This window comes from Fukomys damarensis, unplaced genomic scaffold (assembly GCF_012274545.1).
Source record: "Fukomys damarensis isolate Sample0158 unplaced genomic scaffold, DMR_v1.0_HiC HiC_scaffold_28, whole genome shotgun sequence".
Classification (NCBI taxonomy): Eukaryota; Metazoa; Chordata; class Mammalia; order Rodentia; family Bathyergidae; genus Fukomys; species Fukomys damarensis.
In genome coordinates, this window is record NW_022900940.1 from 18,872,256 (window position 1) to 18,944,344 (window position 72,089).

Sequence of the window (72,089 nt, forward strand, 5' to 3'; positions counted from 1 at the left end):
ATAATTCTTTCAGCTTTTTTCTTCTGGATGTTTAAGACAAAGCTAAACGTTATTTGACCATGTTGCTTTTGGTGAAAGCATAAAGGAGCCATTTATTTTACGATGGTTTTACTGCAAATGAAAACTTAAAATATTCTACAAAAATCAGATAACTTGTTCTATATGTCACTCCTCCCATAGATATTTTTAGCCTGTGTTCAGTTACACTCAATTCTGAACTAGCCCACCTCTGGATTGGACTTCTAAATTCTTTACACAGAACAAAAGAAAAAAATCAAAGTTTACATTCTGTCCTGCACTTTGGCCCTGGAAAAATATGGATCTGCTTTAAAAGCAAGCAAGTGAGAAAGAGAAAGACAGAGAGCAGAGAGAGAGAGAGAGAGAGAGAGAGACAGAGACAATAAAGCTTAACACTATATAGAACTTTATAATCATTTTCAACTAGGGACTCTAAGTTGCACTGTGAAGAAAATGCATAGCAGAGGAGAAAGCTGGAAACTAGGGGAATAGGTGAGGAAAAGAGTGTCAACACCGTGGGACAAGTGATGGAAACATCTACTCTAGAGTTCACATACCTTGTCAACGTTCCTAACAACTGCTTGGTGGGCTGCTCCAGAGCCTCCCTGTGTGTGAAGTAGGAATGCGCAAGCGCTTCATTAAGCCACCTCCTCCACTAACTGCAAAGCTTCGTGGAAATCGATCAGTTCCAAGGGCAACAGAACACATGCACTTTATGATCTAAGCAACATCAAGTGAAAAGGTATTTTTATATGTCTACCAAGTATAATTATTAAATTAGTGTTTGCATATAAAAGGAAGGAGAAGAAGCATAAGTTCCTAGACTGTACTATAATGGAGTTCTTAGGATAGGGAACTTTATGATTTCAAATGTTTAAATTCATATCCTTTTAAATGTTCAAGAGGTAAATAATTACCTATCAGTGGAAACCACTCTGTCTTTGGTCATATATTAATTATGCCTCTTAGCAAAGGTATGCAATATTTGTCACAGCAGAAATATATGTGTTGGTGTATGGGAACCTCATGGAATAGCATCCTTTGATTATGAGAAGCAAAAATCTCAATATAAAGTAGCACACACAAACTTTGTTTTTGTGATTTTTATATTGATTTTGAACAAGTAAAAGTGGGTTGTATTTCATAATTTTTGAGGCTGGAATCAGTTACTTTTTCTATTTTTTAAATGTATTTTCTTTTCATTTCCCCCCAATTTATAACATTTTCAGTTGTATGTTTTCTCTCCGAAATAAAACATATTAAAATATAATGTTATGAAATGTGGGCCTTTCTAAATCTTATTGAAGTCATTTAGCCTTATTTCTATTTTCTTTCTTAATCCATAAAACATTTGATTTTGTTGTTGTTCTCCTGAAGAATATAAAAAGTAAGACTGGTGCATTAGTTTGCTGCAGCTTTCATAACAAAGTACCCATTCTAGGTGGTTTAAACCATGGAAATGTGTTGTTACAAGTTCTGGAGGCCAGAGGTCCTATCACCAAGGTTGATTTCTTCTGTAAGCTTTAAGATAAAATTTGTTGCATACCTTTAGCCTACCTGCTGCTGGTTCACTGGCAATATGGCTTTTCTTGGCTATAGAAGCATCACCCTGACCTATGTCTTAATCTTCACATGAAGATCTCCTTGTGCATAGGTCCATCTCAAATTTTCCTGTCTTTAAGGACAGCGGTCATATTGTATGGAGACCTTCTTTTAACATGATTACTCCAAGACTATCTCTAAAGAAGGCCACACTCTGAGGAATTGGGGGTTACAGTTCTAAGGGGCACAATTCAACCTATAATAACCAATTATTTTAGTTTAGATTTTCAAAGAAGAGCTTATAAGTAGCATGCGAAGACAAATGGATTATCTTCTTGTGTGGGTATGATGGGAATGGGGATAGGAAGAGTTCATTAAATGATCAGAATCTGAGAATTTTAAAGCATTATTAGATTTAGATTGCATTATAGCTAGACTAAAGCTTTTTCCTCTGTGTCATCTTATTAAGAGTGAGTTGCAGGTCTAGCGTTGAATCTAACCTCAAGATTCTCTTTAGATTCTGTTGCTACTAATAATGCAATAACACTGGTGGATAAGCTGGGCAATTATTTGATAGGCCATTTAATCTATGGAGAGTTTAGGAAGGACCCAGCTTCTAGCATACTTCTGTGTTGGGTAGAACAGCTTTGCAAGCATGGTGGTCTTGGATCTGACCACAATATGGTACAAAGGGATGTGAGCGACAATCAATGATATGTATTTGAAGGACCAAAAGCCCCCTGAGTAGGGTGTATTAGAAATTTGGAGAAAAAGAAAGGGATGGAGGACTGTTACGAAGAGAACTGAGAAATGTCTCACAAACGACCTTAGGAATAATTTAATTTCACCAGCATTATTTTAGATAAGGGTACTTTTCTTGAAATTAGAATTATAGTTTACTTCTGCTAGACTGATCTCCTTCCCACACACATACAGACATGAAGAGTCATGTGTTGATTCATAGTAGGGGTACTTTCTAAGAAATGCATCATTAGTCAATTTCATCATGGGGCAAACATCACAGATTGCACTTACCCAAACCCATATGGTGTAACCTACTAGATACCTGGGCACAGACTGTTACTCTTAGGCTATGAACCTGTACAGCACTTTACTGTACTGAATATAGCATGCAATTGTAACAGTTGTATTTATGTTTCTAAATATATCTAAATATTAATATGGTATAGACGATACAAATGGTACAGCCATAGAAAGCATTTAGCATGCCTGGAGCTCGCAGGACTGGAAGTTGCTCTGGGACACTGAGGAGATTGAGTGAGGGTGTAGGGTCAGGACATCACTGTGAAATACTGTACACTTTAAAATATCAAGTAATTAGGCTACCCTAAATTTATAAGAATATTGTATCTATTTAATAATAAATTAAATTTAGTTTAGTAGAACTTTTTTACTTTGTATTACATTTTTAGAACTTTTAAACTTTTGTAAAAGCACTTAAAACACATTCTAAAAGTATACAAGTATATTTTCTGTATATTATTATATAAGTGTTTTCTAGTATTAAAATAATTCATTAATTTGTTTTACTTTGTAATCCAGTTAGTTTAAACTAATACACAAGCATGCAAGTTATCCTAGGCCTATATAGAGTCAGAATGTCATTATCACTATCTACCACCTCCACATCATGTCGCACTGTGAGACATTTCTCACAGTCTGTGAGAGCAAGAATGGTATGAAGTCGATACCTCTTATGATAATGATGTGTTTTTAGGGAAACCTCCTGAAGTACCTGCCTGGGGATGCTTCTTGGTTAACTTTTTCCTTTTAATAAGAACATAAATTAGTGGTGCAAGTACATTGTAGTAAATATGTAATCCATTAACACAGTTACTCATTATCACTATCAAATATCACTTATGGTACATAAGTATATGTACTGTGCTTCTATGTAACTAAATGTGCAGTAGGTTTTTTTATATGAGCATCACAACCTGGGCATATGTATTCTATATGATGTTGTGACAGCTATAACTCACTAAGTGACGGGAAGTTTTCAATTCCTTATAATCTTAAGGGACCACCATTATGTATGCAGTACATTATTAGCCTAAACATCTTTATGCAGTGCTTGACTACACACACACACATACACACAGACACACACACACACACACACACGAAAGTTCAAAGAAGCACATGTTACAGTTTGCCCAAACTTGTAAAAATATCCAAGTAACTCTGGTTAAGACAAAAAAGAGGACATATATTTTCCCATATATATGTATATATACAAATTATACACTAACAATGGTATGATGTCTGCTCATAAAGTAAAAATAGTTTTAAAAAAGGAAACAAAGCTATAGTTCCTGTTTAGAGTCTGAGAAATTTCTGGGATTGCTGAAAATGTTTTTTCATGTATATATTTGATCCCATTCCTACCACCTCCCTCATTCACACTTCAAAAAAATGTGTAGCCAAAATTTGGAAGAAGTTTGGACTTAACCTGAAAAATCCTTATGATGTAATCTTTATGATAATATAGTGGGTTTGAACCAAAGAATACTGTGAAAATAGATAACTCATAATGACACCAGGTATCAGAGATGGTTTAAGGAGAAGAAAAATGAATAGCTGGCTATTTTTATTTTTCCATTACCCCCCTAAAAAATAAAGATTCAATTTAATCAGCTTTCTCTTTCCAATTGATTTCATTGAAAGTTATCTACTACTCAAGACATGCAAGGAGAAGCTTTAAATCTTAAAGTATGAGCTTACATATATGCATTATTTACTGGACATATTTCTAGTGTTGGCCTTTTAGGGCATCTCTTTCTTTCTCAGTTTAGGTAAGAATTACAATTTTCTTACCTAAAATTTGCTTTTCTACCATTATGTATATTAGCTGGTACCTAATAACTAAAGAAGGTGAAAGGTTGAAATCTGTTTTTTAAAAAATATAAGCTTGAATATTCTTGGAGCTTTAAGAAGTTTTTTTTTTCCTCATTGAGTTTATTGGTACATTTTAGGTATACAGTACAGTTACATTCATCATTGGGATCTTGTACCTTTACATGACAAGTCTTGGTTCTCATTTTTTCCCCATGCCCCTACCCTCCCTTCACCCCCTCCTCCCTTCCCTATTTACAAACACTTTATTTCCAGTTTTTCATTTTCTCCTATTTTTTTCTTTCCCTTATTACCTTTCCCCCACCCTTCCCATTTTCCCTACACCTTTATCCCTTTTCTTCCTATTTCACATTGTCAATAATCTCATTAGGATCTTATGTACTATTATAGTTTATTCACACCAGAGAAACTATTCAGTATTTACACAAGTGTGACTTATTTATTTCACTTAGGAGTATGTCCTCAACATATATCCATTTTCCTGTGAATGAATCTAATTTCTCATTCTTTATGGCTGAGTAGCATTCCATTTTATAGAAAAACCACATCTTTATCCAGTTTCCAACTGATGGGAAAATGAGCTGTTTCCATGTTTTAGCTATTACAAACTGTGCATTAAGCAGTTTTATTTTACTAGAAGTTCTCCTTTTCTGAGAAACTGTTACTCAGAAGTTGTGACTAAGGTCCCTGCTAATATAGCTCTGGGGACTGGTAATTCTACTGTTTAGTAATGAATGGACCATTGGACAGATATGTGTGTATTTCAAAATATCCTGTCTTCCTTCAGAGAATTTCCCAAGAGGTTACTTAATGGAAAAGTAATCTAATCTCTTGCTGAAACTCTCACTTAATAGGAGAGTTAGGTAAAATATTTTCTATTGTCATATGCTCATAAAGTTTTGTGTTCTGATCAGGATTTCTGGGAGGTATAAAATCTGGGATGTAGAAGAATTCAACCTGTAATTAGTGGATCTACTTTACTTTGTGTATCATTTTTAACAGTGTATCACACAGTTTTGCCTTTGTCTATGTGTAGAACATACATTTTAGTTTTTTAAATTTTATTTTTTGTTTGTACACGTTTGTAGTACATAATAATTGTATTCCTCACGTGGAGTCAGTACATAAAACACATATTCTTTAATGGAGATCCCACATATTGTGTGCATTTATATTGCTCTGTATCCTGGGCACAGTAGTGTCTGCCTTGACCACATGTGTATGCAGGTCGTGTCTGTTTTGAGTGCTTTTAAGCAAAGTGGGAAGTAGTTGTTACTTGCATTTCCCTATTTTCTCCTGCTTGCCTCTTTCCTTTCCAGATGTCCGTGATGATGTCAGTCTTCTCTCAGTGCTTGAAGAAATAATATAAAAAGCTATGTAAATTGTGTGACTTCATAAAATATTGAGGATGGACCATTACAGCTGTTGTTATTTAACTGTGTGTATTGAAAAGTTCACTGAGCAAAAAGAGTAATGGAATTCCTGGATTTGTGTCTGTCTAATATCCTTTTTTTTTTTTTTAAATTCAGGTGCCGAGAAGGAAAAGACTCCTTCCATTAAATACACTGTGAATATCATTAGTAAGCATAAGATTACTGATCAATCTTAGGCCAGACAGAGGGCATCCTGGGAGAGTCTGAAGACAGGAATAGTAGGTTAAAGACAGCCTGCAGTGTGCAATCCTGAGATAAGCAGTGTCTAAGAAATCTCCATGCTAAGACAGTAGAGCACAAAGCCAGAGGCAGATGTGTCAATGTGAACCAAAAAGAGCATGGAGTAATTACTTTCAAGTATATTCAGCTTGCACAGAAGTAAGGTTATTCCCCAGCCATTCCATTTAGGACTATGAGCGAGCAGTTCCTGTGTGAGAAAGCCTCACTGTCGAGCTTGTAACATGTCTTATGCATTGCAATGTAACTGTATTGTAAATCTTATACATTTATTCTAAAGTGGCCCAGGTGTTATAAATAAATCTTCATCAGCTCAGGTCTCAAGTTAATAACTACATTGCCCACTATTACTGTATGCAGATTTCTAAGATAGATGATTTTTCATTAAGCATTTAATTAAGCATTTTGTGCTCACAAGAAGCAAAATCATGTAAACTGCCCATTTGATATATTCACATTAAGGAGATTTATTCTGACGAGGTGTTTCACTTGTTACATTTGGATAATGACAGTGTTCTCTAAACTACACTTACACTTGTTGGCAGACCTACAGGAAAAGACCAAAACATCGTTTTTAATATTTTAAGAAACAACAAACAAAAACAAAAACCTTTCTCAGGTAAATGAGGCTTTTATATGTGCTGTAATGCTAAATATTTTACAGAAGCCTTTCAGATGCCACATGTGCACCTGTATCTTTGTGCATCATTGTTAAAATTATTTCTATTGCTAACTAATGGAAAGGTGGCTTACGTATACTTTCATATTTGCCTGACCAATGTGTCAAATTGCCCTTCCCCAAACTGAGCACAATCTCAAAATCTAGTTCTTTTAGAAACTGTTTTTTCAAATTTTTGGACTGTGGTTCTCAGTATCAGAACAGTTTTAAATTGTGATCCACTAAACATATGTATCTAAAATAGTTTTAGGGAAATTTTAAGAAGCAATATTCTTATGTATTTGACATCTGACTATTTTCCTCTGTTCTACTTCCATTCTATTTTAGTCTATTGTTTCATTTTAAAAATTGTTTGAAAAATCACTGTTAGGTGATGACTTACACTTTGAGAAGCACTGATCTTTTTGCTTGAGTATGGTTCTCGCTTCTCCAGGTATAATTATAAATACAAATACAAATTTGAGCCAGCCAAGTAACACTTTCTTTCTTGATGTAAAAATGTATTGATTATCTATCCTTCTTTAACACACCAGTGTGTTCTAGATTCCCCCTTGTACTGTGATGACCAGACAGTAATAAATTCCCCTCTGTAGTAATGATGAATGCTTATTATCTCCCCATCTGGGAAGGAGCAACATTTGCTGCTCTTGGAAGGATATGAAGCTTAGTTTTTAGGCTTTATCATTCTGATTCATGTTCACCCTTCGAGGGTGATGGGGAGTTGACACCCTGAAAAAGTACTATGATGATGGCTTAGCTTGCGTTCTCAAGAACATGGAGAAGGGGCTCGCTTATGCTTGACTCAGTCTATTACATAGGTACCTTGTGTCTCTTGCTTCACATCTGCTGCCCCTTTACTGTTTTCAGTAGAAAGAGAAGTGCATTACACCTAGTCAAGGCATATGATCTTAATTTCAGACTTAAATTCAACATTGAACAGTGACCAGGCAGTGAAATATGATGCTAACACCAACTCAAAATATGAAAAATTCATATTCAGATAGCTGACTTAGGTTCTAATTGTTCCTTATTAAAAAGTTCTTTTCTTAACCATTCTGTATACTCTGTGGATTAAGGTCTACTATTTATTTAATATTTGATGTTTCTCTCAAAATTTTATAACTAACTCAATATCACCTGGGATGTCATGAGGGAAGTTGGTGTAGTAAGAAGCATAGCAATCCTTTCTGCTTAGAAATGGATTGCACTGGCAGAAAGGAACTATAGTAACTGTTCTGAATCTATTTGAAAGTTTTCAGCTTCCAGGAAAGGGCATGTTGGCAGCTTACCATTAATGTTGTTGATTTCAGTCTTTAGTGTGGTGTGGTGCATACACCCATCCCTGTGGCAGGCAGTCACACCTTTCCTGATGTGGTGTGCTAGAGCCAAGGAGGTCAGTAAGGACTTCGTCCTCTAAGTGTGGGTTTCTGTGTTCTGATGGCTGATCGTTACTTCTGGTCAGTCAGGTTTAGGCAGAGCCTCACCACTACTGTCCTAGCCTCCACTCGCTAAATCAGTTCACAGAACATTTAAAAGAAAAGCACTTATTCCCCTTTATCTTTTTTCCCTTTGTCAATCAGATATTTATGAATTGAAACATTCAAAAGCAACAAGATCTATGAAGGTATTCATAATTCCATCATGTATGTCCAGGAAAGGATATAGCTCAGAAAAATTCCGAGAAGATTGCAAGCATCCACCTCAGGCTAATCCTCAGTGATCACAAAGATGCTAACCACTGGTAAACCTGGGGGACCCTGATTTCCAGCATTGCCATGGAAGATTTAAATGCCTAGTTTCAATTTAAAACAATACAAGATATACAAAGAAGCAGGAATGAATGGCCCATCTAGAGGAATAACAACAAGAAAAAAAAAAACTCAACAGAAACCATCTCTGAGGAAATCCAGATTTTGGGATTCGTAAACAAAAAATTTTAGAAAGCACAAAGATGTAATGGAGGATAGTGACAAATACAGGAAAATACTGCTTTGGGTTTATCTTGTATATTTTCTTTCCCACTCCTAGAATTAACCATTTCTTTAAGGAGAACTGGTCCCTAGTCAAGGAATAATTGTAGAAGCCAAGCTTTATGTGCTCTAAGTGCTAACTTCTACTGAGTGTCATATTTAGGCTTACTTAATGGATAGAACACAACTGAGGTCTATTTATACTTGGTTACTTGCAGATAATTATAAGTATTTCTACATATAATTGTCTCAATCTTAAAATAAATATGAGTTTGTGAAATGGATCTTTGCTCATCTCTAAACTCCCACTCCATCAGTAAGAAACCTGGGTCCCACCTCCTGTAATTCATCAACTTAATTATTTTATTCTAGAATATATTTATAGCAGAATCAAAATTGTTAACTTGCAAATCCCCCCAGAAACAATTTGTCAGCTTGAGGTATAGTGCTTGTGGATAGTTTCTTTTACTTTTAGAAGTACGAACTCCACCCATTTCCAGTGTTACTCATGTCAGGACATTTTCTGCTAATCTTCAATGAGTTTATTGCATATATTTCTATTTCAGTTAGATTCTGTAGTTGTGACAGTGCATTCTTCCCTGAGATCTGTCAACCTCCTAGTTTTTTTTTTTAGGTTCCATACATCAAAGTCTTCTCTTTATTCTGTGAAGTACTGTGGATTTTGTCAAACACATAATGTTTTACATGTACCATTACAGTATCATGTATAATAATGTTATTTCCCTGAAACCCCCTTATTTATTTTACAATCCTGACCACCTTCTGAATTCCTGGGAGTGACTCCTAATTTCAATATCTCCATACTTTTTTTTCAGGTCCAAAATGCCATATAATTGCAAACATATAATCTGTGGCATTCTCAACTACTGTCTTTCACTTAGCAATGCACATTTAATGTTTCTTCACGTTTCATGGTCTGATAGTTCATTTATTTTTATTACTGAATACTACTATTCTGCTCCAGGATTGTACCAGTATTCTTAGTTATTAAGCCACTAAAGAACATCATCATTCTTTGCAGTTTTTGATTATTAATAAGGCTGTTAGAATTATTTATGTGTAGGTTTTTTATGGGTGTGAGTTTTCAAGTCAATACAGAAACATATAGGCATACCATTGGTGAACCATATGATAAGACTTTTTAGCTTTGTAGGAGCAACTAGACTATATCTATAGTGGTGGTAGTATTTTTAATTTGCATCATCACTGAATTAGAAGACCTATTGCACTGCAGCACTGTCAGCATTTGCTAATGTTGGTATTTTGGAGTTTAGCCATTCCAATACATGTGTGGTAGTATTTCACTGACATTTCAACTTGCAATTTTATGATCATGTGATGAAAAACATTTGAATATGTTTTTGTATTTTTTTGTTGGGGGAGAAGTATCTATTCATGTATTTTGTTCATTAAAAAAACTTTTGTTTTCTTATTGTTGAGATTGAAGGACTCTGTCTACCATTTTGAATACAAGTCCACTGTCATTTTGAAACAAGTCCTGTGTTTTGTCATATATTCTGTGCTTTGTTTTTTTATTATCTCAAAAGTTTCTTTCAGCCTGGATATAGTGGCACACATCTCTAATTCCAGCTGTTTCCGGAGACTTATGAGGGGAAAATAGTAAGTTAGAGCCAGACTGGGCAACCTAGCAAAAACCTGTCTCAAAAAACAAAGAAAAATTTGGCCAGGGGTGTAGCTCAACTGCTACACCTTAGCTACTTCCTTAGCATGCACGAAGCTGAACGTTCAATCTCCAGTGCCCCCCTGCAAAACAAACAAAACACCAAAGAAACAGAAATAGGCAAAGTAAAAAAAAAAAAAGTTTGTAACTCAAAGTAAGAGCATTTTTCTTCAAAACAAGTCTAACTTACCAACTTTTTCTTTCACAGATATTAGTTTTGATGTCTAAAAGCTTATTTCCAGATTCCAAGATGACCTACATTTCTATGCTTTTTTTCTAAAGGTTTCATTTTATTCTATCTAGGTCTAAGATCCATTTTTAGTTCGTTTTTGTATAGCATGTTAGGCATGTGTCTTGATTTACTTTTTTTCATGCACATGAATGTCCAAATGTTTCAGCACTATTTATTAAAGTGACTGTTTTGCTCCTTTGTTAAAAAAAGTTTACTTTATCTGAGTAGGTCTATTTCTGGGCCCTTTGTTCTGCTCCAGTGTTCTGTGTCTATTCTTAGTACCATGCTGGCTTGTTTATTGGACCTTTGTGGTAGGTCTTGAATGTACTTAATATCAATCCTCCTACTTTGTTATTGTTCTTCACCATTGTGTTGGCTGTACTGGATCTATTTGACTCTCCATGTAAACTTTTAAATCATTTTGTTGATATCTACAAAGTAGATTGCCAAGATTTTGTTGAGAAGGCATTGCATCTATAGATCAAGTTGAAAAAAAAAACAGATATTTTAAAACTGAGTCTTTTAATCCATGAAAAGTCTTTAAGACACGAAAAGACTTCCCATTTTACAAATTTTTAGTCCATTTGGGCTGATAAAACACAGTACCTTGGACTTAGTAACTGATAAACAACAGAAATTTGTTATTTATGGCTCTGGAGGCTTAGAATCCCCATATGAGCAGATTTGGTATTTGTTGAAGGTTTATTCTTCTTGCTGTGTCTTGAATGGTGGAAGGAACAAAGGGCCTTTCATTAAGCCTCTGTCATAAGATCATTAATGTAGCTTATGAAAGCAGAGCTCTCATCATCTAATTACCTCACAAAGACCTTACCTCTTAAAAATATCACTTCGGAGGTTAAATTTCAACACATTAATCTTGGAAGAACAATATTTATTGAGACCTAACACAGACCTTCACTGATTTTTTCCCATATAACTCTTCATTTTATACATATAGATCCTGTACATATTTTGTTAAATTGATAGATATGAATTACCAATGTTGAACGAAGAAGATATAAAAATTCTAAACACCTCAATTAAAATCTGTGAAATTAAAAATATAATTAAAAATTTGCCAACAAAGAAAAGCTCAGGTCCTGATGGCTTTACTGCTGAATTCTACAAAACAGTAAGAGAAGAACTATTGCCACTACTTTTTAAACTTTTCAATGCAAATGAAAGAGAAGCAATACTTCCAAATTCATTCCTGGAAGCAAGTATTACTTTGAATCCAAAACCAGGGAAAGACACAACCTTAAAAGAGAACTATATGCTAATCTCCCTAATGAACATAGATGCAAAAATTCTCAATAAGATACTGTCAAACAGAATATAGAGGGTCATCAAGATAATACACCTAGACAAAGTCGGATTTATCCCAAGGATGCAAGGATAGTTCAACATACATAAATCAATAAATGTAATAAGCTATATTAATAGAGTCAAAGACAAAAACCATATGATCATCTCAATAGATACAGAAAAGGCATTTGACAAAATTCAACACCCATTCATGATAAAAAGCTTATAAAAAATTGGAATAGGCGGTGTTTGTCTCAACTTGATAAAGTCTAAATATGAAAAACCAATAGCCAATGTCATACTAAATGGTCAAAAACTGAAAACCTTTGCACTAAAATCAGAAACAAGACAAGGATGTCCACTATCACCACTCCTGTTCAATGTAGTTTTGGAAACATTAGCCAGAGCAATTAGACAAGAGAAATAAATAAAAGCAATAAAGTATGGTGAGCCTTGACATAAGAACAGACATGATTCACCTGTGATTAAACCTGGACCCAGCCTACGTGCCTGTGCCATGGCAGTCTGTTGTCTGATTCCCAGTGGGTAGTCCATCACCCTATGTTGCCATAGTAATGTAACCCATAATAGTTGTTTTGTAGAGCATTGTGACCTTTGCAGTCAGCTACACCCTGTTCCCACTTTTGGTTTCGGTTTTAGCCTATATATACTCCACCTTGAAAAATAAACGGGGCCTTGCTACGAAGACAGCATGAGCCTGGAACCAAGTCCGTGAGACTGTTTTCTCTCCTGTTGTCCTTCCTTTCAGGTTTAGGACCTGCTGGCAGGATCCTGACGTTGCGGCTCGCTACAATAAAGATAGGAAAGGAAGAAGTTAAACTGTTATTACTGTTAATGATACGATACTCCACCTAGAAGACCCAATAAACTCCATTAAAAGACTTCTAGACTTAATTGACAGATTTAGTAGAGTACCTGGATACAAGGTAAACACTCAAAAGCAAATAACTTTCTTGTACACATATAACAGACTCAATGAGAGAGAAATTAGGGAAACAATTTCTTTCACAATAGTACCCCCCAAAATTAAATATCTAGGAATTAATCTAACAAAGGAAGCAAAAGATCTCTACACTGAAAACCATAGCACTCTGAAAAAAGAGATCAAAGAGGATATAAGAAAATTGAAAGACATCCCTTGTTCCTGGGTAGGAAGAATCAAGATAGTGAAAATAGTGATATTTCCAAAACTGCCATATAGATTCAATGCAATCCCATTTGAAATCCCATCAGTTTATTTCACTTAACTAGAGAAAACAATCCAAACATTCATTTGGAACCAGAAGAGATCAAGAACAGCAAATGCTATTCTAGGCAACAGAGACATGGCAGGGGGTATCACAATCCCTAACTTGAAACTATACTACAAAGCCACTGTGATAAAAACTGCATGGCACTGGCAAAGAAACAGATCTGAGGATCAGTGGAACAGATTAAAAGATGCATAAACAACTCCTGACATACTCAGCTACCTCATCTTTGACAAAGGAGCAAACACCCTCACTGGAGGAAAGACAGCCTCTTTAATAAATGGTGTTGGAAAAACTGGATTTCAGTTTACCAAAGATTAAAACTAGACCACCATCTATCACCATTCACTAAACTAAAATCCAAGTGGATTAAAGGTGTAAATGTTAAAAGAGAAATATTAAACTTGCTGGAAGATAGGTAGAACTTTTGAAGACATTGTTATAATAATTAGTTTGCTTAGTTTTTTTAAGTTGTGAGGACAAGAATAACAACTTCTAAGACCTTCCTTCATGTGTTATAGTTTTGTTTAGCTACTTAATATAAAATTCACTTTGCTTAATCAAGATAGTACTATTCAAATTTTTATATATCACATTCTGCCAATATTTTAATTTTAATTTTAATTTTTGGTACTGAGGATTGAATTCAGGACCTTGTGCTTATGAGTCAGGAATGGTGTCACTGAGCTAAATCCCCAGCACATGCCTACTGCCGATTTTGATAAAATGTTCAGAGTGTTTGTATATTTTATTTAAATTTATTAAAATTTGTTGCCATAAGCTTTTTGTAATAACCTGTTACAGTAATATTGTCTGTAGTAACTATAATAATATCTCTTATTTGTGTTGGTAATTTTTGACTTTGATTGTTAGCTGTTCCACATATTGGTTTATCAGTTTTATTTAATTTTTCAAAATATTTGGTTCTTTTTTAGGGTTCAGTTATTGTCTCATCCATTTTTGTCTTATGTCTTTGAGAAATTTTAAGCCATTTGAATGTCCTACTATGCTAATTTTAACCTATCATCTCAAGGCTGTTTTCTACTTACTTTTTTTCCCCTCTGCCCATTTATTGGTCACACTGCTGTATAGTTCTTCATATATGTAGTAGGTATTCATTGTGTGATTGACATTGTTAATGCTACATTGCTGATTATGTTTGATATACAGAATACTAAGTTTCATTCTGAAAGATAGTTACTCTATGGTGGCTTTTTTTGATCTCAAGATTTGGTATTAGGTTTTCTTAGAATAAGTCTAGGGTATTTCTTCTCCCTTTCTTGTGCCAGAGTGGCTCTGATCTTTAAGTGCAGATTTTCGAGGGTTTTGTATCAATGCTATAGACAGTCAGATCTCTCAACTATAACTGGTTGAAATTCTAAAGGTTTTTTACTATGACTTGTATGTCTTTTGGAAACTTTGCTTAGTTTATACAACAGCCTCAGTAGACCTTTTCTATGCCTTACAAAATATTGTTTGCATGTATTTAGTTAGATATTAATGCAACAGTGTCAAGAGATTCCCATGGAATTATGATTCCCCTTTTTATGAGAGTCCCTTTTGTATCATATCTTCTTTTGGAAATTCCAGCCATTATTTCAACTCGACTCAGATCTCTACTCCCTCCACTAGCAAAGCTACGTGTATCTATTTAGAACAAATTTCCCTATGTTGAGATTTCTTTCAGTGTTTCCCTAGAGGGAGAACTAGAATAAATATTGAGCTTTATCCTATATTTCCTTTCTCTCATGGATGACAGTCCTATAATTTTTGTTCTTTCGTGCCTTTAAACATTGGTGTCATACATTTTATGATTGCTTTCTTGGGAGGAGAACAGATAGGCCCAATAATTCATCACAATTAAAATCAGAACATAAAGTTGTTATTTGCTTTTTAATGAAGCCTTTAAAATGATAAATCACCACGGTCAAAATTAGACTAGGTTTTTATATTTTTCCTCTAATGAGATCTTTTAAAATAAATTTAATTCTAATTTGATTTCTTAAACATATTTTTGTTAAACTAATATTGATTTTAGTATTACCATTTAAATTTTTATGCATGGTATGAAATAGGATGGAATTTCATATTTTATTATACAACAATTATTTCTGCAGTATTAGTTAAAAATGTGTTTTTCACCTGTTTTCTATTCTCTGCATTCATTGTGTACCTAGAACAGAAGGAGGCTAATATAGCCTTTCCAAATATAAGTATTAAAACGGAAAAATTTGTTGCAAAAATAATAAGTACCACTAACTTAATACTCTTACATATTTAAAAAGAAGGAAAATAATTTAAAATGAATGGAAAATGAGAATGTTTATTTCCTGCAATTTAATAAACTATAGACACGGTCCAAAGAATGTCACATTTAACATTTCATTTCCTCTGGGCTTTTAAAATGATGTTTAATTGCAGATGGTGACCTTCTGGATAAGGTGGTGTTTATAAGTATTAAATTTCAAAGAGGAGGCTTCCCTCATTTTCCATAATGTGCCTCCAGGGAGTAGTGTATAAAATCTAGGCAGAGATTTATAAATCAAGAAACAGCAGATACTTCTGTGTTAACAGATTGCTCACCTATCCATTCCAAAGGTGGCAAATATATTTGAAATTCAAATTATCTCAAAATAAAATCTTTATTCTCAGTTAGTTGTAGCTAATATTATTTTTTAAAGTTATTTTAGAGGTAATAGTAATAATATCATATTTTCATCTACCAAAGAATATTAAGCTTTTTTGTACTGGCTTTCACAGAACTACTGATTTACATACTATTAAATATTAACAGACATTAGTCTTTTGACCTAACAAAACTCTTTGGGATTTCACATTCAACTCTCTTGCCATGTGTTCTGTATGGAAGGATGGTTAATATATCAATTCAGAATTTTGTTCCATAAAAAAATCGCTATGTTTGCAGAGCGTGTTGAATTTTATATCAAAAGTCATACTTTTCTCACCTAGAAATTATGGTGGTAGGTAGTAGGTATGGGGTGGGTTGAAGTCATTTCATTGCATTCATAATAATTAATGTCCATGTTTCTGGCCCTTTCTCTGAAGCATCACAATCATGTGGTATCTCTTGCTATTCATTTCTGTTCATAGCCATTCTGAGTATGACAATAGATTGAAAATAGTTCAGGGAGAGGTAAAAATGTTGGAGACACCTGAATGGGAATACTTTTTCTGTCATACCATGACTTCTTTTGATTATGAGCCTTGTGCTTTCTGGAAAGGCAAGTGGAAACATTAAGAAAAGGAAGTAAGGCTATGGAACAGAGCTGTGAACTCACAGTAATAGGTTCTGTAGCTATTCCTCCCTTGCTATTCCTCACCACCATCCTGCCTATTCCTATTTGTGATTCAACATCTTGATCTAGGACCCTCAGGTCCCTGCAGCAGGACTACCTGAAAATATAAGGAGATTCTGACCCTTCATAGTAAATATTTCTATTTACTTAGAGGTCAATCTGCAGGTATCTGTCTTTGTGCACTGAAACCTTGATCTATGTTTTGTGATTGACTTTTCTGAGACCTTTAATGAAAAAGCCAAAATTAGATTCATAGTGTAAATTAAGATCACACACGTTTTCTGCTTTTCAAATTCCAGTTTTATCTAAATGGCAAAAATTGTGGTTTCTTATGGTTATAAGAAACTTTTTTTTTCTAAAGCTCTGTTCAGAGCTTATCATTCTAGCTGTAAAGCTTGAGTGTGATTGATTCTGTGGTTATAAAGGGGCTTGAAAAAAATGAAACAAGAATCAGAGGCAGACTATCTGCCTGTGTTTAGTAACAAAATAACATTCTATGAAGTACCCCACCTCCAGTAGCTTTTTATTGTGTTCTCAGAAAAGACAGGCAAGCTTAGGATAAATATATTTAATAGAACAATACTTGAGAAGCATTTTGCAACCAGTTCAAATCCACAAGGGAAATGTACAGATACAATCTTTTATCTGCCTGAGGTAAATGATATCACTGGATAAAATAAGAATTTTCTCAATTTTTGATGGAATCAGAGATTTATATAAAAGGCAAAGTGATTGCTAATCCACTTGAAAAACTGATCAAATGTATAGCTGATTCTTATCAGATAAAGCTGAAAAGTTGTCTGATTTTCTCTGACTTAATACTTTCGATATAGAAGTGGCTTAAGAACAGATAAGAAAAACCCAATGATGAAGAAAATTCAAATAAAATCTTTGTAAAGCTTATTATGAGCAAAGAAATCAAGCTTTTTTAAAGCACCTGGCAAAATGATATAAGGCATTGTAAAAATTTTCTGAAAATATAAAAATGTCAGTCACTGAGGTTAACTAAAATTGTATGTGTTGTAAATGTGAATTGAAAATATTAGTTTGAACCATTTTAATACAAACAGACAAATACGTATGCATCCCTCCCATACACACATTTCTCAAGTCTGCAATGAAAGTGAGTAGGGGATGCAGCTATCTAATTAAGAATGCAGCTATGTAATTTAGTTGTGATTCATAATTGGGATATCACTATGAACTTCTTTCAAATTTAATATATATTCATATTTCTCAGAATTTTACCCTGAAACAATGACCAGTCCTAGCTAACTTCAGTTCTGAAGCATGAACTATACAATATATGTTTAGAGCATCTCTTAACAGCGGCTAGCAAACTGTCAAAACTTTTCAGAAATTATAATGAAGAGGTTTCCCCCGACCAAACATAGAAATAATGAATGTGACAATAACAGATCTAAACTTACCAAATATTTTTAAAATCCATTAGTTCATAATGCTATTTCAAAAGTAAAATACCACTGGTCAATTTATTTTATGGATTCATCTGTTTAATATAGGGAAATAACATTTTGTCCTTAGGAGGCACCATAAAACGTAAACACAGTTACTGTCATAGACCTGGATAGACCTTCAAGGATTGAAAGTAGCATTGTTTTAGCTATGCTGTTTGCATAGAGTACAGGAAAAGTTCTTCATGTTTTAGTACTATGTACATTAGAGATCCAAATTCAAGAGGCAGATAAAATTTGAATTCTTTTAACATTCATTAAATTAAGTTCTATAATAGCATCAGGTTTATTTTGCTTTTACTAACCACGTTCCCTGTTAGGCACATCCCAACAGCAAGCAGCACAGCGAGGGGAAGGAGGAAACAAAAGAATTTTGATACACGAGAAAACAGTGCTCAGTGTCACATTTACATTCTATTTATATGCTTAAACATTTGATCATACAGTACCTTCCCACGGATTACTGGCCAATCTGGGGCGGGGTTTAGACTCTCGGTGGTATTACTAACATAACTACTTCCCTATACACAAACATTAGAGCTATACTTTCACTGAGAGTAAAACTGATTATGCAAGTTGGCTGGGCAGCTTCGCAATCATGGGCTGTGAAATCCTGGGAAATATGAGCAAGCTGCCCTGGATATAAAATGGTTTCTCAGCGTGCTTTTCATCACATCCACCTGTAATCGGTACAGACAACAGGGTCCATCAGGTCATTCTCAACATGAACAGCGCGGGCGAGAACAGAATCGTGTGTACATGGCGAACAGGGGAACTAGATGCATTCAGCGAGGAGTGTCCGACGTTCCTTCTGGATGGAGCCTCGCTGACTTCACTTCCACAGCTGCGTGCTGGCGCCTGGCCCGCCGCGCTCCTAGAGCTGGCGCTTGAGCTGGCGCTGCCGATGCCCGTGCCCACCACTTGCTGGTTCATTGGAGAGGCCCTACCCGGGGTGCTGCGCTTGTGGTAGGCCGAACCTACTGTGGGGAGTCCCCGTCTGCCCCACCATTCCTCCTTGGGGCCAACAGCATTTGAGGGAGGGGCGGCCCGCAGGTTTGTGCTTTTCCCACGAAGCTGTTGGGCATGGCACGCCCACCATCGTGCGTGTGCTGGGACCCAGCGCGCTTCCCAGGTGGCCGGGGTGGCGGGCACACCCATCCGGGAATCCTTGAAATGTGCACGGTGCTTGCGAGGTGAATGGTGTATTTGTGGGTCCCAGAAACTCACCAGGAGTACTTTGCTGCTGAATGGTCCCTGTCCTGTACAGAGATAAGACAGTCTTTGGAGAGCTGTTTCTTCGTTGCTTCTTCTGGTTTTGTACTTTGCTCAGTGAATAATCCAGATCCCCAAATGTGACTGCGGATGGGGCAGCAGCTGCTGGCACAGAGAAATTCCCCTGAGCTGGGGGCATGACAGCTGCAGGTGAAGGGTGGAAATCATCGGGCTAAAGGTGTCCAGGTCGTCACCCAGGGCTGGCAGCGCGGCTGTGCTCCCGTTGGTCACCGGTGCTTCGGTGGGGCCATCAAGTCCTAAAAGATCAACAGTGGGCTCGACCGCATTTTTAGGACTGGTACTTTTTTAGGCTCCAATTGATCTTTCTTTTGTAGCTTTTCGGTTGTAAGTGGCTTTATAGGCTTTTCTGGCTCCTTTTCTCTTCCGTTTTTGTGTCCTTTTCTTTCCATATCTGTTCCGTTGTCTATTGGTCTAGGTTGACTGACTTGACCCTGGATATATGAACCCCAAGGTTTCTATGAATTCCAGCTTATCTCATGCAAATAAACACACCAGTATTACAGGAAGCCCGCTGGGGACCTTTGGCCTCGCAGTCAGTGCAGTACTTGTCCTTCTCCCCCAGCGGTTTGGACAGGATGAGCTGGAGCTGCTAGTTCAGCTTTGGGCCTCCTCCAGGCAGGAGAGCGCGGCCGCAGGGGTTGTCTCACCTGGCGCCGCTGGGCCGCGGAGGACTCAGCCCAGCACCACTGGTCAATTTTAGAAGTTACTAGATAACATTATGTGAAGAAAAATAATAAAGGGAAATAATCAATATGTATATATTTACATTACCAAATATTTTGTGAGGAAAAGCTCTCCTCATAGAAGTGGCCGGCCAAAAGATTGGTAGAATGGCAGAATAAATTATCAGTTTCTCAATGTTTAGCAAACCACAAATGAGCAAGGGAACCTAGCACAAAGACTACTAGTGAAAGCACAATACACCACAAATAAAACAGTTTTTTTAAAAAAGTCTCAAATCTACCCTTTAAGACAATTGTAGATATAAACACTGACATAGAAATAAATTGCTACATGACACCACAGAGGTATAATTAGCAAAATCCTGACTGTGGTGTATTCTATATGATATCAAGTCAGTCTCCTCAAGTAAAATGAAAGCAAAACAAGAATGAGAAAAAGGCAAGGAGAAAACTACAGATTAAACAAAGAGCTTGGGAACCCAGCCCATCACAATGTGTACCATGGCTCAGGCAGGTGAATTGTTCTAATCAGTTAGTCAATGATGGGAACACTGACTGGATACTTGACTAAACTGAGAAGTGTTTGTGGCATAGGCCCTTTGCTTAGAGAAATGGTAACCTAAAGGCAGGACTAATACGCTGTTATTGTTGAGCACAGCTCCCATGACCAGAAATCAGAAATTGGCTTTGGGTTTCATCAGTATAGTTAATTCTCCATGGGGTTTGAATGTCTTTATATTTTCATTTCTTGTCTGTGTCTATCTTTTCTTTTTTCCCCCCTTAAATAATTCTTTTTTTTTTCTTTTGTCTGCCTTTGGTTAAATTTTTCATTAAGAGTCCACTTTTAGTGAAGTTCATGTGTTGGGGGATTTTATTTTCTATTTTATTTTTGATTAGTTCAAGGTTGCAGCATACAATCACAGTGATTACTTTCATTGTGGAGAGGTGGTACTGTACATGTGTCTACCTTTTCACATGTATCATGGCTATTAGGTTGATTTGTTACCATGACAATCCTTTGTAAATTAATGTTGTTTTAAAATTATTCATTCTTTTAATTAAGAAAAGGCAATGTATATTCCTTTTCCTTGACCTTATCTCTAGGTTATATTAAGTTTCTTTCCTCCTTCTGTGTCTTGCTGTGGAAACCCAGACCAACTTTTAAAAAATATTTTTATTTCAGATCATTTTATTTATTTTAGTGCATATTTGTAGTATATAATGTTTACATTCATTACATGGCAGTGGTAATATATATAACAAGTCATTTAAATTTTTATTACAAAATATGGGATTTTTATTTAAATTTGCATAAAGATAAAAATTTTACCAAAATTTAAACAGAAACCTAATAAAATTTTTTCTACCACAAAATGAACATTACGGGAAAAGCCACATTCCCATCAAAACTACATTTTCTCATTTTTCTACCACAAGATGGTAGATCCTGGAGGTGAAGGCCAGTAAGGAGAGGTGACACACTCAACACAATTTAGTCTTCTCAGAGTTGTCTCATTTTGAATTGATTTAATCACAGGAATCACAATTACATTTACATGACAGATCTTCATTCTCATTTTTTCCCATACCCCCTCCACACTTCCCTATTTACAAAGACTTTATTTCCATATTTTTGTTTTCTCATATTTTGTAAAAATATTTTCCCACATTGTAGGTTGTCTCTTAGCTCTGTTGGTGGTTTCTTTTTCAGTGCAGAAGCTTTTTAATAAGATAAGATCCCATTCATTCTTTGTGCTGAGGACATTATTTTTATAATGACTATATAAGTAAAACCAGACTAGGCTATTTAACTTATCTGAGAAGATACAGATCTAAGATTTTCACACAGTGATTCTTATTTAGGTCCTCCCCTGTTTTTTCCCAGAGAGAACCATTTTTGTCCCCCCCACAGTGAGGGAGCCATTTTGGAAAACAGCCCCGGGACCAGGCCAAAGACATCACTTCTTTGCCACACTGGCAACAGCTTTCTTGGCCACGTCCTCCAGGTCCACAACCATAGTGATAGGGAGTCTACTGTTTCTGAGTATGTTCTGTGCCTGGTGGACATTGTTCCTTCAAGGCAGACCACCAGGGTCACTTTCAGTTCTAGTTCCTGACAGGCTTTGCTGATTCCATTAGCAATGATGGCACAGTTGATGATACCACCAAAAATGACTAAGATAATTTCAACCTTAGGATCAGATGTGAGTGACTTGAATGTTTGATAAACTTGAGATTCCTTTATACCATCTCTCTGATCGAAGAAGTTGGCTGGCTTCCCACCATTTAGAAAAATAATGTCACAAGTAGCCACGGCCAGTCCTGCACCAACACAAAGCAGGCAATGTTCCCATCTAGTCCTGTGTATTTTAGATCATATCTGGCAGCTTCATTTTCAATGGGCTCCTTCTCAAATATCTCCTTTTGTTGGAATTCAGCATTATCATCACAGTTTATCTTAGCATCAAAACAGACAACTTGTCCTTCTGGAGTCTCACCGAAGGGATTCACTCCACCGGAGTAGCATCAGTTTTCAGGAAGAGATTATACAGCTTCTTAATTTGATCTGCAGCCTGGTTTTTCAAAGGCCCAAGGAAACCCAGATTTTTCTGCCATGCACTGAGCTTGGCTGTCCTTTATCTCTTCAAAAATATCAGTTGGCTCCTTAGAAAGGATTTCTGGATTAGAAGCAGCTGTTAACACTGCCCTGGGGGCCCACCCACCAGTACAGGGCCTTTGCAAGCCAGGTCCATCAGAATCACTGTGTAGGTTTCTCTGAAAATGTCCAGCTTCAGCAATCATCACCTTGTTAACTTTCACACTTTTTTTGTTTGTTTGTTTGTTTTTGGTACTGAGGATCGGACTTGGAACCTTGCGCTTGCGCTTGCAAGGCAGGCAGGCCGCAGAACCACAGAGCTAAATGCCCAGCCCACTTTCACACATACTTTGGAATTTGTTTTGTTGCTGGATTATATCTGTCATCTGTTTATCCAACTGTCCCACAACTTTGGGGTCTTTTGTTAAATGAACACCTCCTTTCAAACCACTACTGAAGATGCCTTTTCCCCTTCCTCCCGCTAAGATCTGGGCTTTTACAACAATCTCTTTTGCATTTAGTCTCTCAGCAGCCTCCAGAGCTTCATTTGCAGTGTTTGCTACAAAGAATCTTTGAACTCTCACTGGGTTATGAGACAGCAGTTTCTTGCTCTGGTATTCCTGCAGGTTGAGCCATCCTATGGAGGGGCAGAGAGCCACCTGGGACCTGGGAGCCAGGAACCAGGCCTGGAGTGCAAGGTCTCAGACAGCTGCTGGCCAGCGAGGCTATTGGGAATGCCCTCTTAACCAGGAACCTGAATGTAACAAATCTAAATTCTTTTTTAATCCCCTTTCTCTTTTTTCTCTCCATTTCTTTAGCCCTTTCCCCTCTCTACTTCCTAATATCTTTCTTATATTTTGCTCTTTATTTATACTTTGAATTTCTCATAAAAGATAAGCTATTGTGTGAACATAAAAGATAAGCTATAGTTAAGCTATTGTGTGAACATTTTTAGAGAAAGAAAAGGTGAGGAAACAGCCTCCTCTTTTGAAAGAGGCACAGTTTTAACTAAAACAAATATAGTATGAATTATTACAGAATAATATAGCAGCAGTTAAGGGAGAATTTGCCACTAACAAGCACCGAGACTCACAGGGTAGATGTAGCTTAATAATGTTAATGTATTCTTATCTGTTGAGGTTTCTATAAATAACACACACCAGGCACACAGCACATCCTCATGATTAGCTTCTCCCTGCTGACTTACTTCATCAGTTGGTGCCATCAGATGGTTTTGAAAGTCATTGCCACTGATTAAGAGAAATGAGCGGGATCCTTCTCAGATGGCTCACAGAGCTGGCAATAACATGGGAGGTGCCTGGGTGCCTGTAGAAGCAGATGGGTACCCCTTGTGACGTGATCAGTGACCCAGAATCGTCAGGAGGCAACAGAGCCACAAGTCGTCTTGAATAAAATGAAGGAATTTGGGAAGAAAGCTAGCCATCCTGGCGCCACTCCCTGTTGTGTGTGTGTGCAAGCATGCTACTGCATACTCTGTGTGTGAGTATGCAGTACTTACTCAGATTCCTAACTTGGATAAAAATATTACAAGGATACCCTAGACTTCCACTTAGCTTCTCTCATTCCTCTAGTGCACTTGAAAATGTGTCACCCATAGTAGCCGAAGCTGTGGAAAGGAATGCAACCCATATTTAACAGGGGCTCATCAAAGTTGGGAGATGGAAGAGGGAGAAATTCTGGTATTTGTCTTTTAAATTCATCATTCAGAAAAGAGGTTAGGAGTGCTTCATATAACTTGGCACTAAGTGCTACTTCCACAAGCTTAAGTCTTTTCCACAGTCTACTCTGTTCTGAATTCTGACAGAGCCAACAATTCATATATCAGTGCCGGAAATGAAGCGAGACAGGACAGATGGGGGTTATAAAAAAGAGAGGGCCCACACACCTGCTCTGCAGTGACTCAGTGGGAAATTTAATTCCCCTTCATTTGGAACATTTGCAGATAATATTTATACCTTTATGAAGAACATGTTATTTGTGACATTCACTATTTAACAGTACTTAATGTTCTTAATAAAAAGGTGAGAAAGTAGAGGAGAAGTTGAGAAAGTTGAAAAAAATGAGGGGAACAAAAAGCCAATACAGGCGCTTTTCCTTTTGGACTCTAAATTTCTTAGGAAAATGTTAAGAAAAAATTATGGCCTTAGATATCTGCTTTTCCATTATGGAAGTTGTTTGAAAGTCATAATTGATCTATGTCCCCTCTTAGTATTATGGGCATGGTTTTTGCTTATGGAATTGAATTATTAATACAAATTTCACACTTTTAATGGGTACCTGCTGTCTTCTTTTAGTTAGTACATTTTTATGATTTTAAAAAAGATTAATTACATATGCCAAATTACTGCCTAGCTCAATTTATTGATTTAAATTAATTATTTTGAGCTATTTTTAGACTTAACGGAAAAGTTGCAAGAGCAGCACAGAGAATCCCTGTGTATCCTTCACTGGGCTTCCCCTAATGTTAATTTTTGCACATCTACAGTATAAATAGCATTGTCAAGAAATGGATTCATAAAGCATTATTAATGAAATTATGGAGTTTATTGAATACAAACTTCTAGAAATAATAAAAATAGAAATATCCCAAATTTTAAATTCTTTAAATATCAATAGCTTGGACACTGATGGATGAGATTTGGGGATATTGTAACACAAGAAGAAATACAGTTGTGCCTTCCTATTCATGGATGCAATATCTATAGATTTGGCCAACTGCAGATCTTGCGTTGTGCTGTTATGCTAACAATGGCTGTGTCTGTACTGATCATGTACAAACACTTTCTGTTGACATTATTCTCTAAACAATACACTATGACAGCTATTTATATAGCATTTACATTGCATTATGAATTGTAAGTAATCCAGAGATGATTTGACACATACAGGAGGACATATACAGGTTATATGCAAACACTGTGTGATTTTACATAAGTGAAACTTGAACATCCTTATATTTGGGTATCTGAAGGGGTTCTTGGATATATTTTGGTTTTCTTCTTCATTTTCTGGCATACAATGACTAAAACTCTTAGACTGTCCAAAGATATAAGTGTCTTTTGGTATGCTATTTTAGTTTACATTTCATTATAATAACATGTCCAAGGGAGACCACTTTATTTTTTTAAAAGAGATTTCTTTTGACCCATAATTCTGTAGGTGTGAGGTCCAGGAAGCACATCTGGTGGTGGCCCTTTTGTGGGGCAGGGTCCCATGGTAGCATAAGAAATCATATGCAGGTGTATATGTCTGGTCTTTTTCACCCTTCTTAGAAGGTCACAATGGTTCAATCTTGAGGGCTCTTCTCTGATAAGTTTTTGTTTGTTTGTTTTTGGTTTTTGTTTTGTTTTGTTTTGTTTTGAGACAGGGTCTCACTACGTAATTGAGACTGACCTGGAATTCACTATGTAGCCCAGGCTGGTCTCTAACTCACAACTATCCTCCTGCCTCAGCCTCCTGAGTGCTGGGATTACAAGCCTGTGCCAGCATGCCCAGCTCTGATAAGTTTTCTAATAGTAATCACTACCCTAAGGCCCCACCTCTAAACGCCATAGTCAGATTGATTTTTTTCCTTCATATCTAAACACTGGATTTGAATTTCAGACACATAAAGTCTTGGGTACACTCACACAAGCCATCTGAGGACTATAGCACATGCTAATGAGGTGACTGGTGGCTGGAGTCTCCTGGAGGATTTCAGGATGGAGTTTGGTTGCTAGAGGAACCAAGTGTGTGATTAGAGGATGGGAACTTTCAGTCCTGCTACTTCACTTTAGGAAAAGGAAGATGGGCTAGAGGCTGAGCTAGTCACTAGTGGTCAATGACCTAATAAAACATGCCCATGTAAAACCCCACAAGGCCAGCATTTAGAAAGTTTCTAGGTCACTGCATATGTATAGGTGCTGGAAAGGTGGTGATTCCAGAGGGGTAAAAAAGGGTTGACAGCTGTATCTATCTCTTCCATTTGGCTGTTCCTGAAATGTGTCAGTGTAAGTAATGTTTTCTTGAGTTTTGTGAGCCATTCCAGCAAATGATCAAACCTAAACAGGTATGGTGGGAACCTCCATTTTGCGAATGAAAAAATAGTAACTTGGAGATTATAGGAGAGAAAAAGTAATACATTTTCTCCACCCATTGCAAGGTGTTTGGCTGACAAATTTGTAAAACAAGACATTATAATAAGAGGAGAGTATAACAAAATTTATTTAACCAAAGTGTTATTGGCATGGAGCCCTTAGAAATGAAGACTCTCAAACCAGAGAAAACTGTACTTTTATGTTACGTCTGGTGTAAAATGGATGGTTATGGGAAAACATGATTGAACACAAAAGGGGTTTGACACAGTAGTAATAAACTGGGGAAACTTTAGCAAAGCCTAGTTGTTCAGATTTCTTCTGTTTTTGGATGGCATCCCTTCTTCTTTGGCAAGGGGCAGGACATCTTTATACAACTATCTACAGGAGAGACATTTTTGTATTAGTGCTAATGTTTTTCTATCTTTTATTTGTTTATTTTTTGGATTGCTTTGTTATGGATAGTGAGTTCGAACAATAGAGAAGCACCGTACTCTGTGCCAGATTCCAGCCCATTTATTTATTGTAAGTTTCCATGGCATTGGGAAGCACTTAGATTTCTCCTTTTAAATCTTGCTTTCAGTTGGGGAGGACTCAGGGAGGAGCAAGTGGAATCCTACAGAAGCAGGACCAGGAGTTTAGTGGGGGGCACAAGGAAGTTTCACACAAGCTAGGTGAGCTACAAAACATCCTGCAACTGCAGTGAGTTTACTGCCAAGCAGGATGTGGGGGTTTGGGGTGCTTTATTCAAGTGCAAGCACTTTATTCAAGCACAGGTACAAAATGGCATTGAGGCAAAAGGCAGAGTCAGGCTGGCTATTACAGCTTTGCAGGAAAGGAAATAAAATTATGTTGCATTGGAAATATTTTGTTGAATAAGTAAGTGTGAATTGTTTTTGTTACAAAAGGGCAACTGTGAGATGACAGCTACATTAAACTGCTTCACCAGAGTAATCCTATTTTTCTCTACATGGACCCTACAACATCATGTTGTAGATCTCAAATTTACAACATATGATTTATTTTTTTTTAAAAGACTTAGATACTCAAACAGAAGTCCTGAAAAACCAGAGGCATAGAAAGTGGTAAATGTGTGTGGATAAATGTACATGAATATGAAATATATATGACAGAAATACTGTAATGTCTATTGCAGATCACAAGTAAAAGAATGTAGTTGATTAAAGTGCCACAAATGAAAATGACACATGTGAATCGAGACATGGGTAAGTAATGTTTACATTTTAACATCTTATTTTGTATCCTGGCAATATAATAAAAGATTTTGATGCTCTTCAGATAGTAGGCTTTTTAGTTCACTCTGTACATGAATATCAACTCAAGGTTAATGGAAGACATATATTTTAATAATCCTTAGAAGATATTATAGAACAAAGTCCTTATAACATTGAGATGTAGGAGGCTTTTAAAAATGAGATAGTTAACCAATGACTGAAAATTGATAAATTTAACTATATAACATTTTAGATTTATTTTTCCAAAGATAAACCTGCACAGCGCGAGTGGGTATTACTGGAAATATTATATATAACATATCTTGAATATCTGCAGAATACATATCACTTAGAAAATGTGTCCAACATTATTTGTAGTCAGGGAAATGCAAATTAAATCACCGTGGAATACACCCACCAGAATATCTAAAATTAACAAAAAATTCCAAGTACTGGTGAGGATATGGAACAACTAGAACATGTATGCAGCATAAATTCATTCCGATTTGGAAATTTCCTTGGCAGTGTTTACATATGTATAATTGTTTATCTAACAATGGCCCTCTTAGGTAGGCTCCCAACAGAAACATATGCCTCTGTTTCCTAGATGAATATACAGGGATCTTCGTAATAATTTGATTTGACATGAGCAAAAAGCTCTAAGGCACCTAAATATCTGTCAGTATTGAAATGAATCAATTAATTGTGGCATATTTATGAAATAAAATTCTGAAAAATGAAATAAACTAATTCTTATTTTTGTTCAATGATATGAATACATCATCTTCCATTTAGGTAAAATTCAAAATCAAATGGAACTGATGTATTATATAGGGGTATGTACATAGGAAGTAAATATATATCATAATATTAAGTATTTGAGGGGCCAGGGATTTGTCTTAGTGGTGCCAACACCTGTTTTGCAAGCAGAAGGTCCTGAGTTCGCTTCCTGGTACCCACACCCCAAAATAAGTATTTGACATCAACTCACAATTATCTATTACTTCAAGGAGCTGAATTGAAATTGGCAAGTAATAGGGTTTTTTTTTTGTGTGTGTCTTAATCACTTTCCTTGTTGCTGGGACACAATATTGACAAGCACTAGTTAAAGAAAGAGATGGTTATTTGGGTTCACTGTTTTTAGGGGTTTCAGTCCATAATTGGCTGGCTCCAAGGCAGAAACAGCATGGTGGAAAGGCCTGGGAAGAGAAAACATGATTACCTCATGGCAGCCAGGAAGCAAGATCTACCCTTCCAGGTCAACCCCACCTCCACTTCTTGTCTTGCTTCTAATCAGGCCCCACATCCTAATAGCAAGCAGCTATAGGGCTCCTATGAGCTGATCAGTTCTAAACACATGAAGCTTTAGGGGTGCATCCCAGATCTAAACCACACCAGTAATATTTGCTTTCTTGAATTGAGTGGTAATTACGTGAATTTTTTTGCATTGTCATCATTTGTTCAATTAATTTATGCATTATATACATATTTCTGTTTCTTTTAAAATAAATAATAAGGTAAAGCAACAGTTTCTAATAATCAGCAATTAGCTGTAATAAAATGATTCACAGATATCTGGCACACTCTAGGGATTGTTCCATATTAAATGTAGATGCTTCTGCTGAGCAAATCATGTATAAGCTTATATGAAATTTCTTTTTCTCTTTGTGAATGAAAAATAGAAAATAAAAGATAAGTAAGTTGCATATCTAATGTCATTCACAACTTTTTTTCATAATGAAACTTTCACTGCGCAGTAGTAGGATTGATAGCACTGATTTTGAATGGGGGGAGGGGAGCGCGAGCGAGAGAAAATTTTATTCTATGTACTTGTGTTTGACTGTGAACAAGTTACTTAACCTTTTGGAGCCAGGTTCTTTCTAAAATTAGCATAATATAACATCTCAAATACGTGTTTTGAGGATGAACAAAGTTCATATTTGAAGAGATTGCTCTGTGTTGACATTTAATAAATGATAGCTATTATAATAGTTTTGCTTCTGGTTGGTGCCAGATATCAAACCTGGACAAAACAACAACAACAACAACAACAACAACAACAAACACTGGTCATTATCAGAAATACTGTACCTCCAAATAAAGCCTAATTCAGCTGGCAAGAATCTGATGATGGTACTGTTGTCACTGAATTGTCACAAGGATTAAATGAGATAATGGGAACAGATTCCTGATACCAGATGACACTCCAATTGGGTAATTTAAGAAAAAATTTTAAAAAGGAATTATTTTCAGAAGTGTAAATTGGGAGACTGGAAATGAGGAAATTTTCAGAAGGCTGGGGTTGTAAAGTCGGTGCCAAGGTAGTGCTTGCCAAAAATAGAATGAGGAACACATGGAAATAACACATTAATAAGGTTGTGTCCTCCAGACACAGGACTCGCCTAGCGCACAGTGTCCATGCACGGAGGGGGCAGTGTGTGCACACCCTGACACCTCTTCTGTCTCTTATGAATGAATATACTGCCTGTGGTCCACTTCAATCCTTCAGATTGAAGTGCAAAGACTAAGGAGCCTCTGGGAACACAGAGTCTGGTGAAAACAAAGAGTGGAGTACGTTGCAGAGGCAATTATAAGATGATCATATATTAAGGTCCTGGGCATAGTACTTGCTATACAATGAACTTTCGTTATTATTATATGTGATGTTTGCTATTTGCCTTATTATTTCATGCCACTCCATAGGAGAGAAGGTAACAATTTATGATATTATTCTCCTTCTTCCCTTGCCTTTGGGTGTGGAAGATTCTCAAAATCTATAGCAGACTGTATTGAAGTTGTAACTTCTCTGTGAACTTTTTTGTTGAGGACGAGGAGTGCCTCTTCCATTGTTTTCTAGTCTATCTCAAATGAAATCCTTGGGCACAATGTATCGTGGTTACAGTTTCAGACATCTGCCTCCCTTGTGATCTATAACTTCTTCGAGGTCTGGCTAAGTTAGCATTACTTCTTAGCACTGAGAAAATCTCCTTATCTGTCCTAATGCCAGCATTCCTGAGGGTAGTAGACTTCTTCCTCCACTATCAGGGACCTGACAATGACCGCTATATCAGAGATAGGTGATGAAGGAGGCTTAAGGTCACCCTTGGAGCTCCATCATCATAATTTTGTGCATGTGGTGGAATGGGGTGTTAAGTGGTAATGAAAGTAAATGTTGGAAAAATGTTTCCTAGGTGATTGAGGTCTGTATCTCTATGGTACCATGTGGTACAGCTTCTAACTTGAATTATTGTCGTAGTGCCTAATGCTCCATTATTTCTCTTTACTAAACTGATTCTCTCATATATAGAACATCTTCAGGTATTGGTTTCATTTTTTAAATATACATAAAGAAACTTTTATAAGGTATGTCTTACTTTAAGCCTTTAGTACCTTTTCTATTTCTGTAATACATATTTTTAATGATTTAACTTAAATTATATCATAAAATTGACATTAATTTCCCCTTTACCATGTAATTCAAAGCAAGAGTAATTCAATAGTGATCCTTTCACTACTCAAATTTTCACAATTTCCACGCAGCCTGTTTTTAAAGCATGCATTTAAGAAAACACATTTAAATGATTCTGGCAATGGAAAGAGATACAATGCATAGAAAGCAAGAAAAGTGCATCTTCCCATTTTTATAAATTTTATTATCTATCTACATACCCACTTCCATTTCATACATATAGTCATTAGAAATATAATTAAAATATGCTAACATATACATAGTGATTTCTTTAGTATACTTTATATTTTCTTTTAATAAAAAACTGTTTTATAAGGGCAAAAAATACAATAAATCTTCATTTTTGACTAGTAGCTGGATTATAATGTGTACTCGAACATTTCTGAAAGTCTGAAGGCACGCGATTGATACAGCAAAAACAGACTGATTGCCAATGTAAGCCTAAAATGTCGAGAAAATGTTGTTTGATATTAAATTATCTCCTCATGAAAATACATTACTACTTTAGGGTTATGTCAAAAAAGTTAATTATAATAGTTCCCTGTCGTATTGAGGCTTATTACAATGGAGTCTAGCAGCGAAGGAAAGCAATTTGGGCTCAACTCCCAAAGAAAAACAAGTGGGGATTTCTAGTGAGGAAGAAGGCTGGGGTCAGTGGTGGGATATGAATGAGAGGAAGGGTAAAGAGCAAGGGATTTCGGGATAGTAATGGCGTTGCTGCAGAAGGCAGGCCACGGTTGTAAGACAACAAGTGTGGCGGGTTTTCACCGAACGGATTTATTAAGATTCTTGTTCCCATTTTATATGCTCAGGGAGAGAAGCTCAAGACAGGGACTGATCAGATAGGATTTAGGGAACCTGACTTGTCAGTTGCTATCAGTCAAAGAAACAGAATCTCTCACTCCACTGTAGGGAACAGATCCTTAGTTACTAATAACATTGCTCTTTGTTTCCTCCCTTTCATCTGATAATTCTTCATCTTTTCTGTATTTATTGGGCTGGATATCATTCCGAGAAGTGAAGCTCTGTAAGACAAATGCTATACGTAGGAAGCACAGAGAACAGAAGCAGTTGAGAAATAGTGTGCTCAGAGGTTTAGAGTGTCACATATTTTTTTTACTTCATTTTTAATTTTGTTGGTACAGTTTAGATTTACATAATGATCACATTCAGGATAGGGAATCTGTACCTTTACACATGTATCTTGTTTTCCTTTCTTCCCCATTCCCCTCGCCACCCTTCAACCCTTCTTCCCCTTTCGTATTTAAACATATTTGTATTGAGTCTGATTGTTGCAGACACAAAAGAGAAGAGAGAAGTGGCACCCTCAGCTCAAGCAAAATATTTTTGTGTTAGGTGCCATGTGTGGACGTGTTCTCAAGTTCTAGATGCACACTAAATATTCCAAATCAACAGAGAATTGAGCCAGAATTGGTAGAGAACAGCTTCTCTATAACTATTAAGCTTGAAAAACGTAACCCTCATTTAAGTGCTAATTGTAAAAACATTCCACATACCAAAATAATACTGCAAAACTATAGACAGGACCCGTATTTGGAAGACACAGAAATTTCAGTTACAATGGTTAATTAAAGGTGCCAATATAAATGTTAGATTAGAAAATTCAGTATTAGCATGCTGAAATCAACCTCCAGTATTGGGCTAGATTGATGACCCTCTTGATTTCCTCCCTGCAAGCTTCACAGTGCTAAGGAGTAAGAGATATAAAAATAATGTAGAGTTCTTTTAGGGATTAGGTACTGGTGTTCTTAAACTCAATTAAATTGTCTTTCAGCTAAAACAATAGAAAACATTTACAAATATTTAATATTTCCTGGAATATTCTATTAATTTAACTTTTAAAAAAGTCTTAATGTCAACTTACTAATGACTAGTAATATTGCATACCTTTTGATTGTTATAAAAAGATCACAGATAAATGTTGCAAAGGGTATATATGTGTGTGTATGTGTGTGTGTGTGTGTGTATATATATATAGATATATGGAAATAAAATCACCACCTCATAAAGGTAACCTAATAACCTGCATTCCTGTGATCATTGTATCTTTATTTACAAAAATCAAGATAAGGAAATAGCTGAAATATCCATTGATGGATGAATGGATGAATGGATAAGGCAATGATATACATGTGTTTATGTTTGTACTTATGTATGTATACATGTAATTATGCATAAACATATACACACACAAACATAATTAGGGCTCACATAAAACTGTTGAATGTCTTTAATGTAGAAATAATTTTGTAGATATGAAAGAGGTATTATTTAATCATAAAAAGAGTAATTCATCCGAAAGTCATTATAATTTTAATCCCATATGCAACTAACATTATAAAATCAAAGTTTGTTTTAAGAGTTAAAAGTGTTAAATGACATTTAACTGAATTGAAAGCCAAAAATATATTTTCAAGAGAAGTACAAATGGAAAGAACAAAATACATAAATCTCCATTAGCAGAGTAAGATTTAGGGTTAAGAACCTTGAAAAGCACAAGTTAAAGGTAAATCAAACTATATTTATCATAACACAAGTAAGTTCAACTGTTATTAAGTAAAAGCTCTTAATGGGTCAAAATTCAAATTCAACTATATCCTGAATATTATAAACAGACTTGAAGTAAAGTAGAACAATAAAATAAAAATGTAAGATTCAAATATATGCGCACCCATGTTTATAGCGGAAAATGGTTTTTGGGGGGTTTTTGAGACAGAGTCTCACTCTGTAGTTGAGACTGACCTAGAACTCACTATGTAGCCCAGGCTGGTCTTGAACTCACAGCGATCCTCCTGCCTCAGCCTCCCAAGTGCTGGGATTACAGGCGTGCACCACCATGCCCGGCTCGGAAAAGGTTTTAATAGTTTAAACTTGGAAACAGCCCAAATGTCCATCAGTTCAAGACTGGATAAAGAAGATGTGGTTTATCTATAGAATGGAGTACTACTCCGCCATAAAGAATGATAAATTAGAGTCATTGATAGCTGGATGGATGCATATTGAGGCCACACTCAAGTGAAATAAATAGGATACACCCGTAAATACTGAATAGTTTTTCTGGTGTGAAAAAAAGTGTAACTAAGGTTTAAATTGTATAATTGATAATGTGAAACAGGAAGAAAAGGGCTCAAGGAGTAGGGGAAGTAGGAAGGGTAGGGGAAAGGAAAATAAAAAATACGAGAAAAGAAAAAAAGGAAATAAAGTCTTTGTAAATAGGGAAGGTGGAGGGGGTGAAGGGAGGGCAGGGGTATGGGAGAAAAAATAATCAAGATACATTATCTAAAGGTACAGGATCCCAAAGATGAATGTAATTGTACTGTATACCAAAAAGTACCAATAAACTTAATTTAAAAAATTTAAGATTCAAGCAGATGTGTGTTAGTTATGAATAAAAAAGCACTATGCTATAATATTTCTATAACATTTGATAGAATGTGACAAATACTGTAACTTTCTGGATTGTTGATGTGCTAAATAACTGCATACAATTATTTTTAAAGCATAGTGGAAGTAGGATATTTTAGAAGGCCAATCTATAGCTACAGCTGATGTAACAAAATTCTAAAAGAGAGCCTAAGATTAATTATAAAATATATACCTTCATTTCTCTCTCTCTCTCTCTCTCTCTCTCTCTCACACACACACACACACACACACACACACACACATACATGACTGTGCTGAAGCCACAAGTGAAATGGCTTTTTCTCAAAGATTAAGGGGCCTCAATATGAAAATTGAGCAGAACAGAGCAGACTTAAGAGTTTCGCTGGGAGTTTTCTGTCTAAATTCAGCCACTGATTTAACCACAACTATCAAGCATAGAGTGGAGTCCAGTGTTGATTATGCATCATTCACTTCTTGTCAACTTTGGAAAAACATTACGTTCAGACGGTGGCAAGATTCACTCTAAACAAGAGCTTCTTAAGTGGGGGCATTTTTGTCCTTTAGGGGGATTTTTGGCAAGGTCTGCAGAAACTTTTGGCTGTCAGAACAGGGTGGAATAGGTACAATTGTGACTGGCATCTGGTGAGGAAGGTTCAGAGAAACTGTTCAACATCCCACTGCACAGGATGGGGCACCCAGCCAAGATACAGGGTCTACATGGCAATAGTGCCAAGTCTGAGAAAGGCCCATCTAAACCAATGTGCATTAAGATCTTGGCACAAACTGAATCTAAAAGAGGTAGAAAGGATTTTTGTATAAAGTAGTGGTGCTCAGGAAGAGGCTTACTATGAGTTTTCACTAATTCTGGCACTTTTGAGGGCAGATATCAAGGGACCTATTTATGAAAAATGAATTTTCTCTTTGAAAACTACTCAACATATTCCAAGTGTGAAAGAACTCAAGAAAGTATGAACTTTTCAAATTGAATTTCAGTCAGGTGTACAGAGAAGTCTTAATATATTTATTAGCAGTTGTCGATTACAAATACATTTTTTTTATACTGGGGATTGAACTCAGGACCTTGGTGCATGCAAGGCAGGCATGGTGTCACTGAGCTAAATCCCTAGCACTACAAATGCACTTTTTCAAAACCACTTGTTCATTCATTTATTCAGGATTTATGTTTCAAATGTCTGCTCTGTATACAGCCACATGTTTTGATGATAGAGGTGATTAAGCTACATTTTTTTTTCTCTCAGCTAAGTAAGAATTGAGGGAAATAAGGATGAAAGTGTTGGTTAAATTAGTAAACTAATCTCAAAACTCTTGCCGTGTGATGTCCCACACTACTCTGAGATTCTGCCTGCAAGAAAGTTATCAACAAATGTGGCCACTTCATCTAAGACTTCTAAAAGATTAGCCAAATTAAACCTTTTATTCTGGATATCTTACCCAGTCTATGGTGTTTTGTCATTGACAATAGAAAATAAATGGATATGCATGATGTGAAATTCCAGATTGTCGCAAAACACAAGACATTTTCTACAAAGTAGTGAAGAGTTTACATTAACCCCAAATCAAACACGGGGCATGGAAAAAATCCTTAGAAGTCACTATTTAATATTAGACTCTTATGATTCCCATCACTTATATCTCTGATGGGAATAGTAAAGAGATAAGAAGTTTTTTTTTAAGTAATCATTTTTAAGTTCTTGCTGTTTTTCTTTCCTTTAAAAAATTTAGTATATGTTTAAAGTACATAAAGTTTACATTCATCTTAGTGGGTAGGTACATGTACTTAACGTATCTTAATTTCTTTTATTCCTCTTCCTCTCCCTCCTCCTCTCTCCCTCTGTCTCTAGATCCCTTTCCCCTGTTTTCTTCCTTTATTGCTTTAGTTGGTGTTTGTGGGTAGTTGGCGCATGTGCATGGCTCATCCTAGTTCATTTGACTTCCCTTTCCCTCCCTACTACTTTTCATCTCATGGTCCCCTTTCCATTTGCAAAAGATCTATCTCCCTGTTTTCTTTTATCTATCTTTTATTTTGCTCTGTACTTTATACTTTGGATTTCCAGTGAGAAAGAAACTTTGTGGTATTTAATGTTGTGCATCTGATTTATTTCACTTAACATTATGTTTTCAAGGTGCGTCTTCATACTACAAATGATTCACTACTCTAAGTGTGTCCCTGAAGGGTGAATTGTTTGTATGGTGTATCTGTGGATAAAACTGCCAAATTAATGGGGGCATTAAATCATAAATCTTCTATATGTTATCATATTTTCCAAGTAATAGTTATGAAGAAAATTAAAATTTGTATATTAATTACATTTTCCCTAACAGAAGTATGTATAATAATATGATCTATTATTATATATTATATCTATTTGATTTCAGAGTAATAGCGGTAACGAAGAGGAAGAGATGGATATAAAGATTGTTTCAAACATCAAGTTAATAATTACTGGCAGATGAATGAATGAGTAAATCACAGTGATTAAGCATAGTGATTTTAGATGTTTAAATGGGAACATAACTAAAAACATGAATCATATCACAGGATATAAACATTTTAAGAAAGTTGTGATTTTATTTTATTTAGATAATGATTTGTGATAACACTTACTCAGTGTCCCAATCACTGTTCTAAATGTTATACATGTATGAATGTATTTAAAGGTTTTACATGAGTGTATTTAATTTTTCAACACAATGATAGAAGTGATATAGCCCCATTGCATAGACAAGAAGACAAAAGCATGGAGAGATAATATGTTAAAATACGAACCCAAGTTTATAACACTAGGCAGAAAATATAAATCAATTACAATTTTGGCGCCTTTGCCATTTACCTAGTTATTCATTTTACTCCGTCATTTGAGGGGCCCTAGCATTCATAGAACTCAAAAACTTGAGTGCCGTTCTGCTGTGGAGGCTCAGTTCACTCAACAGAAATGAGGAAAAAAACTTTCCCCTCTATTTCTTGTACCTGTTCTGAAAATCCAATAAACTTGATTCACTTCAGAAAATGAAGAGGGAAACAGAAGGAATGATGAGCGCGTGTCTCAAGATGGCCTCTGCACGTGCTGCAGTCGCTTCCAGTTTACGGGGCCACAGGACAATGGAGTCCGGGTGGGGAGCAATTACTCCGGAGAAGCAGAAAGTGGCCGGGAACTAGCAAAGGTTAGAAAAATAAATGCAGCTATTTATCTCCTGGACTGGGTCAACAGTGCTATCAACTGCAGCAAAGTCATGAAAAGTGGTGAAGGCAAGAGAAGCAGTCATGTGCGCGGTTCAGACCAGGGCCCTGCGATCAGAACTCAGTAAGACAGCAGTGAGGTGCTGGAGCACCATGCTTACAAGGTGGACTGAGTAAGCCCAGTGGCAAAAAGAGAGTCAGGCTACTGGCCTGCTCAGTTGCAAACAGCAAAATTCATCTTTTCAAAAGGAAGTCCACCTACCCAGGTCCATTTCCCTTTGTCCCTGTCAAGTTCAATGCATGGTAACTTCAGTTAGACAAACAGTGTGCACTAAAAGGAAAAAAAAACAAAAAACAAAAAACTACTAGAATTATGTGGTAAACTCAAGAAGCTGTATAAAACTCAAATTTCTATTCACTCCCTTGCTAACAACAACAAAAACAAGCTGAAAAAGGAAACATACAAACAATTTCAGTAAAATGAGCTACCTAATTCTAAGTTTGAATTAATGAATGTAAGTATGAAATGAAATCTTGAATCCTGGCAGACATAGAGCATTCTTCAATGAATACTCTGTTTTTTTAGAAAATAAGATTAGATTATTTTGTAAAGAAACAAATGTGCCATGGATTTTTTTTATTTGAATGTGCAAGCGTAATGGTGTTTGAAATATAGAGGACAGGGGCTGGGGATTTAGCTCAGTGGTTCCACCGCCTGTCTCACAAGTGTGAGGTCCTGAGTTCAATCCCCAGCACCAAAAACAATCAAACAAAAGAAATGAAATATAGAGGACAAAGTGTTTCTTATGTATTCTGTAAAAATCAGATTGAAAGTTTGAATATGGTAAGATATATCTATATTAAGTAAAGAAGAAAAAAACAAATAGAAGAATTGCTCAACCAGCTTAGCAAACTCAGAGCTGAAGGAAAAAATTAAAATAGATGGAAGCATTCGTACAAGAAGTTAAGGGGAAAAATGAGAACCAAGACCTGTCACGCAAAGGTACAAGATCCCAGTGATGAATGTAAATGAACTGTATACCTAAAATGTACCAATAAACTCAATGAGAAAAAAAAAAAGAGCATGAAAGAAAACAAGCTGTTGTAAATGGGGAGGGGAAGAAAGGTTGAAGGGAGGGGAAGGAAATGGAACAGATAGAAGATACGTTATGTACAGGTACAAATTCCCTATGATGCATGTGATCATTATGTATGGCAAATATTTACTAATAAAAACTTTTTAAAATGATTAAAATATATTTTAATAACTCCCCCCCAAAAAAAGTTCAGGAAAAACTAACGGGGATGATTAGAAAGAATGTTGACAAGTGGATGTTTCAGAAATATTTCAGGAATAAAAACTAAAAGAAATATACTTCCTTCATTAGATTGATTCCTAGGTATTTCATGTTTTTGAATGCTACTGTGAAAGGTATTATTTCCCTAATTTCTTTCTTCATGTCCAGGAAGGCTATTTTTTGAACGTTGACTTTATATCCAGCTGTGCTACTGAATTTGGTTGTTAAATCTAGAAGTCACTTGGTGGAGTTTTTGAGGTCTTCTGTGTAGAGTATCATCACCTGCAAATAATAATTTAACTTTTTTCTTTCCTATCTTTACTACTTTTATTTAATTCTCTTGTCTAATTGCTTTGGCTAATATTTTCAGGACTATATTGAACAAGAGTGGTGAGAGTGGACATCCTTGTCTTATTCCTGATTTTACAGTGAAAGCTTTCAGTTTTTCTTCATTAGTATGACATTTCCTATTGGTTTGTCATAGTAGGCTTTTATCAGATTGAGATAAAGATGATCTATTCCAATTTTCTTTAGATCTAATCCCAAAATGGGTATTTGAAAGGAGCAGACACACTTCTCAGATGAAGAAGTAAAAATAGCAAAGAGGAAAATGGATACATATTGAGGATATACTCCTAAATGAAATAAATAAGTCACACATGTGTAAATACCAAATAGTTTCTCTGATGTGAATAAGCTATATTAGTACATAAGACCCTAATGATATAATGAACAATGTGAAATAGGAAGAAAGGGTCTAAAGGGGTAGGGGGAGCGGGAAGGGTACGGGCAAGCTAATAAGGGGAAAAAAAATGAGAAAATGAAAAAGTGGAAATGAAGTGTTTGTAAAGGGGGAGGGGAGGAGGGGTGAAGGGAGGGCAGGGACAAGGGGAAAAAAATGAGAACCAAGACCTGTCATGTAAAGGTACAAGATCCCAATAATGAATGTAACTGTACTGTATACCTAAAATGTACCAATAAACTCAATGAGGAAATAAAAAGCAAAGAAATATATATATAAAGTTCAACATCAGTGGTCATTCAAGAGATGCAAATTAAAAGAACACTGAGATTTCATCTCATTCCATAAAGTATGGTTGTTATCAAGAACTCAACCAATCCTGCAAGAAGATAGGTTAGGTAGAACTCTTTAAGACACTGACATAGGAAAAGATATCATGAACAAAACCTCAGCTGCACAGGAACTAGCACAAAGAATAAACAACTGGGATCTCACCTTATTAAAAAATCTTCTCCACAGAAAGATAAGTCACAAACATGGTGAAGATGAAACACACAAGGTGGGAAAAATTTGTATCAGCTGTTCCTCAGACAAAGGTCTACTATCTAGAATATATAAACATCTTAAAAAAATCAGACCTCCCAAATTTAAAGACTTAATCCAGAAATGGGCATCAGAAATGAACAGACATTCCTCAGGTGAAGAATTAGAAACAGAAAATAAACATATGAAAAAATGTTCAACTTCACTGGTCATTTGAGAGATGCAGATGAAAACAACACTGAGATTCCACCTCACCCCAGAAAGAATGGCTGCTATCATGAAACCAACCAATAACAAATACTGGTGGATCTGTGGGGAAAGAGGAACCCTGCTCCACTGCAAAAGATACAGGTTTCTCATTAAACTTTATTTTAACGGGTTTCAAAATTCTGTGACAGATTTTTGGTAAAGTTGTTTCCATTAAAAAGTGTTTTTAAAAACTAATAACTTAAAACTGCCACACACAAAAAGAAGGCAAATGGTTCACAAAACATCCACCTTTCCTTCTAAAGGCTTTATGATGCATTGTTATCATTAACCAGTCTTTTACTATTAAACTTAAATGGCCAATTTGGAGAAACAGTTTTGAGACTGGTCTTCCACCACTGCTTAAGACTGGGGTGGCAGGTGTTAGGAGTAATATTCATTTAGCCTTCTGAGATTTCTGGGCATACTTGGTGACCTTGCCAGCTCCAGCAGCCTTCTCGTCCACTGTTTTGATGACACCCACAGTAACCATCTATCTCATTGTGAACAGCGAAACAACCCAGAGAAGCTCTTGACACACATGGGCTTGCCTGGAACCATGTAAACAATGGCAACATCACCAGATTTCAGGAATTTGGGGCCATCTTCCAGCTTCTTACAGGACCAGTGATCAATTTTTTTCTTTCAGCTCAGCAAACTTGGAAGTGATGTGAGCTGTGTGGCAGTCCAGTACAGGAGGACAGCCAGCACTGATCCAGCCCTGCTGGCTCAGGATAACCCCCTGAGCAGTGAAACCAGCTGCTTCCATTGGGGGGTCATTCTTGCTGTCACCGGCAACATTGCCATCATGAACATCTTTGACAGACACGTTCTTGACATTGAAGCCCATGGTGTCATCAGGAAGGGCTTCACTCAAAGTCTCATGGTGCACTTCAACAGACTTTATATCAGTTGTGGCATTCACTGGTGCAAAGGTGACCACCATGGCAGATTTGAGAACACCAGTCTCCACTCTGCCCACAGGGACAGTACCAATACTACCAATTTTGTAGATGTCGTGGAGGGTCAGCAGCAAAGGCTTGTCAGTTGGGTGAGTGGGTGGTAGGACAGAATCCAGAGCTTCAAGCAGTGTGTTTCTCCTGGCATTGCCATCTTCATGAGTGCCCTTCCATCCCTGGAACCAAGGCACATTAGCACTTAGCTCCAGCATGTTGTCACCGTTCCAACCAGAAATAGGCACAAAAGCTGCTGTGTCAGGGTTGTAGCCAATTTTCTTAATATAGGTGTTGACTTCCTTAACAATTTCCTCATCTCTCTTCTGGCTGTAGAATGGCTCAGTGGAATCCATTTTGTTAACACCCAGCATGTAAGCCAGAAAGGCCTGCTCTTGGTTCTGCCTGTTCTTGAGATACCAGTTTCGAATTCACCAACACCAGCAGCAACAATCAGGGCAGCATGGTCAGCCTGAGATGTGCCTGTAATCATGTTTTTGATAAAGCTTCTGTATCCTGGAGTATCAATGATAGTCACATAATACTTGCTAGTCTCAAATTTCCACAGGGAGATGTCGCTGGTGATTCCATGCTCACTCTTGACTTTCAGTTTATCCAAGACCCAGGTGTACTTGAAAGAATCCTTCCCATCTCAGCAGCTTCCTTCTCAAATTTTGCAGTGGTTCTTTTGTCGATACTACCACATTTGTAGATCAGATGGCTGGTAGTGGTGGACTTGCCAGAACCCAATTGTCAATGACAATGATATTGATATGAGACTTTTCCTTTCCCATGTTGGCTTTGATTTAGTGGAGGTTTTCACTGTACCCATGCTCTCATGACAAACCCATTATGAAAATAAAACAACTATGATAGGTTTTTGAGGATATATTCAAGCAATCATAAAGGTAAAGGTCTGTAAAATGCCAGGCTGAGGAAAGGACAAATATATAACCTGCAGCAGAATCTGACTTTTGCTCATTATCAAGCGTGTTCCCATTTGTGGTGGGAGGTTAGGAAAATGTGGTTTGCTAACTAATTTTTATCTGTTGTCTTTTTTTTTTGAGTTTGCAAGTTAATATTTTAAATATATAAATGATATCAAAATAAGAATAGTATATCTTGATAGATGGACATCATATGAAATCTGAATTTCAGTGTTCATAAACAAAGTTGTATTGGAAAACAAAAATTCCTAAATATTTACAGGTCATCTGTCACTGCTTTTAGGCAACAGTTGGTAGATTTGAGTAGTGGCGAGAGGGACTGCATGTGACACATGAAGACTACAATGAGAACTACTGACCCTTTTCATAGAAACCTTATGCTTATCTAATTTACCATATACTCACGTGTGGCTCATATCTAGATGTTCCCCCAAAGCCTCATATGCTTGTAGGTAGGAATTTTATGGAGGTGGCTGGATGTAGGATGTGTAGATGTGGATTAAGGGTATGTGAGCATGAATTAAAGGTGTGATAGTTAAATTAGTCCACTGATTACTTTAGCACAGCTCTGGGTATGGATAATGGGAAGCCCCACCCTGAGTGTGGTGGCACCAATCAATGGGCTTGTAGCCTGGAAGGAATAAAAATGGAAAGATGGAAAGCAGATGCCTGCTTCCTGCCTTCCTTGCCATGGACTGTTTCTCTTTTCTCATGTCATCTCGCTTTGGAGCCATCCAAACAGGGACTGAAACTATGAACTGTGAGCTGAAATAAACCTTTCCTCCTTTAACTTGTGGGTGTTGTGTATTTTGTTCCAGTAATGAAACAAATGAGAAAGACCTACTCCAAGTGTTTGGAGATGGGTACATGCAATGCTACAGAGAGAAACAAACCTCCTAAAACTGTGAGAAAAGATGTATATCCCCTAGAAAAGCCAGTTCTTGAGAATTACACTCTGAAACACTAGTATTCTAATACTATTAATTATCCAATTATAATGTTGCTGAGGGAAAATGGTTTCCTGAGGTTTCTTTTATAGTAGACAGAAATAGGAAGCACTAGAGATTTATCATGTGATTCAAAACACACACCAAAAAGGGTTTCATTTCTTTTTCTTTAAATCACTTTTAAGGGTATAAATGTCTTCCTATAGCTATGCACAGTGTTTTTGAAACAGAATGCTTGAGTGCCTTGAGTTTCTAATCAAACCTCAGGTAGAGTTTGTTTCCAATGCTAAGAGAAATGTAGTGGAAGGAAAGTAGGAAGATGTCATCAGGGTCAAGGTGACAGAGCAGAAAATGAGAAGTTGACAGTGAGTAATAAAAGTCTAATGTTCCCATGAATTAAAAGCGAGAGCAGAATTCACAAGTACCAGTAATGTGGAGAGCTTAAATGACTTTACACTACAGCCTCTAGTCCTTAAAATGAAAAGCACAGCATTTTTATAACACTCATTTTTCCTTTCTATACTACTCTGCATTATTGCCTCTAAAAGCCTCTCTATTATTTTCTTCCACCTATTTTTCTCTAAGCTATTTCCTGATTTTAAAATGCAATATGCTTCATGTAGAAAAATTGGAATATGCAGAAGAATCCTTAGAAGTAAATTTAATTTCTCAGACCATATCAACATCAGGATCACCACATTTAATATTATGTTTTGTTTTAGTCAGTACTTTGTTTTTTAACAATGAATATTTATACTTGTTATCATATAAATTTTAATGTCTACCTAATGTTCCAGCAAGTATCTTTTATCATGTTTTCAAAATTATATACTTTTATTAATTTTTTAAGAATCAGAAATAGATACATTTTGAAATTTGAGTCATTTTCCATTGTTGCTTACAAAAAATTAGTAATTATAGGTTAGTATCCTATGGATATTTATAGTCTCTGGGTTTATGTTGCCAGATAATTTTCTAGAATATCTTTTATTTTTATGAAGGATTCAGATATCTCTTTGTGGAACAGAGTAACACTAAAGATCATTGCATTCTAGAACACACAGCTGTGTAGATAGAAGTTAAGTTGGAAGAGGCAGCATTTCTTAGCAAGGCATGAGGTGATTATCAGAAAATATGATTGAATGGTAAATAATTGCAGAATGAAATATTATCCTAGTTTAAGAAATTTACCTTCAATTATAAGTTTTAATTATTTAAATATTATTTAATTAAAATATTATTTAAATAATTAATTATTGTAATTATAAGTTAATTGATATCTTCTTGCATATCAGGATATGATTTGACTAAACCTAACCAAAGCTATTTTAATCTTTAAATGCACATTATATCAAAATTCCAAAAGTTTGGTTAGTAATCTATGATATTTGCAAAACAAACAAAAACAAAAGAAAACAAAAATACCAGCTAAAAAAAGTCAAGTTCCAATATACAGTGCTATCTCATTTCACAGACTTAATTCGCTCTACAGTTTTGGAAAAGATGGCCACGTTTGTGTTTGAGTAGAAAAGAGGGCCATAGTCGTGTTTATCACCCGATTCAGAATTTGTAAGCAACAACAAAATTTTGCCAATCACTGCTGTTTGCAAACCAAATTTTTTGCAAAGAAAATTGTTCAAGAACTGAGGTACCACTGTCTTCCAGTCGTGAGGTATGGAGTATCTAGGTGATATAAAAAAAGCTATTTCCAGTGGTCCTTTAATTTTCTCTTCAGTAGGAAGAAAAATCTTGAACTTGATGAATTGCATAATGAATGCACCACATTATTCATTTCTAAAGAAATACCAGGTTTCCAATACAAAAAACTCTGATTTTGGCTTGTTACAAGTCAAATATGTCACCTCCTTCACAGTATCTAATGAAGTAGAAATTCTTTTCATACAAATTTACCTTAACTAAGAAATTTTGAAGAGCTTTTTGGAAACATATGTTCAAATTCCTCGTTAAAACTTCAATCCCATGTTTTCTTTACCACTGAGAATCTAGGACCCCCAAACAGACATTAGGAAACCCTCTTTTCTCTATATATGATAGGAGGAATGTGGGCATAAGCCTTTACACCCTTTACCAGAACCCTATTACTCACAGAGTAAAGGATGACAATCATCTTCCAAAAGCAAGCACCCTAAAAGCATCCTCCAAGTCCCAACCTTAATATTTGTGATCTGGCTGTACCAAAGCTCCTTATAACTTCTTCCATGTATTTTCCTCTGCCAGCAGCATGCGCCTTTCTCTTGTGTGCCTGCAGTTTCTCCCTTCAGTCTTGACAGCCAAGGCTCTTCTATCCATCCTTCAGAATTCAGGCCACACCTCCACTCTTCAGAAGTCTCCCCTGACCAATCTTCACTGACGAATGGCATTCTCTTCCCAACACACTGCTCTGTGCCTTGTCACACTTTGAAGATATGTTGTATTGTATGTGTCCATGTCTGTCTCCTCTGGTCAGAACAAGTGTTCAGCCCCAAATTTCTGCATTGTGTAATACACCGGGTAAGACAATATCCTAAGTCCTTTTATGAAAATACATAGTAACACATTTGGCATGATGACTTCCACAGAATGTCTTTACTTAAGATAATGGCCTCATCTTATTGCTTTTTAATAATTCCGAACAGATAACTATCAAGCCAAATTCCCTTTTAGTGTTGCTGTTTCAGCAAGACCCAAAGAAAACCTTCTTGGGTCCTAGCCTCACCCAGCTAGGAATGAAAGAAAGAGAGCACTGGCCTCTAGGGGCTGAAAAAAGAATATTGTTTCACAGGCATGCAAACTCAGCAGAAAATGTGGGCGCTGTTCGTGTTCACATGGCTAAAAACATAGGTAAACTCCCCAAATGAAGTTTCCTAGAATTTGAAAGGTGAGACAAGATTTTGTTAGTGGGGATATTGTCTCTCCTTCTTCTATTTATTATGAACTAGGACATTGCTGCTGCTTCTACTTTAGTGAATTAATTCACTAGGAGTGATACATGGAGGACGAGCCAGCGAGTGCCAGTTCCATGGCTCCCTGTAACCAAGCATTGTGTCCCATAGGAATGTCTTCAGTATCCATCCAGAGCTGGAATGGCTTCAGATAAAGAGCCAAGCCAGCTCTCCCTACAGAGGATTATTTTGCAGCTCATGAGCAAATAATGTGGAACCTTTCTAACGGCCCAAATGCAGGAAGGGAAGTCCAGCAAGTCTACTCATTTGGATATGTTATGAAGAAGTCTCTTTAGTGTTTTTCCACAAAGAATAATGTCTAACCCTCTGTTCTTTTGCTTTCTTTCCTTGAATTATTAGGGGTTTTATTTCCAAATCATCTCTTACTATTCAAACAATAGAAAAGAAAAGGAATGAAAGAGCACCTGCCCTGAACAAAACTGGAAAGCAAAATGAGAGTATTTGAGGGAAAAGAAAAATAAAAGATGTCCAGGAAAGGGAAGGTAATATTCACTAAACCTATAAACCCAAGGAGTTCAGTTAGGCTGAATAATTTTAAATCTGTGGAGACACTGTACATGAGACTGTTAACTGTCAGTTGTTCGTGTTGAAGAGAGACAAGGCTTTCCTTTGTTACACTTGCACACATATGCACACATATGCGCACACACACACACACACACACACACACACACACACAGACCCACACACACGGCAGCAGCAGCAATAGCACTGTGATTTTCAGACAAAAACTGCCTGCAGTCTGCCCTGTTGTTGGGGACTTGCTTCATGGTGGAGAATAACCCAAGTGCTTCCCTGAATTTCAGTCTTAGAACTTGGAGACACTCTTTCCACTTATGTATGTATGTATGTATGTATCTATTTTATACAGGGGATCAAATTCAGGACCTTGTTCTTGTGAGGCAGGCGGCAGAACCACTGAGCCACCCCCCCACTTCTTATCATTTTAGACTAATGATCATGATTGTCAAGGATTTTGATTCCCCAAAATGTATACTTCCCCTACTATAAGTAACTGATAATCAGGGGAAATTTAGCCTTGACTCTGGGTGTCTGCATTTCTTTGAATAAGGAGGCTAATCTGAAAAGACAGAGCTACCTTGAGTTCATGTTGGTGAAGAGCTCCACCTCCTGTTCAGTGTGGGAATGTTCCCAGAGCCATTGCCACCAGCTGCTGGAGCAATCAGAATGTAAACCAGTCCATTGTCCCTCTGCAATGCAGATTTTTCTGTTCATTTACTGTTCCTAAAAATGAATGCCATTTACATTTTAGTGAATATTGGTAACTGAGGGAAACATTAAAGAGAATAAGATTTTACATGTTTGACCTACAGTAAAGAAAAAATGTTGCCAGCAATTTTATTGAGATAATTTTACCTTTCCTTAGGAACTTCAATTTTGTGCCTCGGGAAAAGCAACGAGAGACTTTGCTGTCAGCTTTATACGTTAAATGAGTTGGAAGAGCTTGTGTACCGATCCAGCTCAAGTTAGCAAAGCATCATCATTTCCCTGGCTCATAAACTGAACCAGTCCATTCTGCTCAACTCTGTAAAACTTGGCTTATGTTGATTTTAGCCTTACTCTCTCTCAATGCTCTTCCTTTCATTGTAAAAACAGTTTAAATAGGAAGAAAATAAAAGGGAAAGTGTTTATTATAAGCAAAAATACTGAATAGACTTACAATGCTAAACAAATTATATTTTCATTTTCTTGTTTTATTGTCAGAACAACTTTTTCAGCAACAGCCGCAGTAGCTTTTGTTTGATAATCCCTGTTTTATTGGAAAGTCATACTTAATAAAATCAACCAACTTTATAAAAACAGCAGCATGTTATATAATATGAAGGAACATGTGTGACACAGGAAAACCTAAAGAACTGAGTCTTCCTCCTATATCTAAAGTGGCTTTACTGTATCCTTAAGGTTTTAACACCTCTATTGACTTTAGTTTATTGCCCAGGTGAGGAAGGTTTAACCTAAATAAAACCTTTCCTTTCATGCTTGTTATTATGTCATCCACCCAAAAGATTGAGAACGTTAGAGATATATTTAGTAGTATGTTTCTAGGAATGGTTATATTTACTTACATAAGAAAGGTGATATTTTGTATCATTATAAGAAATTCTTACATAGAAACTTTTTACAATGGAATTTCCTGGACTTTTACCCTTTTGACTGACCTTTCTTAGAAGCCGAGCCTAGCTCGTTGATTTCTCACACTACGTGGTGTAACATTAGCCCCAGACAATAATAACAACATTCTAATGTGACTTTGCTAAATAGTTCCCAGATGAGAGAGGCATCACAAAAAGTACCATGTTAACATCATCCGTTTAGATTATACCCAATATCCTGAAATAATTAGTGCACAAATAAATATTTCATATTCAGAACACAATTATTATGAAACATTACTGAAAATTATTTCTTCCATAAAAATATAAATATCCCAATTCAGCATTGTTTTTGAAAACTATCATCATATATCTTATTTCCACATAGATAATAAAGTTTTTTACCCATATAGTCAGGGTCCATTCTTACGTTGATTCCCAAATTTCAACATAGGAGTGTTAGGAGAAACTAGCATTACATATGATATTTTTGATTCTTATAGTACATTTTCAAGAAATGTTTTAAAAATATACATTTTTGATATAAAGTCTGATGTCATTATACAGATAATTTATATTTGCCAAAAGCTAAGTATTTAAAGATTAGTGTTTCCGGGAAGAGTTAATGTGACAATGCTGGGTGTAGTGGCACACACCCGTTATCCCAGCACTTTGGGAGGCTGAGGGAGAAGCATCACTATGAGTTGGAGGCCAGCCTGGGCTACCTGGGCTACATAGTGAGACCCTGTCTCAAAAAAACAAAACAAACAAAAAACAAAAAAAGTTACAATAAAGACTTTTTTTTTTCATGCTATGGGGCTGTGGCACTAGGATCTTGTACCTTTATATGATGTGTCTTGGTTCTTATTTTTTCCTACCCTCTCTTCACCCCATTCACCCTTCCCTATTTACAAAGACTTTGTTTCCAGCAAATGTAAAAAAAAAATGTATATATTGTACTCAGGGTTTTATAGGATTATTTTATGATAAGTACCCCAAAAATCAAATGCAAAGGAGTGCAAGAGATTAACCGCACACTAGGGGCCCAAAGAATCCATCTGAGGGCCTGGATCCCAGCAGTGTCCCCCACAAGTCCAGCTAAAGGTTTAGAGTCCAAGGTGGTGTCCTTCTGAATTCCAGCCCAAGGCTTGGAGCCCACAGCAATGTCTCACGCTTGTCCAGATTGAGGATCTGCACCTGGAAAACCCAGACGCCAGTGGTGGAAGGCAGGAAACCTATGCAGTGGAGATGAAGGATTTGTGCCACCAAGTTGAGGGATCCACACTGGAGCCAGGAAGTGAAACGGTGAAGATCAGAGCTCCCCTGGTGAAAACAGCAGCTATTCCCAGTGATAGTGAGGCCCCAAGCTCCTCCTCTGAGGAGAACAGCGTAGTTTGCCTCAGAAAAACCACTGGCAGCAAGCTTCTCCTAGAAAATCAACAAGCCATGATCTTCCCCTCCAGTTCTCTTTTTTTGGCAACTGGTAACAATCCTCAGGTGGATCCTCCATGCCCAGCCCACACTAATTCAGTTCAGCTGGGTGTTACAAATTGACCATTAGTTAATCCACTACCATACAAAATGCTTAGTTGTGTGGCATAAATTCTACAAAATTATTGTGGTTTACAGTAATCGAAGGTAGTATGATTATAAACATCTATTTCTGTTTTATGTTTTCTTGAGTTTCTTTAGGGAACACATTACTTAAATCAGAAAAAAGGACAAATCATATAAAAATAAATAAGGTATGTAAAAACCTGATGGGCTGGAATGCATTAATCAATTGTATTGTCATTTTCTCCAGCTCCCTTCCTGCTCTGGGCTATTGTTTGTTCACCATGGGATCATCAGTTTATGGTTAGGGTGCCTGAACAGTTAAGGATGCTGCCTCACAGAGCTCCTGGTGTTACGCACTGCACACACTGCACACATTGAATGTAAAAGCGTCATAGACAGAGATCCACTCTCAGCCACTGACCTCACATTTATACCCCTGTTCTAGTTTTTGTTATGCTTTCTTACCTTTTGTTAAACATTTGCATCTAGCAGTAGAGCTTATATTCCGGTAAATTGTTTTTCCTTCTCCCTCCAGCCCATTCCAGTGTATCTCTGCGTCTTTATATCCTTTCTTCCCAAAATGACAATCAGTACCTCCAACACAAACTCTTAACAGAACACTTCAGATAGTAATCTCTCATCTTCAATTTGACTTTAGTTCTTTGAAAAAATTCCCACATTAGAATTTCTTGCATTACTGTGTTTAGCTTATTCATTAGAAATATCATGTTGTCATTCTATCTATCAAAGCCATGACAGTTAATAAAATCCTGCAAATAAAATGTCAGAGTACCCCGTTGAGGAACAAGTTATACATTTATTTATTTATTTATTTATTTATAAAAATTGAGTTTATTGGTACATTTTAGGTATACAGTACAGTTACATTATTATTGGGACATTGTACATTTACATAATTGATTATTCCTTAGAGGTTTATGGATTTGACCTAATTTCTAAGACTATGTGACAGAATATTCAGTTGAGTCTAACTTTTTTGTTTGTTTGTTTGTTTTGGTACCAGGGGTCGAACTCGGGACCTTGTGCTTACGAGGCAGACGACAGCACCACTGAGCTAAATCCCTGGCCCCTAACTTTTATTTTTGTTTGTTAACTTACTATCAAGAGATCCTATCCTAGTATGAGAAGCCATAGGCAAGTTTGAAGTTTGACATTTTAAATAAAAACAAAATCTATTTTCTATTTCTCAAAGTAGCAAGAACATCCTTTCTTTCGGAAAGGTCAGTTTGTAAAATATTCTGTTAACTTGCCAGTTGTTTGACTATCTAAAAAGGAAAAGTTATTTAGAAATAGTTATGCCACATAGGTGCAGAATAAGAAAAAAATCACTTTCCTGAACATTCTCCTAGAGAGGAAGAATAAAGGGAAAAATAAAAGATCAGAAAATGTTAAAGAAGCTATTGACTTTCATATGACATCTGATCTGACAGTTTTTTAAAGAGGCATTTCTATTCTTACTAAGAGAAAACAAAATAGAAAGAACAACTATTTAAAATAATTGCTATTGATGTCAAGAAATAAACTAGCATCTCTGCAAATGTACTTTACATATACAATTAATTTAACATTCGAGGTAGCTCCAGGAGGTCAGTAAGGCAAACAAAATCTTTTAAAATAAATCTCTGGTTTTTATTCACATTTTCCTACACATGTACTATATATATGTGCTTAGGTACTTAGTACTGAGCACGAATCATTGCCACCTTGGTTGCTCTTGACCAAGGATATATTTATCAGACATTTATCAGGAGGAGTCTGAATACAACTTAATTCCAATTTGAGCAGATGGAAAACTTTCGAATGCCAGCCTTTGATCAGTGAGCAGAGTGGGAACCAAGAGCTGGTTGAAAGATAAGCCAGAGGAGCAATTTTCTGCAGGCTCCTTCACAGGAGCACAAAAACACCACAAGTATCAACTTAGGCTGCTATATAGATATCTTAAGTAACTTCAGTTCTGCTGATGTAAACAGAACCTTACATGTGAATTAAAAAGAAGAAGAAAAATCTTAGGTAGCAACAGCTAGCTTTTGGGAAGAGTTTTACATTCGTGTGGTTCCACCACTGCAACCAGCCCTTGACTATCTCCTAAATTCAATATTCATTATTCACTGACATCCTAAGACCACTTGGGTCACTACATGCTACAGTAATGTTTTCTGGGGAAAAATAATTTATGGTAACATTTACATTTTACAGTTTTTCATATGAGTTCCAAAATGACATCTGCTTTAAAAAATCATTAAGAAAAAGAATAATGTTCTTAGACTGTGAAAGCTAGAAAAAAACTTTAAAACATTTCAAACATAATTTTTGCAATTATATTCATATAAATTAATTCATTTTTATTATAAATGAATAACACCATCCCGACACAATAGGGAAAAATTTAAATGAAAGACAAAGCAAATATGTTAAAATTGCTTTATGCCTGATTTCATGGGTATATGTAGCAATATCCCACAATAAATACATTCATTGTGCACTGCAAACAAATGGTAATAAAATATTTTAAAAATTACTAATTTTAATAAAAACAGAAGACCTACAAAAAAAGACCTAAAAAAAGAGACCTACAAATTTTGTCAATATAATGTCTATTGTAATAACACCTTCACATAAATGCTAAACAAATATCCAAAAAGTATTTTTAGTAGTGAGTTTCAAACTATTAACTTGTATGAATTGTCCTCATTGCCATATGCTCCATATATGAAAAATAACTTGGTCTCTGATCAGTGCAATATGTTGCTTATCCATCAATGAACCATTCATGGAACCCATCATCCAGAAAAATGATATCACATGCAATCATTCTATTGAATTACACTGAAGTTCAAAGTCATATATGGGAGGGCCAGGGATTTAACTCAGTAGTGTCATTGCCTGCCTCCTAAACCCAAGGTCCCAAGTTTGATCCCCGGTGCCCCCCCAAATTATATATATGGGAATATTGGATAAGAGAGCTAAGAGGAGAACTTTCAGTTGTGGAGAGTTTCTGTGAGATCAGTTTTGGATCAATTTCCATAGAAATTTCTGGAAACAGAAAGTGTGGCCTTTATGTGGCCAGCCTGGGTAACACTGTGAAGGTCTTCTTCTGGGTGTAGAATGCTCTTTGGGTGAGGCTTGATTTTCCTCATTAAAAGCATTTTCTTGTCTACTGTTTGATATGATACATGATTCCATTTTGGGGGGATTTTCCTTTACTTTTTCTCTCCTTGGCTATCTCTGAAGAGGGTAGTGGGGAGAAACTATTCTTCCAGGGTGCAGAGTTTAGAGCCTGCATTCTGAGGCATTCTGCTCCTAATGCATGGGTGCCCAAGACTAAATTAGAGTCCTTTCAAATATAGCCTTGTGATTTCTTTGATAATATAATTCTTTCAAAACAATAGATTTCTTATCCACGGTATTCCTCTAAGTTTCATGTATCAGCAACCTTTTTGGGAACATAATATTCATGTAAATTGTGCTTCTTTGTTTTCTTTTTTTCTTTTTTCACCTCTTCATATCTGTGTAGCTATTGTGAAAATGCTGTATCCTTATTCTTACATTTGCTTTGAGGCCTATTAATCCATTTAGATATTTTAATACTAAGAGTAAAGAGCACATATTTAATTCGAGTAATTCCAACAGATTATATTTTAATGGGTCTTTAGACTTTCTTAATTTTGCTTTTATATTTTGAATCTAAAAGCAATCAGCCATTTTAACTTTATTGTAAAAATTTGCGGAACTCTATTTATTCCCATTCACTTCTATGTTCACATTAGCCAATTATTTTAACTAGCTCATATCTTCCTTTTATTTCCTTGCTAAATGCATCCAGTTGCTTTAGATTCAATACCCAAGTTGTGTACTTATCTATCTATCTATATGTATATATATATACACATATATATATTTTTTTCTGGTACTGGGGATTGAAATCTGGCCCTTGTGCTAGCAAGGCAGGTGGTAGAACCACCGAGCTAAATCCCAGGCCCCTTATCAATATATTTTTGATTGCGATTTATGAAACATTTTTTGTAATAGCATGAGTTTTCATTTCTAGACTCTAAAGTCAGTTTCCTCACTAATCCAAGCCAACTGCTAAGCCACTTCCACTGTATTAGGGTTCTTTAGAGTAAGAGATCAAGCAGGACATAGATTTATAATTTTAAGGGGATTGTTAGTGACTTACATGATTAGAACTTGAACAGTTCCACAATGAACAATGACCATCTGCAGGCTGGACAGCTAGGTGCTCAACTCCAAAGACTGGAAGCCTTAAAACAGAGAACAATGACCCCTGCACAGCCTGAAATTGAAGGTCTGTAAGGCCACTGGGGAGTCACAGGTATGAACCTGTGATTAAAGGCTGAAGAGTTTGGAGTCCGATATCCAGGTTGACAATGGCACTAAAGGCACCCACTCAAAAAAAGCTGAGCATCTGCAATCTTGAACTCCCTATTCTTTCTCCTTGGATGGTTCTGATCATTTTCAGGGCAAGTCTTTCCCACTCACTGGCTGATCCACAAGCCAATTGTCTCAGGAAATGTGCTCACCAACACACACAGCAGTGTACTTTATCAGTTTTCTAGATGGCTCTCAACCCAGTCAAGTAAACAAGCAAGATTAACTATCAAAGCTACTTATTTTATGAGGCTAGATGTTGCTTAGGTTTGAGGGTCATGATAAGCTGTGAATTTTATAGCCTTTCATGATATATGTTTGTGTATTCACCTCAGTGAATATTTCACATTATTTTTAGGTATGTTTTAGAATTTATCAGTTGTGGTAGTTTTTTTATTTCGTTAAACTTTTGTTAGATATTTTAATTTTAAGTGGGATTCAACATTGAGGATTTGAGCAAAATAATTTCACTTTTCATATTTAATTAGGTTTCATAGTAATAAAAACTTAAAGATACAGAACTTAGATCTCTCATGTTTCATTAATTACAAGGAAAGGGAACATTTCTCAGTCAGACCTTGGTTCTTAATCCACAAAGAATTATAAAATTAAAATAGCATATTTATACCACAGCTCTCGAAAAGCTCACATAAACATTAATAATAGAGTACAAATATGTAAATATCAAAGACTAAGTAAACAGCCAACATGACATCAGTGGATTTGTGATTTTAATGTCTTTTGGGGAGATGAAATGCTAATAGGACAGTGAGGCGTCTCCACCTGAGACTACAGAACCATGGAACTAATAGAACTAAGTGCCCGTAGAAAAAGATCTTTCTGGTGAGAATTTGACTTGAGAAGCCCTACACAATTTCAAAGTTTAGAAGTAACTGGTGCCACAAAAGGTGAAACTGTTTGTTGGGGCTAAAACCAGAAATCGCTTCAAAATGTGCATATGTAATTATTCTATTTTCATTTATTCTCTCCCACTGTACATGGCCAGTTGGTTTCTATCTTCACCACCACCTCCTTCCTGAAGCAAAAAACCATGAAGTTTAATAAAGAGAATCCATGGAATGGGGGATAGCAAGAACCATGGAGAATGGTGTAAAAATAAGGCTGTAAGTGGCAGGAAGTAGAGTACAACCTCAGTTGCTCTCTCCTCGGGCCATTAGCAGATTGGCGTAGAATCCAAGGTAGCACATTAGAGCATTCTCCTGCAGAGATGTGCAGTTCAAGACAAATGATAGAATATCCAAACAAATGAATATTTTATTTTGAAACTCAGTTGCTCTGCAGTTAATTGTATTAGTAAATAAATCTGTTCTAAGCACAGAAAAACAAGTAAAAATTATAAAGATGGGTTATGTGTATGTACAAATCCCATAAGATAAAGATAAATATATCTCAAAAATATACACAAAGAAAAAAGAAATTAAAACTAGAAGCACTTATTTAATATATTATGCTTAAATAAAAACTAACAAATAACTTTTCTGTGTGGTATATAACAAGAGACTCTAATTTGAGAAATAGAATATAACAAATAAAGAAAAAGAAAGAAGAAAAAGAACTCAAAAGAAGCAGAGACCAAGAGAGGAAAAAAGGAAAAGAAACACAATGATAATACCATGAGCAAAACAATCTCAAATGTCCTTGCAGGGATGAGAGAATATTGTATCTATGAAATTAAAATTTAACATATTTCAAAGAGTACAAGAAAAGAAAAACTAGCTTTTGGATTGCTGAATTTTGAACATAAATAATAATAAAAATTGCCAAAATAAAACAGGCAATTCCGTCACATGAGCAAAAAGTTAAAGATGTAAAATAAAAATAAACTATAAGACAATTATGAAAACAACCCAAGGGATGAAAAAAGCATAGCAGAAATATTAGTAAGACAGAAGAGGGTAAAAATGGGGAGGAAATTAATAAATAACAAAAAATATACTGATTGAAGGGATGTTTACATTGAACAGATAAAAAGTGTCTGTAAGGTATATTTATATGACATTTTATTTTAAAAAATATTTTTCTATATGACATTTTAGAACTTCAGATATGAAGTAAAAATTTTAAAAGATTTCATGGATAAAAAATAGATAAAGATAAATTACCAAATATTACAAATAAAAATACTTCAGTCTTCTTGACAGCAGAACTGGAAAGTACAAGAAAAAAATATCCAAAATTTTCAAGTAAAGAAGTTTTTACCTTGGAATTTCATACCCAGCCAAACTACTCTCAAATTTCAGGTTAAAACAAATACAAAAAAGATTAAACTTGCTTTCTAAGTGCATTTATTCTTAGATAACTTTGGAGGACATATTCTACTAATAAGGTGTTAGAATTAACCAAGAAATATGGCCAGAGAATCTAGAAAGCAGGAGATCGATACTAGATCATGTAGGACAATTCAGAGACACATTCTCAGTAAAACCATTCCAAATTAGAGAAGGAGTAAAGTGGGTTTCAAAAAGTCAGTCTGCAGGAAAAATAAATGCAGTGATGAATTTTTCTGATGTACTGGATTAGCAAAAATGGTAATATTCCAGAAGAATGTATAATAAGTACATAGAAAAGAAAAATTGATTTGCAATGTGAAAAACATAATCATATTTTGCTGATTGGAGTATAGTACTATTTGGAATGCATTTAAATGAGGTCACCTACTGGTAGTTTATAACTTTAATAGTGAATACTGATATAACCAGTGTGTATAAAGTAACCATGTTTGCAACACAGAGGAGAAATGTTGGGGTGGAGCATGTTTTCTGGCTAAATTGTAATCCACCACAGTAATAAGTTAATGGATTAATAAATAAATGGATAAGTCCACAAATAAAGAAACTATTCCGAAATATTAATATAAATGCATAAAGAAATAGCTAACAATATTGGACTTTTTTGTTTCTGGTCAGTGGGCTTGATACCTCTCTTGTTTTCAACCCTTCATAATAATTTAATTTTTGCTTCCATTTTTAAAATAAAATGGAAGTAAAATTTACAGAATCAGTATTTTTTCATTAAGTTTATTGTTACATTTTATGAAGACATTCATCATTGGGAATTTGCACATTTACATGACATATCTTGGTTCTTATTTTTTCACATTCCCCTGCCCTCCCTTCAACCCTTCCACTCCTCCCTAACCAGTATTTTTGCTGTTTATAAAGTTTGGATTTCTTCTTTCCTCCAGCCACTTGAGGAAATAGGTTCACTTTTGCATTAAGATTTTGTAAAAAATATGTGAAATATTTTAGCACTTATAAGCTGCCATTTATAATTTAAAGCACAAAGACAGTGATCCTTATTACAAAAAGAATGGATCTATTTTTGATGAGCTAAAGTGAGTTGATAATTCTTGCCAGGAGCAATAGTATGGGCAATGACTGTACATAAATATTAATGGCCTGAGAGATCAGGCAGCAACCACAGAGTGAAAATCCCAGGGAGTAATGAGAAATAATACTGATAATGTAGCATGGATAAAATGAATAAAAGGGTTTTAAATGCCAGGCTGAAGAGTTGACTTTGATCATCAGCAAATAAACATTATCCTGGGATGTTGGGTATCAATTTCAAAAATTCTCTGACTCCCTTGAATATAGTGTGATCCTCTCAGGGAACTCTGTTAAAGTTAAGAGATATAATAGAAATCAAAGTTTTCTCTCTTATTTTCCTAAGCCGTAAACTTTAAGGTTGGCCTTTATTTTTGTCCTCCCTGAAAATCTCTGTCTCTCTAATACATGACGTACCCTTCAAATATTCTCTATTCAAGGAATAACTACACTTATCCTCTGATTCTGTGATCTTACTTTATGACTGATAACAGGTCAGGTATTTCAGAAGGTAATGATGTTAATATCTATTTTAAGCATAAGCACATGGAGTTATGTGAAGAGAGTATTGCCATGAAGCCTAAAACCTATACACGCATCTTTGTGTCTGGATGTATCATTCTACAAAGGATCTTTCAGGTCCTCACCTCTCCTTCAGCCCTAAACTCCATGGAGATAATAGACTCACTGGCAAAACAATGTTGAATCTATTTTGTAATAACAGAATTTTTGTAAGCAGTCACTGTTTCCCAATCTTTTCAACATTAACAGCATCAGTAGCGGAGAGGAAATGTGATGTTAGGGAAAACTTAGAGTCTAGGTACACAGGTTTCCAAAACCAGAAAGTTGAACTTGGTTCATGTTCTGTCTTTTAAATGATGGCTATTTAAATATATGTTCTCTTTTTATTCATTTTGTATTTACCTTTGAAATGATTTACTTTATTTACCAGTTACATTGCATATCCAAATTTCTCTTAACATTTTCTAGGAATCTTGACAACCTCTTTGGTTCCTTGCCTGTGCTTATTCCATGGGACATAGTGTAGATCTCAGAGGAACTGAGAATGAACAGGTGAGTGAGCCCTTCAAAACTGGTACTGCTAGCAACCCCAGCCAAGGTGTGGGAGTCTTAGACTGTAGAACATTACAAAAGACACAGTTTTAGAAGTAAAAATAATTATGTATTCTAACTGGGTGCATTAAAATGGCACTGGTTTCTGAGCCTCAGTTTCCTTTGTGAGGTGACAATATAACTTCATTCATAAGACTACAAAGGATTTCATAAAATAAAGTACATGAGGACACACCATGATTAAGTCTGGTGGTGGTACTCAGGGATGGCCCTCTTCTGTATGCTGGGCCCATTTCTCTGCCTTTTTCTTTTCTTCTCTGTAAGGTGTTTGATGCTCTGGGGAAGCTTTCAAACATCATATTTATGCTCCAGAGGCTGAGCTTTATTCTCAGAAATGTTTACCTCATCCCTTTGTCCAATTTGCTGTAACTGAGAAGTAAGTTTCTTAGCAGTCAGGAAATTATTTTAAAATCTACAAATGTAAGTGAGAATGACCAACATTTATGTTTTAACACATACAAAAATATGTTTTTATGTAGAGTGGTACCTTAGTGCAATTCTCTTCATGATTCTGGTTGCAAAATGAATGGAATCAAATTTCCTGATGAGGTCAACATTGAACATAACCATTGAATTTGATTTAGTTCTCACCCAACTCTGAACAAAATCATGGAAAGAATAAAGGTCATGAACCAAGGTACCATTTAACATAAATTTTTAACACAAGAAATTACTGGTGACATTTTAACAGGAAAAATAATAACAGCCATTTTGTTTCATAGTGCTCTTCCCAGAAGATTTGCTGCTGTTATTATTGCTGTCTACTGTTCGTATATGCACATATGTGTGAGGTTCCCTAGGACTACAAAACTTAGGTTGTCATATTTTGGGAAAGGAGACTGGAAAGATTCTTGAGGAGTGAGATAGAGCCATCACTCTTAAACTAAACAGGGAAATCAGAAGAAGCAGTGATTTGCAACCAGCAAGGAAAATCTTCTTCAGCATGGGGAGCACAACACAATAAAATACAAAGAATTACTCTTACATGTATAATTTAAAATATTTATCAACCTTATTAATTATTTACAGAGTAATTAAAATGCTACAAATTTTTCTCTGCTAATGCATATATGGAGAAAATAGAATGGAAAAGCTTTGAAAGAAGACATGTGTTTAAAAAGATGAAAGTGAGATTAAGGCAGGAGGTCCCTCCATGTGTTCTGGTTCAACACAGTTGCAGAGGCAAAACTGCTGACATCTGAAAACTGCAGGAATCTAAGTCTTAGAAAACTAGACATGGGGTCTCACAGGCAGTGAAATTGAATACGAAGATCTCAACAGGTGGACAGGCTGAAGCTATCATAAACTATTTAAACTTTTGTGTGTAGTGCAGGAGACAGAACAGCATGCATTAATATAGGGAGCCATTAAAAAACTAGCAAATGGAGATGAGAGAGAAAAAGGCAGGGCAAGTAGGAGCCAGAAAGACAGGAAATGCCAATTCCAGATCAACTAATATCCACTTGGAAAAAACTGCAAATCCTTGAAACAAAATGAGTCATAGGAGAGAATTTAACCTCTTGCTCAAAGGGGCAAAAAATTTCCATCTCAGTACTGTTCCTTATATCAATGGAAGCCTTGCCTAGTGATAATGAGGTCAGTGGAAGAAAGAGTCCTAAGACAAAATTCTGAACTTGGGTATAAGTGGTTCAGTTTCCCAGGCATGATGATGCCAAATTTGAACCTGCCTGCTTGTGGTTGATGCACATTCTTTCTATCTGCCTATCTCAGCCCAAACTGCAGAGTTGAGGAGTCTCATCCTACTTGGGAAGCAAAATGGGTCTCCACTTTGCAACTTTCCTGATTTAATGGGACTTCAGTCATTTCCTTGTCAACCTGTTTCTTTATTTTTTTTTTTAATTTAAACTTTATTTACAGGATACTGCAAAATATGAAACTCCACATAGAAATAAGAAACCTCTTCAGAAGATAAGCTTCATACAGTATATACAGCTTGGAACAGTTCAAGTATAGTTTCATTGTACAAAGTGCTACAATAACAAGCCATTTACAAAGAGTTCTTGGTAGAGAAACAGAAGACAAACTTATACTGGACGTATACCCAACAAAACTTTGATGCCTTTCTCAGTTGCATAGTCTAGAGGCTAAAGGTACCAGAAGTCTCATCCTTAACTTGGAAGGTGTAGCCATCAGAGGTAGTTTCTGGCACAACATTTTGATCTTCTTCCTCTACTGAGAAATACTTCTCAATCAAGTTTAATGAGGCCTTGTACACAGACTCATTTTCATGGCTCTATAGAGCTTTTATTTTTGTCCAAGCCACCACATTCTTCAATCATTATACTAAGCTTCTCAGTTTCACCTAGTTTCGTAGCCGTCTGGAAGATATTTGAAATGGCATCCAGAATATCTAGAATAATTTTCATGTCTTTCGCAGTTAAAATGTTCATCAGTGGTTTTATTATGTCACAGTGAACAAGGTACACAATTTGTTCAACTGTCCCTCCACTTGTATAGTTAGTCACAGCCCACATAGTTTTCTTTTGTGTCTTAAAGTCTGCCTTAGAGGGGACATTGATGAAGAATGGGACTAATCCGTGATTCACAACTTGCTGTATTTGCTCCTGACGGCAGGCTGTGATGTTTGACATTGTCCGTGTAGCTTCTTTCTGAATATTAGATTTTGGGGTGGGTGAGCAGACTGGGAAAGATGCAAGTACTCTTGCATCTATTACAGTCTGAATCTGTTCATCTGTTCCAGTGACAATATTCCCTATGGCTCTTAGCATGGGAGTCATAATTGGCAATTCATTTGATCCTAGAAGCTTCACTAAATGGGGCACAATGCCAGTTTTTACAACTGTTTCAGTGTGTTCTAGTTAATGATTGTAAAGGACCATTGGTACGGTAAGAAATATCCCAGCAGGTATCTGCTGGTAGTTCCAGATCATTGTGATGCAGGAGACAAACCCAAGGATGAAGAATTTACTCAGCAGCATCTAATGGGGGTGCAGGATTCTTGTTGTTGCAGAGGTTTGAAAGTGTCCAGGTAACATTGTGTAAGTAACCACCTGCTAAAGATGACATAAGGAACTGCAAGAAGAACCAAGAGTGGGTCAGCTGCACCATATTTGAAAACCAAATCTCAGAAAACTGAACTATCACCTACAATGTTTCCTGGAGACCATACAGCTTATTCACTGATGAGAGCGTGGGGAGATGCCAAGAGAGAAATGAGTGCTGGGATAGCACCTCCCTCCACCACAGCCCTGGTCTGCTCTGATGACCCAGAAGCAATGTTAGTGAGTGCCCAAGCAGACTGAAACTGAATGGGACTATAATCAGTTGTGCAAGAAGGACACACATTTTGGAATCAAACCAGCTGGATTATGTGGTCAATGGGGGGCTCTTTTTCCCAAGAAAGCATTTTCCTGGCAGCTTGCTTAGCTTGGAGCTGGCTTTCCAGATTATTGCTATTTATGCCTTTGACAGTGTCATCAACAGTCCAACTCACAGTGTGCTGGTTGTTGCAGTTTTCCTGCAGTAGTGAAGTAGCATCATCAGGAAATGAGCTGACATTCCTCCTTTTCAGCATCAGATCATCCTTAGCTTTCCTTAGCTCCTCATTAACTTCTGTTCTTCAGTGCCTTATTTCTGCACTGTCTTTTCCCTTGTTCTTGAATCTGTTTAGCTGGGCAGCTGGTGAATTATCATTCTCATTGGTGGACATGGTTATGAGGTAAAGAGAGAAAGATGTTTAAGTTTTTGGCACTATTGATGTAGTTTTAGTCAAAGAATAATCCTTTTACTTCTCACCCCCCTGAAGGGATGAACTTCCTCATGCAGATCGGCTGCAGACAGTGTTCTAGACAGGTCCACCACAGCTGAACCCAGAAATTGTATGCCTCTGTTTCTTGATCTATATTCTTTGTGTCTGTTTTCCCCATGTAGAGGTTATCTGAATGCTTGTATTTTCATTGTTAAGCAGAATGATAGGGAGTATATGAATATATATACCACTATTTATCAATTATTGCACAAGAATTTCTGTTTTTCTGTACTATTTATAAATGTAGAATTATATTCCATCAAGTATATTTAACATACATACTTACACAATACATACTATGTATATCATATTTGATGGAAGGTATACCAATGTGTAATTGACTTAAAAGTTACTGTTTGTCTAGAGTTGAGCTACCTTTAATCCATCACAAATGTAAATAATATTGTGACAAAGTGTGGAAAATTCAAAAATTTATATTATTTCTGTAAAATTTTATATTATTTCTGTTTAAGCCTATAAAAATAAACCAAAAATGTAAATTATTTTGTGGTTCTTGGTATTGGCAATTATTTACAAAAAAGATTGTATTAACTTACACTGCACTACATGAGCATGTCTAATTTACCACACTCACTAGATCTCATTGCTCTTTTTCTTGTTAATTTCTAAATGTTGGGGTGATTTATTGTAAATCAAAGTAGAAATAAGTAAGCAGTTCTACACAATAGAATACTTTCTACTTCGGCTTAATAGAAACTACCTTCCTTCTTCAAAGCCAAATAAAATTCCTTCTATTCTAGGTTCTAAGACCAGCCTTGATACTTCTGAAAGACATCCCCATCTCTGAAGTACTTTAGCATGCCCTCTGCTTCTCTCTCTTGGCACTTAATGGGACATTTTATCTTTCCAGTACATATGTCAGGCTCCCTAAGAATAATCTACTGCTTTTGTGTCTCACAATTTTTAGTGTTGTATTTTGATGCATAAAATGCACAGTAAAGTCTAGTTGATGGTTGTAAAGGAAATTGAGATAATTTAAGTAAGAAACTTAGTGGAAAATCTTACTATAGAATTGCAAATTGCACCACTGCAGTTGTTTTGACAAAAGATACACAGTTGTCACTTAGCTTCCTAATTCTTCTTGGTCCTTGAATGATGCAATTTGTCTCTTACCTGAATCAGAAAAGAGTTAAGAATCAGAGGGATGTATTTGGAAATGCTTGCTTTTGTCAAAATAGTTCATATATTGCTGTTTTCAGTCAGAGTATAGGTCTTTTGTAATCAAGACAAGCTCAGGAATGAAATGAATGCCTTTTTTAGAATAAATAGATGAGGTTATTAGGAAATGAAGAGTCAAATTTGTTAATATCATCTTAAACTATGACGTTAAGAAGAAAATTATATTGCCTGTTGAGGTAAGATGTTTTCAGTTTATTGAAGGGAAATGGTACACAGCTAATGTTGATTTGGAAAAATACACTGAAATGTAAAAAGGAAACCCTTTACCACTTTTCCTTCACAACAATACACTTTTAAATTCACCAATCAGAGGAAAGCAAAGACTGTTTTCCTTTATTCTAGAGCCAAGTATGAATAGGCCAAGAAAAGGCCCACTTGTATTTGGCTGAAACCTGAGGCACCAAAAGTTTATAAGATACAAAACTATGGGATGAAAGTTCATGAGCATGTGCATGGGTTACAACATGTCACAAGAGTAAGAAAAAGAGGAACATCAGATGATCAAAGCTTAAATAAAGGCAGAGGGGGGCTAAATTGGGAAGATTTAAAGAAACGAAAGACGTCTTTTTGCACTATTCTCTGAAGGCCTAAAGGGTGAGAGTCTTAACAACTCCCCCAATAGAAGGGAAAAAATAACTAGGAAAAATTGCAACTTAAAAGTTTGCCAGTCTCATTCTGCTTTGGGATGGTGACTTCACCGTATAAGTCACAGAACTGCTTAAATATTCCTGGAGCAAAGTGTTCAGTCACAAGATAAAGGATAAGAAATGGCAGGGCCAGTACAATTCCTGATGTCCTGGCTATTCTCATCTGATTTAGGTTGGAAGGGTCATAGATAGCAAACAGCACTCCCTAAGCCCGAGAAACAGTTGAGATGGCTTCACTGATCTTTTTTCCAATCCTTATCCAAATATTGCTGAGCAAAACAAAAAACAGAACAAATAAAACTGCAAGACTGAAAGCATGGACTATCATTGATAGGTTATAATACTACTTCTTTATTTTTTCACAATTTATTCTTAACCATTTTCATTTTTTAAAAAACCCAGAGAGTATGTGAAATATTAATCATGACATCCTACCTATTTCCTTCTCTAAGAGTAAACTGAAAATTTTGTGTGTATAACATTGGTCATATATATGTTATTAAAATATTAATTTTATGAATTTTATATTTTTCTGTAAACACTGTTTATAGTTATATTTTTAATATATCTCCTACAAATTTGTATACCCCTTGAAATAAGGGTATCAAGAACTTTATAAGGACTGCATAGAATCTCATTGCAGATGTAGTAGAAATTTGGTTATTGGATTATATTTATTTTGTTATTGTTTTTTTTTTTTTACTTCTAGATACATGAATGATTACATTCTGCAGTTTCAGTGACATCAAGCATGGTGATATAAAAAGTTACAATCGATGAATTTTGCCTGGGACTGACATCATTTCTGGGATGAAGTATTCAATTATCAGTAGTCAACTGTCTTCATTCTCTTCTTTTGTTATATATTTGTGGAAGCTTTTATTAATACGGGGGTATTACGGATCAAAGCAACCCGGACACTGACCACATACTGGAGGAGAGCTTGCCAGAGGGTCACCCAGGTCTATATCTGTGCGTGTGTGTGTGTGTGTGTGTGTGCATTCTCATGCATATGTGTAGTACCATGATAGAAACTTTGTCTTCATAGGAGGTAGGTAGTGAACTTTGACCTGGAAGAAAACATATCTAATGAACTTGCAGCTCCAGGAGAAACTAAATTTAGCTCATATGATGTGTCTTAGCTACTTTCTTGTTGCTGGAACAAAATATCCAAATTTTAGCTTACAGTTTGTAGAAGTTTCAGTCAATAATTGTCTGGTTGTAAGTCGGAGAAGAAAAAGTTGATGGCATGAGGGGTAAAAAGAAAACAGGTTGTCAAGGAATATATATATATTTCCCCCAAAATGTAGACACACTCCAGGAAAAGAAAAACTTTTATAAATATTTTAATACTAAATTTTTGAGACATCACGAGATCAATACAAGTTAGTTCTAACCTCTACAATTATAAGAGGTGCTTAAAGTGGTGGCCATTATTTTCCAGACATTTATTAGTATGGTGAACCGCTGCTTGGGTAAACTTGGTTGTTGAGATTTCTGCATATGCATTTTCAGTTTCTTCTCTAAGGGCTGGAAATGTAGTAGGTTTTCTGTGGTGTACAACATCCTCTAGGATCCCCAATGTGAGGGCAACACCATCTATTGAAAAGCATCATACTATTTTTCTTTTCCTAAAGCCTCTCTGTCTCTCTTTCTCTCTCATCCTTTCAGGCTTTACCTTCCAACAGTACACTCAGCTATAAACCCATGAATGGACTAATGTAGTATCACACACTACTCATGATCCGTTATCACATACCCATGATCCGGAAGCCTCACTCATGAGCAGATGAGGCTTTGGGGTGACATCTAAATATAAGTCATAAAATGATGTTTAGCCAGACTTGAGTAGGCGATGTTTGGCAATTGTATAATGATTATAAATAATGAACAAAATATTGATGCTACTTATTTACTTATTTTATAACTGCACAGATAGTTCCCAGGTTGAATTACAGAATTTTGGCTGAGAGTTTTGTTGAATGACTGTGCCTAACCATTACACCAGTACACAAACTGCAGAGTAGTTCTTTCTTATTTAATGGTGGACTTGTCTACATGACTTTCTTTTGCAAAAGAACATTCGTGAGCACTAAGAAAGCAGATACGTGGTAAGTACTTGCACATCAGGGCTCATCCATTGCTTTTCTTGGAGTCCAGTAGACATATAAATAAGAAATCATAGATAGGCTCCTGAATTACTGAAGGTCACATCAACAGTCTTGGAGAAGAAGGGTCCATACTGCCTCTTCCAGCCTCAGCTCAGCTAGATGCCAGAGCCCCTAAAAGAGTTCTATACAAGTGAGTCCAGTTAACTCAAAGAAATGTGCAAAGTCATATTTCATTGTTTTAAACCCACCCAAAGTTTTGAGTGGCTTCCAACAGATAACTAAAATAACAACTATAAATATCTATAACAATTTGTTCTATTTTACAGATTACTTGCGGAGATTAAAAATTCATGCAAATTTTATTTTGACTAGGTATATTTGATCAAAAAACAGATTAACAGATATATTTAGGGTGACTAAAGTTCATATTTATAAGAGCATCCATAATGATGCTAATATAACATTTTCTCCTTCAAAATTTTAAAAGCATATAAATGAAAATGCAATCACACATTAATACTCAAATTAAGAGAAATAGACTGTTAGATTCTAATGACTATGAAAGTCATAGAAAGTAAAAACATTCTAGAGTCACAGAGTACATTAATTAACTATCTAATCCATTCTTCATTGTTTATCCTGTGTTCAATTATAATTTTTTTCTAGTACAGGGCTATGAAAAACTTAATGTGCAATTAATAGGAGATTACCTTAATTCCTTATAGCACTAATTATTTTTGTGTGCTCAGTATCATCATAAAAATAAAAATGACAATTTTGTGCCTTATAAATCATACAACCAAAAGTCCATATATTTGTTCCTGAGTATGTGGGTCCCAATCTCTTGCGAGATAAAGAATAGATATTTCCCACTGCTTAATTCTAAGTTTTCTGAGTTAGTGCTCTGCTCTCCTATGGGAGATATAACCTATATCATTATTTTCCCAGCGAGAGTTTTTTGTTCAGAGTTTTTCACTTTTTGCCATCTATAATCCAGTAAATCCTGAAAATAGGCCATGTTCATGAATAATCCAATCAAGTAAGAAATAAATTATTTTCATTTTTTCCTGCTTGATTAAACTGGAGTCGATGACATCTTGAGAAAAATTATAGCTAGAAGATATCTCAGAGCTAACAAATCAGAACAAGGCTCTTCTGTTTACTTTCCAAGACAAAGGAAAACAAAGTCCTGTTTACTTTCTGAGACAGGGGAAAACAAAGCCAGGATTTATTTATACAATTTGTCAGGGAAATGGTGAACTTGCCCATGGAGAGATTGACAGTACTACTATGGTGAGCTACACAGTACTTCCCAAACCAGGTAATAAACATTTTCAGAACACTGACAAAATTAATTGGAGTTTAATCCTTCCCTCTGATACACTCCAGGATGCAAACAACTACAGAAACAGTATTTGCTTATTAGGCTAATGTCTGCTATGCATGTTGTCCATCCTCTGTGTGGAAACTAACTAAGCCAGTGAACCCATTGATTAATATTTTGATATGTGCTTTGGAATGTGGCTTCTGTGCTCCATGGCTACCATGAAGAACTAACGTTCATCCTTTTGAATTCAGTGGACATTTTCCGTAAGTATTTTTAGGCCAATTGGCAACATCTAATGCCACTGACCATTACTCCACTTGTAAATCTTCCTTTCCTTTGACTTCAAGCTATACTTTTAGATTTTCTTTTAACTTTTCTCCCTACTCCTCAGACAACTTGTTCTTGTCTGAATGTTATAACGAGACTATATGCTTGGTTTGTGTGTTCTGTCTCTCTCTCGGTGTTCTTTATTTTGTGTTCTGACTATTCCACAGCAACAAGCTTCAACTTTTTGTCCTTAGTCTAGATCTTCTGGATGAAGATATCCAAATATATATATATATATATTGCTTCTTCCACGTCTTTTCAGTGTAGCCACTTTTACTAGTTTTGGCAGCCACCACCTCAAGTCCTTTCTCCTGTATTGTGATTTTCTCCTAACTGCTCACCCTGCAGGTGTTCTTGCCCTTCAACCCATCTGCTGCAAACGGACAAACATGATTGTTACTTCCCCAACTAAATACTCGTGTGCTTTCCTATAGCTTTTAGGATAAGTATTTGAAAATTCATAGCTTGTCGGAATAGGGTGGTAGTTAAAGTAAAGGCTTTAGATGGAGGAAAGGCCGTTAGCCCTTAGCAGAGTGCTGGCACATAGCAAATGCTCTGTAAATGTTAACTGTCATTATCAGCCACTGCGAGAGCCTTTCCAATCTCTGCCTACCTCTCAAGCTTCACCTAGAACAATCCTTTTCTTCCTTTTAGTGCACTGACCATGTTTCTCATCAGTTAGCTGTTCCAATGAGCTATGTCATTTTAAAACAACACAATTATTATCCTGCCTAAAACTCACTTTCTTAACCTATCATTCTTTCATACTTAATATTTTAATTCACATTTTTTCTTTCTTTGCCCAACAATTTGCTATACTTGATAGAAATGATCCCTTTCACTAAGCCTGGGTGCCCATTCTGCAGCTTCTGTGAGTAGTAACTGCTAAATGCTCATAGCCACTCTTTTCTCCACAGAACTGACTGGACAAATGGTTCTCAAACTCTACTCTGAATCAGAATCACGTGGAGGGTTGTTGACCCTCATATTTCTGTTCTCTATTCCCAGAGTTAATGGTATAGTTCATGAACTTCTTGGGCGATTCCCAAGAATTGACCATTCTAACAAATTCCCAGATGCTATTGAATCTGACGGTGTATGGATAACATATTGAGAAATACTCTCCTGGCCTAAGCTAAATCTTTGCCTAGAAGCTACCCTGCCCATCCCATCTCAGCATGGAGTACTATGACTGAAAGGAAAAAGGCTGACTCTATTCTTGTAAGGTGAGACTAACTCTTTCATGCAGTCCATGTGACAGAGCCCCTCACACTGTACAGCTGAGGCTACAACTCCACCTGTGGCCACAGCTTTGCAAAACTCCCTGCTCTGCTACATTCTGCTTCTATCACTGGCCTTCTGTAGGGAGCATTGTCTCAATAAGCCATGCGCATAAGAATCCCTGACTCAGTCCTGGCTTCTGATAAACCCAATCTAAAACATGCACAGACACACAGACAGACACAAACATACAGTCAGCCTTCTGTATCTATAGGTCCCTCATTTGTGTATATAACCAAGTATAGATTAAAAATGCATGGGAAAAACTATTGCATCTGTAGAATGAATAAGAATCTGATTATGTACAGAACTTTTTTCTTTGTTTTTTCCCTTAAACAATAGTTCCACAACTATTTGCATATACTTTACATTGAATTGGGTAGAATAAATAATCTAGAGACAATTTAAAGAATATAAGAGGATGTTTATAAGCCATATGCAAATATAGTCCTGTGGTATAAGATATTTGAGCATCCCGTAAAGAGTTTTGGAACAAATTATCTGTAATTATTAAGGAATGATTATATATATATATATATATATATATATATATACACATATATTTACATATATATAATGTGAAAAGACAGGAAAGTATGAAGAACAAAGTTATCAATTTTTCTTAGAGAGAATACGGATTTCATCAGAAGAGGATTTGTAGAAATTTTCTAGAATGACAAAAGCATTGAAATTGGCATAGAAAAGATGCACTCTATAAAGATTTTAAAAATCTATCAGCATCATTTTTAACGAGACTAGGAAACCCTTTTGCAGTACCAGGGACCTGAAAGTGCTTGGAATTGCTCTCTATCTCTGAGGTACTAGCCTGTCATTCCATCTAATGAGACAATCTGTATATCCCAGGACCTTCCACAGTGAGACTCTATAAATTCTGCATCAGGTGAAGTGTGGAGCCTTCTCTTAATGGCCCCAGCAACTACCATTTCTCTGTCTGGAATCTGCCAATATGAGATAATGTTGATAAACTGCAAAGCTTTCTGCCAACAATAAAACTAGAGAGCAAACAGAGTTTAAAGGCTGCAACTAACTTTGTTGTAAGTGAGGCCAGAGACCAGAAGACTGATAGAATGAAGAAGCCTCATTGGCCTGTTTCTAGAATGGGTTATGGGGTCCCGTGTGTTCAACTCTCTTCAATCAGTGTCATCTTGGTAAATCAGAATTAATGGGCTCACTTCTCTTCTTTTAGCAGGTGGCAGTGCCCTCCTTTGTGGGCTGACATGTCTGGAATGGAAACTGAAGCCAACTGGACTGCTGCCAGGGAATCACATTGATGCTGAAGCTGGACCGCAGGGCAATTAGCAGGCTCACCCCAGCAGTTCTGTGTGTATCAGGGCTCTCCTCGTCAGTTCCTTCCTATGCCTGACAAGACAATGTGCACTTGGCTGCAGCAGCAGTGAAGAACCAGGTCATCTGGTCTACTGGTAAAAATAACAAGAAAGTCTCTGCATAAGTGATGACACCAATCAAAAGTAAAAAGTGAAATATCTGATGCCCAGAGACTAGATGAATGCATTTCTAGATTTAAACAATTTTACCAATAGGGGGCGATAGGTCCCTATGTTGTCAGTGGTTTTTATTGTGCTTGCTGAAACTCTAATCCCTTTTTCCTTTCATCAAGTAGTTCCACAAATGAAATTTGCATGTGGGTGCTGCTACCAGTACTTTTTACAGTCCTTGAGTAAGTGAAATAAAAGCAAATGTGGTTGATAAAATTGCAGATTTCAGGGATATTGCACAACTCAGAAAGAACAAAAATATTCAGAATCCCAGTTTATCTTTCATTACCACTTCTCAACATAGGAAGCAAAGTCCCTTTCCCCTTCTCTGAAACATTTCACAGTTCCTTCCCAAATTTAGTCCTTTCTTTAAGTAAGAAAATACTTCATAGTCTGCATTACTTTGAGGAGGAGGGAATTTTATCTGGAAGGTGATACCACCCATCTTTTGATTGGAGATTTTCCTGTCCGAGTATTTATTGCCCACAGAGGCTTCCTGCTCCTCATTCCCCCAAATCCCAAATTATATCTCATATCTGTGCAGGGTGAGGTAATTACACCAGACAATAGAAACATTTTATCATGTATGAAAATATAGAGTCAAATATTACACGATTAAGTCCTTGAGCCTTTTCAACTGATACTTGAATGTG

At 36.1% G+C, this 72,089-nt stretch overlaps 4 pseudogenes; all 4 read right to left on the reverse strand.

The window, feature by feature from the left end:
* Positions 1-18,076: 18,076 nt before the first annotated feature.
* On the reverse strand, positions 18,077-19,824 carry LOC104865900 (annotated as a pseudogene).
* A 2,168-nt stretch (positions 19,825-21,992) lies between these two features.
* On the reverse strand, positions 21,993-26,203 carry LOC104865939 (annotated as a pseudogene).
* Positions 26,204-41,091: 14,888 nt separating this feature from the next.
* Positions 41,092-43,336, reverse strand: LOC104865899 (annotated as a pseudogene).
* Positions 43,337-61,334: 17,998 nt separating this feature from the next.
* LOC104865938 lies at positions 61,335-62,927 on the reverse strand (annotated as a pseudogene).
* Between the last annotated feature and the right edge of the window lie 9,162 nt (positions 62,928-72,089).